Genomic DNA, 66242 nt, shown 5'->3' with positions numbered 1-66242 from the left:
GCCGAGCTCCGGACAAGGTAGGGCGCGCCCGGGGGGACGGAGCTGCCGGGGACCCCCGCGACCCCCGCCCGGCTCCGCAACCCCCGGCGCTGGCGAGGGGCAAAGAAACTTTGCGGCGTCCCGGGGGATCCCTGCGCTCCCGGGTCTTCCCCTTCCCGCAGCGCCCGCGGAGGAGGACCCGAGTCCGGCCGCTCCCCGCTCCGGGTGCCCGGGGGGGCTCCGGGGAGTAACCCGCTCCCTGCAGTGCCCGGCTCTGGGCAGGGGAAGGGGCTTCTCTGTGCCCCGCCTTGGCCCCAGTGTGACCCTCCGGGTTCAATCCGTCCTGGCCCTGGTGGGGCTGCCGGGAGGGGGAGGGTGTCTGGGCTTTTGCACCCATTCATAGGGTGTCTGGCCAGTAGGGACCCCTAGATCCTGTGCTCCACCGTCCTGCAAGGCCAGGGCCAGAGGGGTCCCCTGGTTCCCCCCGGACTGTACGTTTATAGCCCACGGGTGGCCCCTGCCCCAAGGACTCTGCAATCCCGAGCACCGTGCCCGGGTGAGCTTGCCACGTCTGCCAGGGCTTCCCCCGCCTGGTCGGTGCCCGCGTTCCCCACCTACCCCCAAGCTGCCACGAAGGAGCCGTCGCGGTGCTGGGGGTCTGCAGGGAGGCGAAGGGGAAGGGGCCGCACAGGAGGGGGTGCTGGGGCGTTTGGCTGAGGGTGGCTGGTGGGGCAGGCGGGGGGCAGTGTAGCGAGGGGCAGAGGCCAGGGGGACCAGCGAGGCAGGGCACAGGGGGAGACCCCTGTCTGAGGTGATGGGCCTGCGTGGGGCCAGACTTTCCAGCCAGCAAAGCACCCAGCGGAGCACCCCCAACCCAAATCCGGAGCCCACTGGGTGCTGAGCTCTGGCTCCAGGCGCTGCTGGTGAATCTCTGACCCCCAAGGCCTAATCCGGCTGGATCAAACCTACATGCTGCGACCTCTGGCTCTGCTAAATACAGAGCCCAGTGAATCTCCGTTGCGCGGGAGCTGGGGGACTGGGCCCGGTGGCATGGGGGGGTGCTGCTGGTTAACACTAGCTGAGGATCAGCTCCCTGGGGCCTAGATTTTTTAGGGGTTCAGCCTCCCCTGGGATTTCGGAGGCAGGTTTCTGTGTGTGATGCCCTGGCCCAGGAGAAAACCAGCCCCCGTGACTCAAGGCCCTGCCATCTTGTTTAACTTTTATATATGGGGGAAAACATCCTTCCTGGGCCAGGTTGGGGCTTCGGCTGGTCCGGCTCCCTCACCGCCAGGGCGCGTGTTGCAACTGGACCTCCAGGGCGGGCCCCGTCTGTCAGCGCTGGGAGGCTGAGTGAGTCCAGGGGAAATGGAACCCAAGAGTCCTGGCTCCCAGGCCTACCCCCCCTCAGTTAATTGATCCGGGGGGCGAGTTTTGGGGGGTTGCGATTCCTGTTCTGTTTGGATTTGACGCTGTCGTGTCTGGAGCCTGGCACAATCCATGGGGAGAAAGCAGCGCTGCGGGCGGGCGCGCGGGCGGGGAAGGGTTTGTCCTGCCCCCAGCAATTCTCCTTAAACCGGAGAGGCAACATCCACCTGCGTTCTTGTGCTAAAGGGCCCAGCTCCAGCCATGTGCCAAAGTACACGTTTACCCAAGAGCTCTGAGCAACGCGGGGGGGTTTACAACCTGCCGCCAGAGTGATTGTTAATTAAGGAAAACAAAATAACTTCCTGCCAAGATCTGAACGGTGGACAAACAATAACGTGATTCCCGAGCGCCTTTCCTCCCCCAGCGCTGGCTATAGACAGGTCGTCTTCCGCCACGGAGATGCAGCCACCTCTGGGGTGGGGCGCAGCAGCTGTTTAGGCAGGGCCCGACAGAGCGGTGGTTGGCGGTCTGAGGGCAGCGCCAGCCCCCACTGGGCCGGCAGCTCCTTGGCCCTCCCTCATCCAAGCGCTGACCCAGCTCAGGATGCCACGCGAGGGGGGAACCCAAGGCTGGGTGGACCCCCCCCCCCATGCTCATCCCTTCTATGGGTCGTGTGGAGGGACTGGGGCAGCAGGGGGCTTGGCTCACTGGATCCCTCTGACTGTGCTGAGGCGGGAGGGGATGCAGGGTCCAGCTGACTTAACCCCTTCGGGGAGTTGCAGCCTAGACTGTTCCGTTGCTCTGGGGGCGGGGGGAGGCCGATGGGGCTTTGCTTTGAAGCGAGGCGGGAGGGGCGTTTTGCAGAGAGACAGGGATGAAGCAAGAACCTACCTTAGTCAAGGGGAAGGGAGAGCCGTATTCACTGGCGGGGGTGGGGGGGTCTTGGTGATGCTCAGCTTGTGGCTGGGTGAAAGGGCCTCCCCCCCCAGGGCCTCCCCAGCCAGTGTGGAGCTGGGATCAGGGCCCTGTGTGGTGACTGTTCCCCCATTTCCCAGGGCCCCAGAAACTCAGCGTGTCACTTAGAGTGGCCTTGGGGCTGCTGTAACCTCTGTGGGAGGCAGGCCAGGCCCTAGGCTACGGGGAGTGCAGTGAGTGAGGGCTTCGCCCTGCCCCTGCCTAGGAACAGGATCCCCCGGAGTCAGACACCAGGGTGAGGGGCCCAGCACCAGGCACCAGCAAACACTCCAAAGGCACTTGTTAAAAGTCACCGCCCACCGCTGGCCCCCTCGTGGGGCCAGGGCAGGAGCATTTCCTTCATTCAAGCCTGCTGGTTCTACAGGCCTGAACTCGCTGGGGACGCAGGGTGTTGGCCTGCCGATGGCAGGGAGTAACTGACTCGCGGTGTCTGGATCCGGCTGGGGGCTGCGTCAGAGCCGATGGCCGGGCTGGCGGGGAAGCCGGGGAGCTCAGAGCTGTGCGGGGAGCCGGCTGCCAGGCGGAGTTCGGACCCACTTTCGCTTGGCTCGGCCGCTCCAGACGGGGTCGGGGCAGCTGCCTTGTGTCCAGCGAGAGTGAGTTAAAATGGAGAGTCTCTGGCTCCCAGCCCCCTCCCCATGCATTAGCCCCCACTCCCCTCCCAGAGCTGGGGCTAGAACCCAGGAGTCCTGGCTCCCAGCCCCCCTGAGCTCAACCACCTTCTCCTTGTGCTGTCCCTACAAGACCAGCCTGGGGGGGATGACCCCCACCCCTCCCATTAGTCAGGTGGGGGCTGGCAGCTCAGCTGGAGCATGGGTGGGGGCCAGCCAGTGCCCAAGCTCCTGGCAGTGGGGCCAGCTGGGATGGGTAGGGCTAAGCAGAGTGGGGTGGACAGCTGGATGGGGGGGCAGCCCCAGAGCAGGGCACTGAGCCTTTCCCTTGACATTCCCACCCCTCCTGCATGGCCGGGCGGCCCCCTGCCGAGCCCTGGACCATCCCCTCCCCCATGCAGGGCTCACCCTCTTCCCCCCCCCCCCCCCCCCCGCGGCTTGGCTAAGCCTGGGAAGCATTTAAGGGCAGCTGGAACCTATTAGGGGATTAGCCAGGAATCCCAGAGTGGGTGGGCAGGGAGCCTGCCAGCCTGGGCCAGCACCCCGGCGTTCCCACCCCCTGTCTGCCCAGCACTGGCTGGTGGGGAGCAGGGGCTGCTCCGTGCATTGGCACCAAGCCAGGGAGCGTCGGCTCAGCTGGGCCAGGGGGGCGGGGGGGCGCAGGCCCAGAGGGAGAACGGTGGGAGTCGAGACTTCTGGGTTCTTTTCCGGGTGCTTGTAGGCAAGTCCCCGCCCCTCTCTGCCTCAGTTTCCCCATCTGGAAAGCAGGGACCCTTCCGGGGAGGCTGTGAGGCTAAAGTAACGACTCGTGTTTACAAAGCACTTTGGGGCCAGGATTGGGGGGCACTGGTAGATCTTGGGGGGAGAGGGCTGGCCTAGCCGGGGGCTGCGGGACAGGGGCTGCTAAGAACAGTCCCCCCGTGTCTCCCCCCCTCGGCCGTGCCAGCACTCACTTGCCTTGTGCAGCTCCCAGGTACAGTGGCACTTGCTGGGTGACGGGGTGCTGGGGGTGGGAGGCCGAGGCGCAGTAGCGGGGGGAGCTGCCCCCTTCCAGGCTGGGAAGCTGCAGCCCCATGCCTAGGGGGGGCGGGGGGGGCCGTTAGCACGCCAGCCGCCTTGCCAAAAATCGGCTGGGTGGCGTCTGTCGGCAACACGAGCGTGAAATCTCCTCCGTCACGCTGGGATAACGCCCCGGGCTGGGGTGCAGCCCTGCTGTGCCCCCCCACGAGGAGCGATGGGGCTGGCGAGGAGAGGCCCAGTGGTGTCCTGGGGAGGGTAGCAGGTGTCTGAGTGTCGTCCCCCCCCCCCCCCCCCGGCGCTGCCCCGTTCATGACAAAGGATCGTGGGGAGGGGCTTTTCCCTGGATCGCCCGGTCCCCAGCCTGGCTAGACGGCAGCAGGGGTCACTTGGAGCCAGGGCTGGGGGCTGAGGGGGACTGGCTGGACCATTGGCCGGGGGGCCTGTGGGCGCTGCAGTGGGGGTCCCTGGTGTCCCTTCTCTCCTCCCTGGCCTGAGCCCGCGCGTGTAGCCAATTGGCATCCCAGGAGCGAGGCCAGGCAGAGCAGGGCTTGGCCTTGGGCTGGGTCAGAGCCGAGGGTTCTCCGAGTCGTGTGCTGGGCAGGGCCAGACGAGGGGGGCAGGCTGGGGGCAGCAGGGCCGGGCCCCCTGCTCGGCCGCCCCCTGGGGATCAAGGTGTTAAGCTTTGGCCTCCAACCCCAAACGGCTTCTCCCAGCATCTGGTTTCCATTTGCCGCGCTCGGCTGGTGGAGCCAGGGGCAGGCGGAGCCGAGCTAAATTTAGCGCCGCTGATGGAGTTAGCAGGACTCAGTAACCTCAGGATCCCTGGGATGTGTCCAGGGCGGAGTCGGTGCCCCTTACCCATGGCCTAGCGCGCCTGCCCTCCTCCTGACAGCTCAGGGGGGCTGGGAGCCAGGACTCCCGGGTTCTGTTCCTAGTTCTGGGAGAGGAGCGGGGTCTAGTGGTCAGAGCATGGGGGCTGGGAGCCAGGACTCCTGGGTTCTTTTCTCAGTAGTGCTGCTGGCTCACTTTGTGTCGCAGCACCGCTCTGCCTCAGTTTCCCTTCTATAAAGGGTGGGGGAGCAGGATCCTATCAGGGCTGTAAGTGCATCCAACAGGTGCTAGAGAAGGTTCACGGCCCCATTAACAACAGGGTTTATTAGCTTTGCCGCTAAGTTTGTTCAATCAGATGCAGCGCCCGGCCCCTCACCCTGGCTGTGGCTGCATCTGCCTTCCCTGCTCAGGTTCTGACTGATGTGGGCTCAGAGCTCACGGTTTGCCCCTCCCCGTGTGATTGCCCCGTGGAAGTCACAGCTGCAGGATATTCTGGGGGCAAAGGGGGAAGTGAGTTGACAGAAAGGCCAGGCCGGCTGGAGGAGCGAGGCTGGAATTCTCCCGGGGGCTGGCAACCCTCATGCTCCAGGGCACAGCCTGTGCCCCAGCTGGGGTCAGGCAGGACTTTCCCTCTGGTCACAAGTGGCTCAGCTGCACCATCCCTGGGCTGAGGGTGAAGCTGAGGACTCACTAAACTCGCCTCCTGGGGGCTGCATTGACAGCAGCCTCCCGGCGAGGCGTCGGGAAGCCCCATCATATCCCGTACCCCCCCCCCCCCTCGGTGTGCAGCCGGGCTGCCTCAGTGCCCCACCTCCCCCCAGGGCCGGGAGCTGCCAGGGGGACTCCCATCCAGCCGGGGGCGGGCGGGGAGCCAGCCAGGCCTCTGGGATCTCTGCGGCTCGGCCTGGAGGAGCCGTTTGCCTGGGCCGCATTTCACGCCTCTTTCCTTCCTGCCCCCCCTCGCCCGGGGGGTCCCTGGGGGCGGGCACTGAGCAAAGCCGCCTTCGAAGCCCACCCCCTGCGTGAAAGTGGGGGGGTGCTGAGCGGCTGCCTGCTCCCCAGCGGCTGGGCTTGTACCGAGGGGGTGTGTGCATGGCTGGGAGGAGCACAGGGAGGTGAGGTTTGTGTAGGGTGCTGGTGGTGTCTCTGGGGGGGTATGTTGGGGGAGGTGGCACTGGCACCCTGCCCCCCCCCCCCGTCCCAGTGGTTTGTTCCTTGCCCCGGGACAGTCCCATGTTTACAGTGGGGGGGAGTCATTTCTTGCCCAGGGGATCCCTGTGGGCGTGCCCCCCCCCCCCGCCCACACTGCTCTAAAAATGGATCCACCGAAAGCAGAAGTCGTTTGTTGAAGGGCTTGGACTGGCTTTGTCGTCCCCTCCCCCACTGGCCCCACCCGGAGCTGGCCCCACAGCGTGGGAGGAGGGGGACTCCTGGCCCTGCTGGCCCCAGAGCAGCTGCCCCAGGCGGGGGGGGGAGGGGGGGAAATTGGTTAGTCACATGTTTGGGATGAAAGGGGGGGGGGCTGGGAATGAGGCAAAGTCAGAGCCCCCCCCCCCCCCGACTGCAGGGCCTTGGAGCTAACGGAACAGGGGGTGGGACCAGTCGGGGTACAGGAAGGTTGGCAGAGCTAAACACCGGCCCCCACTCCCCTCCCAGAGCTGGGGACAGAACCCAGGAGTCCTGGCTCCTGGCCCTCCTTCATTTTCATTGTCCTGCGTGTTAGCCCCTCAGCTCATATTAGCTCAGCCCTGGGTCCCCATCTCCCTAGCCAGTGCCCCCAGTTTTGTGCCCTTCCCCAGCAGCTCCACCGGTGCCCCTCACTCCCGACCCGCAGCCCCTGCTAGCCCAGCCCTGCCCCCCTCCAGCTGCGCTAGTGGCCGTCAACCCGGCCTGGCTAAGCGGGTGAGTTACTGCTCCAGCTTGTCCTTGCGATGACTTCCCTTAATACAGTCCTTTGTGACTGATTTTCTTGTTCTATAGCCCGTCATCCTGAAGGGCCACGTTCTGGGGGGCCAGGGCTGGGCTAGCAGGGGCTGCGGGTTGAGATTGAGGGGCACTGACAGTTTGGGGGATCCGGGGCTGCGGGGCGGGAGTGAGGGGCACCGGCAGAGGTGGGGGACCCAGGGCTGGGCTAGCAGGGGGCTTTGGATCGGGAGTGAGGGGCACCGGCAGAGCTCGGGGAGGCAGGGCTGGGCTAGCAGGGGCTGCGGGTCGGGAGTGAGGGGCACCGGCAGAGGTGGGGGACCCAGGGCTGGGCTAGCAGGGGCTGTGGGTCAGGACTGAGGGCACCATCCAAGCCGCTCTTGGGTCTCAGACTTGCTGTCTGGGCTGCGAGGGGGCCGGCGGCCCTGGGGGGCCGTGCTCGGATTAGCCCCATTAGCGTTAATGGGGGCGGCACGTCCCGTCCTCTCCCTGCCCCGCAGAGACCTCGGAGCACTTAGCGCAGCCGGCAGCTCCCAGGTGTGCGCCGAGATCGGTATCAACATGAATAAATCATCTCCCTAATGGAGTGAGGCGGGGGCTCTGGCGGGCGCGAGTCCTCCCCCCTGGCTCCCACTGAGCGGGAGGATCTCCAAGCACTCAGTGCTCTATTAGCCCCTGAGGGGGAAACTGAGGCACAGAGGGGCAGTCAGCAGAGCGTCAGCGACACAGCTAGGAATGGGACCCAGGCATCCTGGCTCCTAAGTCCCCTGCACTAACCATTAGACCCCACGGCCCAGAGGTGGGAACAGGGCTGGATGCAGCGGGGGGCACAGTGCCACTCAAGATCTGGGGGGGGAGGCCTGGAGCGGTGGCCCCTCCCCCATGCTGTTCAGCCCCCCCAGGCTTTGGCCCCTAGCCGGTCCTTATGCAGTTTGTAGCCCACTCGGCCGAGCGCCCCAGGCCCCAGCTGGCACCTAGAAGAGCTTGGCCTGTTGCCAAGTCCCACCTCCCTCCCCCCAGTTCGTGTCTCTGAATCAGACGATTCCCCCCCCCATCCCCGAATTCACAGCCGCGATTGGAGAACCACAAACCTCCCCCCCAGCCGTGACTTGGCACCATTAAATATTGAGCAGAGCCGGCAGCGTGGCCGCCCGCGGCGAGGTATAAAGCGCTGGTACCAGCTGCCCTCCCAAGTGTCCCGCTGCGGATCCCCGCGGCGCTGGAGCCAGCCGGGGTGTCTGCGCTGGCCATGGGGCTGCTCTGGGGCAAATGGTGCCCCCGTCTGCCGGCCGGCGGCCAGCCCACCCCAGTCGGTAATTGGGTAATATCCCTTTAAGAGCCCGTGGGGCTGGGGGTCTCAGCAGTGGGTCCAGAAGAGGCAGATCAGGCCCCACTCCCACCCCCGACAGCCATGGGTGCCAGCCCGGCCTCCTCTGCTGGGCTCCCGGCAGCCCCAGCGCAGGCCCCCCCGGTTGGGATACCGGGGGGCTGACGGATCTGGGGGGCCGGGGGCTTGGCTGGCCTTGCCTGGGGGTGGCGGTCGCTGCTCTGGAGATGGGTTGGCTCTGTTGGGGAATGTGCCGGCTCAGCTCATCAGTGAGGGGCACTGCCCAGCCCTCCCCCCCCCCCCCCGTCGCTCTCGCCGGCACCTCGCCCGGGCTCCGTTGTGCTCTGCGGCCCCACTCCCGTTGGCTCCTTTTGTCCCCCCCACGGTCACCCCCCCACGGGCGTCTCAGTTTCTAACTCCCCCCCCCACCCGCAGCCGCGGCCCGGAGGCCCCAGAGCGTCATGTCGGAGAGCAAGGAATGGGCCACCCTGAGCCCCGAGGAGTTCGCCCACCTGCAGAAGTACATTGACTGTGAGTAACTGCCCCCGCTGCCCCCCCACCCCCCTGGGCAGGTACTCGGGCTCAGAGCCCCCTGGGATCGGCCCTGCCCTCGCCATGGTCCCGCTGCCCCGGGGCGGGGGGCTGCGGTAGGGGGTCCCCGTGGGGACAGCCCGTCGCCCCCAGGGCATCGGGGTGCCAAGCGGGAGTGCCCCCCCCCCCGCAGACCTGCTCGTCTGGGCCCCGCCTTGGGCGGGGGCTGGTGGGAAGAGTTGCCACTGCTCTGGCAGGAGCAGGATCGGGCCCCGGGCGGGGGGAGGACGGCACGGGGGGGTGCAGCTGAGCCCACCCACACCCCACTTCGCGCTGGGGGTCGGCCCCACTGGTTCTGGAGTGGAGGAGGGGTTGCCTCTGTTGGGGATTTGCTCTGGTACCAACTCTCCAGGCCTGCAGGTGGGGCTGATTTCCTGCGGGGGGGGGGCTGACCTGGCCCCCCCATAAGGCTAGGGAGCTTGTGGGGGGGGGGGGCGGTAGAGTGGCTGGATTTGCCCCCAGAGCAGGGCGGGGGTCACGGTGGCAGAACTGCAGCTTCCCCCCCCCCCCCCCCGGCAGGGCTGGGGGAGGGCTTGGCCCTGGGTCTGGGCAGCGTCTGCTCCAGGCCGGGGGGGGGGGAGCCTGGGATCCTGACCCCCCCCCCATCTGCCCCCCCAGACAGCAGCAGGAAGGTCCAGGACGTGCTGCAGGACTTCTATGGAGATGGCGCCTTGGTGCAGCACCTGCAGGGAGACGTGAGTCCACCCGATGCCCCGCTCCGTGCCACCCAGGGGGGTCCCAGTCTGACCCCAGAGCCCCGAGCAGGGCCCCCCCCAGGCCCGGGATGCCCCCTAACTGCCCCCCTCTCTGCTGCCTCCCCCCAGTCGATCGACTTTGAGGGCTTCAAGCTGTTTATGAGGAGCTACCTGGAGGCCGAGGAGATCTCGGACGCGCTCTGCCAGCACCTCTTCCTGTCCTTCCAGACCTCGCCTGGGGAGGCCCCCGGGCAGCAGCCGGGCCTCGGGGAGCAGCCAGGTAAGGGCGTGCACCGGCCCCGCCTGCTCCATCAGCCTGGCTGAGCTGGAGGAGAATCCCCATCAGATGCTGACTGTACGGGGGGTATGACACACAGCAGAGCAGTTCTGATCCCAAGCAGCGGGGGGCAGTTGCTAGCCAGTTTGTTGCAGTGGCCAGAGCTGGATTGAGGAGAGGGCCTGTGCCTTGGGGAGGGGGGTGACATGGGGCACAGGCTGCTTGGGGCTGGGGGCTGCAGCTGAAGCCGAGGAGTGAATGGGCCTCGGGGCCCGATCTCCTGGGTCCCGTGTGGGGCAGGGGGGCTGCGGGATTCAGCGCCGGCTCTGTCCCTTTGCAGCCAGCGGCCTCGTCTGTGTCAACGACGTCTCCTGCTACTTCTCACTGCTGGAGGGGGGGCGCCCCGAGGACAAGCTGGAGTGTGAGTCTGGGAGGAGGAGAACGACGGGGGGGGGGGGCAGGTCCCACCCGCCCCAGCCCCACGGAGAGGCGACGAGCTCGGGGCAGCTCTCGGGCTCAGACCCGAGTTGGGTTCCTAAGGGGGCAGGGGGTGGCCCTGGGGGGCAAGGCGGGGGGGGGCACGGCGGGGGGCTCGTGGGAGACCTTTGGGGGGGGGGTCAGACGTCTTTCCCCAGAGGGGTGGGGGCTGACAGGCTGTGCTAGGATGTGGGTTGACGGGGGCTGGCCTAGGGTGGGGGTGGGGTGGCCATGGGCCTGGCTGGGGTCCCCCCACTGACTCCGCTCTCCCCCCCTCCAGTCACCTTTAAGCTCTACGACAAGGATGGGAACGGCCTGCTGGACAGTTCGGTGAGTGCCGTGGGCCTGGGGGGGAGACCCCAGCCCCCCCATCACTGTCCCCTGCACCCCAGTGCCCCCCACTGCCCGCTCTGAGCCCCTGGCCCCTGCAGAACCCTCCCGGGCCTGGCAGAGGCCGGGAGCAGCCCCTCCCCCCCATCTCTGGGTCTGGCCCCACAGCAAAGGGAGGCCTCTGCCCCCCCCAACCTCTCCAGGGACCCCCAGGTGCTTCTGGCCTCAGGGCTGAGCAATGGGTCCATCCCCGGTGCCCCGTCCCTGGGGGGCCGTCTGCCCCCCGCCCATGGCCCGGTACTGCCCCGCTCTGCCAGCCCTGCCCGCCCCCATGGCCCGGTACTGCCCCGCTCTGCCAGCCCTGCCCCCCCCATGGGCCGGTACTGCCCCACTCTGCCAGCCCCCCCCCCATGGGCCAGTACTCACCCGCTCTGCCAGCCCTGCACCCCCCCAAGGGCCGGTACTGCCCCGCTCTGCCAGCCCCCCCCCCCATGGGCCAGTACTGCCCCGCTCTGCCCGCCCTGCCCCCCCCATGGGCCGCTACTGACCCGCTCTGCCCGCCCTGCCCCCCCCATGGGCCGCTACTGACCCGCCCTGCCCCCTCCATGGGCCGGTATTGCCCCGCTCTGCCAGCCCTGCCCCCCCCCATGGGCCAGTACTGCCCCACTCTGCCCCCCCCCCATGGGCCGGTACTGCCCCGCTCTGCCAGCCCTGCCCCCCCCCCATGGGCCAGTACTGCCCCACTCTGCCCCCCCCATGGGCCGGTACTGCCCCGCTCTGCCCGCCCTGCCCCCCCCATGGGCCGCTACTGACCCGCCCTGCCCCCCCCCCATGGGCCGGTACTGCCCCGCTCTGCCAGCCCTGCCTCTCCCCCCCATGGGCCGGTACTGCCCCGCTCTGCCAGCCGTGCCCCCCCCCCCCATGGGCCGGTACTGACCCGCTCTGCCAGTCGTGCCCCCCCCCCCATGGGCCGGTACTGCCCCGCTCTGCCAGCCCTGCCCCCCCCATGGGCCGATACTGACCCACTCTGCCAGCCCCCCCCCCCATGGGCCAGTACTGCCCCGCTCTGCCCCCCCCCATGGGCCGGTACTGCCCCGCTCTGCCAGCCGTGCCCCCCCCCCATGGGCCGGTACTGACCCGCTCTGCCCCCCCCCATGGGCCGGTACTGCCCCGCTCTGCCAGCCCTGCCCCCCCCCCATGGGCCGATACTGACCCACTCTGCCAGCCCCCCCCCCATGGGCCGGTACCGACCTGCTCTCTTCTCCCCCCCGTGTCCCCCCAGGAGGTGGATCGGATCATCACCCAGATGATGCGAGTGGCCGAGTACCTGGACTGGGACGTCACAGAGCTCAAACCCGTGAGTACCGGGCTGGTGCCGTGGGGTGGGTGGGGCTGCCCCGGCCCTGCCCCCTCCTGCCTGGAGAGGCCCCAGCCCATGGGCACTGTAGGGGGCAGCGTGTGGGGGGGGCTGCCCTGAGCCCGGGGTGGGAGGGGGGGCAGGCTGGGGGCAGGCCCTTGCGCCAGCCGTGGGGGCTGCTGCGGGGAGGAGATGGGGTTCTTGGAGGGGGGCTGCTGGGTGGGGGCTCACCAAACCCCCCCCCCCTCCCCGGAGCCCCTGAGCCATGTCCCTGTCTTTCCCCCCCCCCCCCCCCCCAGATCCTGCAGGAGATGATGAAGGAGATCGACTATGACGATAGCGGGACGGTGTCGCTGGCCGAGTGGCTGCGGGGGGGGGTCACCACCATCCCCCTGCTGGTGCTGCTGGGCCTGGAAGTGGTGAGTCCGGGGGGGGGGAGGGGAAGAGAGAGGGGCGATCCCGGGGGAGCAGGGGATCCTGGGGGGGTGGAGAGGGGCGATCCCAGGGGGGGCAGGGGGATCCCGGGGGGTGGAGGGGGGTGATCCTGGGGAGGGGCAGAAATGCTCTGAGCTGTGTGGGAATTTGACCCCCTCCAACAATGGGGATCCCCACTGGGGAGCAGCCGGGGGTGTGACGGGGGGGTTGGGGGGAAGCTCCCTATGTCCATCCCGATCCGTCCTGTGGACCTGGGATCCCCCACAAGCCCTGATTCTCCCCCCCCCCCCAACCAGTGGTAACCACAAGTGGGTAACAGCCCATAGGTGACCCCCACACCCCTCGGGGAGAAGTGGGTGAGCTCCGTGTACCCCAACCTGCCCCTCCCCCCTCGACTTGCTGCCCCCCCCAACCCCTCCCCCCTCAACCCGCTGCCCCCGCCCCGCCCTCCCCCCACTGACCCTCTTCTCTCCCCGCAGAACATGAAGGACGACGGGCAGCACATGTGGCGGCTGAAGCACTTTAACCGGCCTGTCTACTGCAACGTCTGCGAGACCCTCCTGGTCGGGCTGCGCAAGCAGGGCCTGTGCTGCACCTGTGAGTGCCCCCCCTGCCCCCCCGACACAGGCACGGCCCCCCTGCCCTCCACCCCTCCCGACGTGGGCACGGCCTCCCCTGCCCTCCACCCCTCCCGACGTGGGCACGGCCTCCCCTGCCCCCCCGACACAGGCACGGCCCCCCTACCCCCCTGCCCTCCACCCCTCCCGACATGGGCACGGCCTCCTCTGACCCCCCCCGACACAGGCACAGCCTCCTCTGACCCCCACCGACACAGGCACGGCCCCCCTGCCCTCCACCCCTCCCGACGTGGGCATGGCCCCCCCTGCCTCCCCGACACAGGCACGGCCCTCCTACCCTCCATCCCTCCGGACGTGGGAACAGCCTCCTCTGACCCCCCCCCCCGACACAGGCCCGGCCCCCCCCTACCCCCCTGCCCTCCACCCCTCCCGACGTGGGCACGGCCTCCTCTGACACCCCCCCCGACACAGGCACGGTCCCCCCTACCCCCCTGCCCTCCACCCCTCCCGACGTGGGCACAGCCTCCTCTGACCCCCCCCGACACAGGCACAGCCCCCCTGCCCTCCACCCCTCCCGACATGGGCACGGCCCCCCCTGCCCCCCCCGACACAGGCACGGCCCTCCTACCCTCCATCCCTCCGGACGTGGGAACAGCCTCCTCTGACCCCACCCCCCCCGACACAGGCCCGGCCCCCCCCTACCCCCCTGCCCTCCACCCCTCCCGACGTGGGCACGGCCTCCTCTGACCCCCCCCCGACACAGGCACGGTCCCCCCTACCCCCCTGCCCTCCATCCCTCCGGACGTGGGAACAGCCTCCTCTGACCCCCCCCCCGACACAGGCACGGCCCCCCCTACCCCCCTGTCCTCCACCCCCCCCGACGTGGGCACGGCCTCCTCTGACCCCCCCCGACACAGGCACGGCCTCCTCTGACCCCCCCCCGACACAGGCACGGCCCCCCTGCCCTCCACCCCTCCCGACGTGGGCACAGCCCCCCCTGCCCCCCCGACACAGGCACGGCCCCCCTACCCCCCTGCCCTCCACCCCCCCCGACACAGGCACGGCCTCCTCTGACCCCCCCCCGACACAGGCACGGCCTCCTCTGACCCCCCCCGACACAGGCACGGCCCCCCTGCCCTCCACCCCTCCCGACGTGGGCACAGCCCCCCCTGCCCCCCCGACACAGGCACGGCCCCCCTACCCCCCTGCCCTCCACCCCCCCCGACACAGGCACGGCCTCCTCTGACCCCCCCCCGACACAGGCACGGCCCCCCTGCCCTCCACCCTCCCGACGTGGGCACGGCCCCCGCTGCCCCCCCGACACAGGCACGGCCCCCCTGCCCTCCACCCCTCCCGACACAGGCACGGCCTCCTCTGACCCCCCCCGACACAGGCACGGCCCCCCGGCTAGGGTGACCAGATGTCCCGATTTTATAGGGACGGTCCCAATATTTGGGGCTTTTTTTTATATAGGCTCCTATTACCCCGTACCCCTGTCCCGATTTTTCACACTTGCTGTCTGGTCACCCTGCCCCCCGGCCCTCCTGGCCTCCATCCCCCCGATGTGGGCACGGCCCCCGACACAGACATGGTGGGGGATCCCCTCTGCCCCCCTGACACGGGCACGGCCCCCCCTCTGCCCCTCACTCCGTCTCCCTGACATGGGTGTGGTGGGGGGTCCCCTCTGCCCCCCTCCCCCTGACGCGGGCATGGCCAGGGAAGGGGGATCCCCCCACACCTCGGCCCCCCTGGAGAAATGGTCACAAGCCAGGGAAAGGTGCCCAGGGGGCGCTGTGAGTAGTGTGGGGCTGGGGGGGCTCAGCCTGGGGCGACCCCGCCCACCTCTCACTCAGCCAATGAGAAACAAGCAAATCAGCATTGTGGCGTCTGCTCAAACTGCCATTGGCTGGCTGGTCGCCCGGTGGGCGGGGGCAGTGGCCTAACCACCGCCCACCTCCTTCCAGTCAGATGTGATTGGCTGGCCCGCTCTAAGCCCAGCCAATCATTGAGCAGGACCTTTAAGGGAGTCTAGGGGGAAGAATGGGGGTGGGGCTAGAGGAGGAGCTAAGCCCCGCCCCTGTCCAGCTCATGCCTCTCCACCCTGGTCACTAACCTGCCTTTTCTGCCTCCAGTCTGCAAGTTCACGGCCCACGAGCGCTGCGCCCGCCGGGCGCCCCTCAGCTGCATCAGCACCTACGCCAAGTCCCGCAAGGACACCAGCGTGAGTGGGGGGCAGGGGACCCCCTGGGTCTGTCTGGCCACGTCCCGGCGCGACGGCCCCTGGTCCCCAGAACCATCCTCCACCCCCAAGTGCCTGCCACGTGCTCGCCGACCCCATTGTACAGACGGGGAAACTGAGGCACAGCGCGCGGAAGGGAATTGTCACTGATGGGCTGACAGACTCTGGGACTAGAACCCAGGAGTCCTGACTCTCAGCCCCCCCTGTAAACCACTAGACTCCCCTCCCGCCCCGAGCTGGGGAGAGAACCCAGGAGTCCTGGCTCCCAGCCCACCTCACCCCCCGCTCTAAGCCACTAGACCCCACTCCCCTCCCAGAGCTGGGGAGAGAACCCAGGTGTCCTGGCTCCCAGCCCCCGTAGCTCACTGTCGCCCCCCCCCCCCTCCCAGGCGCAGAGCCACGTGTGGGTGAAGGGCGGCTGCGAGGCCAGCAAGTGCGACAAGTGTCAGAAGAAGATCAAGAGTTTCCAGAGCCTGACGGGGCTTCACTGCGTCTGGTGCCACCTCAAGGTGGGTGCGACACCCCCCCCCCCGGTGCCCCTGTCGCTCTGCCGGGGGCTGGGGGTGGCTTCAGGGGAGGTGGGGCCAGGAGCATGCGCCGCGCTAACCCCCGTCTCCCCCAGATCCACGAGGAGTGCCAGCCCAGCGTGCCCCCGACCTGCGACTGCGGGGCCCTGCGGGACCACGTCCTGCCCCCTTCGGCCATCTACCCTGTCGTGCTGGTGAGTGCGTCCCCGCGGGCGGCGGGGCCAGCCCCGAGCCCCTGGCTAGGGCTGTATGGCCCAGTCCGGGCGCCTGCCAGGCTGGGGAGTTCCCCCGCCCCACGCTGGGGAGGGACCAGAGGACACCGGTGAGCGGCTCTGTGCCCCACTGGGCTTTGAACCCAAAGCAGCAGCTCCGGCCCTGGACCCCACGGAGCCCCTGGGGGCTGCTGGTTCCTCTCCCAGGGCTCCGGGCCCCTGCCCCCAGGTGACGCCCCGGCTCTGGGTTCCAGGAGAGGCAGAACAGCCAGAAGAACGAGGGCGGGACCCCGGTGGAGGAGACGCTGCAGCCCTGCACCACGCCCGAGGGCCAGGCGCTGCGGGTGAGTGGGGGCGACCCCCCCAACCGCGCTGCTCTTTGGCTGGCACCGGCGGGGCGCGGCCACCGCCAATAGACCCTGGGCGAGGCCCCACAGCAGGGCCCCGGGCGGGGGTGGGGCCGGGATTTCAAAAAATGAGGGAGTTTATCCCTGCCCAGAACGAGGTAACAACCCCCCCGCCCCCCAGGTCAGCTATTCCTGTCCGGTGCCCCTCACTCCCGACCTGCAGCCCCCTGCTCTGCCAGTCCTGGGCTCCCCCCAGCCCTGCCAGTGCCCCTCACTCCCGACCCGCAGCCCCTGCTAGCCCAGCCCTGGGCTGCCCCCAGTTCTGTCGGTGCCCCTCACTCCCGACCTGCAGCCCCTGCTAGCCCAGCCCTGGGCTCCCCCCCCCCGACCCCCCAACCCCCATTCACAGTGGTCTGTACACACCGAGGGGCGAGGGCACTCACTATTGGCTCATACCGGGCACAGTGGCTCCCTCTGGTGGCAGAAGGTGACCGTGCAACTTGGCCCCAGCCTGCGCACTTGGCATCAGCTGGGCAGCGCAGACCCCACCACGGGCACTTCTTCCCGCGCCCAGGCATTGCCCTGCTCCCCCCCAGCCCCGGCTGCGGTTTGCTCCGGCCAGCGCTCGCGACTCGCTCGTGTCTCCTCCTTTCATTTCCCCTTTCCCCCGCTCTGCAGATCATCCCAGTGCCCGACACCCACCCCCTCCTGGTCTTCGTCAACCCCAAGAGCGGCGGGAAACAGGGGGAGAGGTAAGAGAGGTGGGGTCTAGCAGAGGGGGCTCCTGGGAGCCAGGACTCGGGCAGTGCGAGAAGGGTGGGGTCTAATGGTTAGACATGGGGCGGGGGGGGGGGGGGGGGGGAGGCAGGACTCCTGGGATCTCTTCCCAGCTCTCTGTGTGACCTCGGGCAAGTCTCTCTGCCTGTCTGGGCCTCAGTTTCCCCATCTCGTGTGACGGGTGGAGGGGTTTGGGAGGGTTGTTCCGAGGTTGCCGGGCGACAGTCTCGTTACCATGATGTCATTGCTACACCCTGGTCTAAGGGACATGCCCCTGGACAGCTGCACCCCCCCATGATCTAGACTGTCCGGGAGCGGGCGGGGGGGGTCCATGGCGATGCCCGGTGGGTTCTAGGCTTGTCGGCGCCGCTCCTGAACCCCTCCCCTCATCTCCACGACCAGGGTGCTCCGGAAGCTCCAGTATCTCCTCAACCCGCGGCAGGTTTACAACCTGATGAAGGGGGGCCCGGCCCCCGGGTGAGTGAGAATTCGGGGCCCTGCGGCCTTTCGCTGGTGGGGCTCGGCTCTGCCCCCTAGTGGACTCTTGCCCACATTGCAACGCCACGGGGCAGCTCCACAGCATGAATGGGGTGGGGCGAGGGTCAAAGGGCATTGGCTGAGTGAGGGGTGTGGCGGCCCCCAGGGTTGGGCTATGGGGGCTGCGGGTCGGGAGTGAGGGGCACCGGCAGAGCTGGGGGCCCAGGGCTGGGCTAGCAGGGGGCTGCGGGTCGGGAGTGAGGGACACCGGCAGAGCTGGGGGCCCAGGGCTGGGCTAGCAGGCGCTGCGGGTTGGGAGTGAGGGGCACCGGCAGAGCTGGGGGCCCAGGGCTGGGCTAGCAGGGGCTGTGGGTCGGGAGTGAGGGGCACCGGCAGAGCTGGGGGCCCAGGGCTGGGCTAGCAGGGGCTGCGGGTCAGGATTGAGGGGCACCGGCAGAGCTGGGGGGTGCCCAGGGCGGGTCAGGGTTTAATGAACCCTTGGGGAGGATCTGGCAGGGAAATGGGGGAGGGGGGAGTCCGGGCCCCGGTGCTGACCCAGCTCCGTGTCTCTGTTCTCAGGCTGAACTTTTTCCGGGACGTGCCGGATTTCCGAATCCTGGTGTGCGGGGGGGACGGCACCGTGGGGTGGATCCTGGACGCCATCGGTAGGTGGAAGCTGGAGGGGGGAGGGGCAGGAAATGGGGCCAAGGAGCCCGCTCCCCCCCCTGACCATCCCCCTCTCCTTGCAGATAAAGCCAACCTGCCCCAGCGCCCCCCGGTGGCCGTGCTCCCGTTGGGCACCGGCAACGACCTGGCACGGTGCCTGCGCTGGGGAGGAGGTGAGTGACGCCCGGGGGGGGCGGAGCTGGGCCTATGGGGCTGCCTAGCCTGGCACCCCCCCCTCCCCCGTCAGAGCAACGGGCCTGGCCAGGTGCCCCCTGCCCGTACCTGGCACTGACCCCTGCCCCCCCCCAGGCTACGACGGGGAGAATCTGCGGAAGATCCTGAAGGACATGGAGAGCAGCAGCGTCCTGCTCATGGACCGGTGGCTGGTGCAGGTGACCCCCGAGAACCCCGCGGAGAAGGGGGACCCCGTCCCCTACGAGATCATCAACAACTACTTCTCCATTGGCGTGGTACGGCCGGGGGGTTGGGCACTGGGGGGGGGTAAGGGTGGTTTGGGGGGGGCAGGGCGGAGCCCCGCTCGGCGTCCCCCCCGTCTGGCCAGCCTAGGAACCGCGGGGGGCGGGGGCTGCTGGGCTCTGACTGCGTCTGTCTCGTCCCCAGGACGCCTCCATCGCTCACCGATTCCACCTCATGCGGGAGAAGTACCCCGAGAAATTCAACAGCCGGTGAGCACGGGGGGGCCTGGGGCAGGCTGGTGGGTGGGGGCCGGCCAGGCAAGGCTAGCGGGTGGGGGGGCAGGGGCTGTATCCTGGGGGGGCCCTGGCGTCCATGTGGATTCTGGCTGGGGCTTGGGGGGCCCTTGGCGGGCAGCGACTCTGGGTCCGTAGCCAGGTCCTCGCCCATCGCATTGGTGACCCCCCTGACACCCTCCCGCTGAGATGGGCCGGGAGCCACAGCCAGCACCCTGCCCCCCCCCCCCCCCCCCCCCCGTGTCCCCTGCTGGGATGGGAACAGCCGGGTACTCCCCTCCCTCCCCCCCCGCCATTGCCCTGCCCCCACGGCGCCCCCTGCTGGGACGGGAACAGCCGGGCACTCCCCTCCCCCCCCCCCCCACCAGCCCCCTGCCCCCACGGCGCCCCCTTCTGTGGTTTGGTTTGTTCTGTTTTCCACCCGGGGTTAGTGGAGCTCTGGTTCCTCTCCAGGATGAAGAACAAACTCTGGTATTTTGAATTTGCCACGTCCGAGACCATCTTCGCCACCTGCAAAAAGCTCAAGGAATATCTGACCATTGAGGTGAGCTCCCCCCACTGCCGGCACTCCTGACCTGTCCCCCCCCCCAGCGCCCCCTGCTGGCAGAGCCCAGGGCTGGAGGAGCTGGGAGCCCCCCCCCCAAGCTGGCGCTCCTGCCCCCCCAGCGCCCCCTGCTGGCACAGCGCAGGGCTGGAGGAGCTGGGAGCTCCCCCCCCCAGCTGGTGCTCCTGCCCCCCCCAGCGCCCCCTGCTGGCACAGCGCAGGGCTGGAGGAGCTGGGAGCCCCCCCCTCCAGCCGGCGCTCCTGCCCCCCCAGTGCCCCCTGCTGGCAGAGCCCAAGGCTGGCGCATTGCCGGGCGAGTGCCGGGTGGGGGCTGGTTTAAGGAGGTCCCCGGTGGGTAACGAGGGCTCTGCCCCCCCAGTGCTGTGGGCAGCCCCTGGACCTGAGCGGAGCCCTGTCGGGGGTCGCGGTCCTCAACATCCCCAGCATGCACGGCGGCTCCAACCTCTGGGGCGAGACGAAGAAGCCGCTGGGCGAGGCCCGGAAGGTGGGCGGCAGGAGCCAGCCCGAGGCCGTCACCGATCCGGAGACGCTCAAGACCTGCGTGCAAGGTGCGGAGCCGGGGGAGCAGGTGGGCATCTGGTGGGCGGAGTTAGGGGCGGGGCCTCAGGTGGAGCAGAGGCGGGGCCACGTCTGAGGTGCAGGTGGGGGGCGGGGCCCAGGCAGGTTTCAGGCTAATTCTGCATGAACACCAGCACAGGGACCCCCCAACCCATACCTGCCTTTTCCGCCTTGGCTCCGCCCACTAGGTGGAGCCATTAGAGCCCCGCCTCCTTAAAGGCACAGCAGCCTATGGGGGGGCTGGGAAGGGAGCTCCCCAGAGCAGGGGCACCCCTGGCACCCCCACCCCCGGGTGCCCACTGACCAGCCCCACTCACTGAGGACACGTCCCCCGGCCCACGGAGCTGGCTGGGGGGGACCCGGGTGTTGGGACTGGGCTCAGTCATCCCCTGGCCCCGGGCCCCCGGCAGCAGGGGCCCCAGCGCTGACGGCCCCCTCCCTCCCCACAGACCTGAGCGACAAGCGGCTGGAAGTGGTGGGGCTGGAGGGCGTGATTGAGATGGGGCAGATCTACACGGGCCTGAAGAGTGCAGGCAAGCGGCTGGCCAAGTGCTCGGAGATCACGCTGCGGTGAGCACCGGGGGGGCACCAGGGGCAGCGGGAGGGGAGGTCCCCCGGGGGCAGTCGGCCCCCCATGATACCAAGGGAGGCAGGCTCGGGCCTGGCCTCCCGCTCCTGGGACCCGCCACATGTTGGGGAAGGTCCCAGCCCCCTGCGGGGGGCGCTCCTGTCTCACACCGGGGTCTCCACAGGACCCTGAAGTGCCTGCCCATGCAGATCGACGGGGAGCCCTGGATGCAGCCGCCCTGCACGGTAAGGAGCCGTATCGGGGTCTCCCCTGTGCCCCCCAGCGGTGAGGAGCCGGGCCCCCTGCAGCTTTCCCAGCCCCCGCGAGAGGCCTCAATAGACCCCCCCGCCCCGCCAATCCATCGTGGGGTGTGAAGGAAGCCGGGGCCACCTGGTGTTGGGGGGGGGGGGGGGGCTGGGTTGCTGGGGGCCAGGGCAGTCGGCCCGTTGGGAGAGGGTGTGGGGCCTGGGTGCCCCTTGCTCGCTGGTCGCATGGGGCCGGGGTTCGTGGAGTTCGGAGCCATGGGGGTGGGGTGCTGGCAGCCCCCCCACCCCCCATAGACGGGAGGTGCTGGGGGGAGGGCAGGTGCATTCCCAGGGAACCTGCGGGGGGGGGGTGTTTTGTGTGACCGGAGCTGGGGGAAGGGTCCTCCCCTGCCCAGTCTGGCCCAGGGCCCCCCCCCCAGCGCGTCCTCCCCCCACTCTCTCTCTTTCAGATCAGGATCACCCACAAGAACCAGGCGCCCATGCTCCTGGCCCCGCCCCCCCGCTCCTCCAGCTTCTTCGGCATCAAGAAGGGACCCCATGAGTCGTAGGGGGGGCCCCAGCTGGGGGACAAGGACCCCCCCCGACCTGGCCCCCTTGGCTTGGAGCAGGGGACAGCCTAACCACAGGGCGCTGGTGGGTTTGGTTCCTGCCCCCCGGCCGCCTGGATGCCCTGGATAGACCCATTGTGTCATTGGGGGGGGGGGTGTCACACCTGCAGCCCCGCCAGCCAGGGCCCCTTCCCTGCCCTCGCTCCCCTGCTTGCCAGCCCGGGCCGTCCGCGGTAGTGAGCGGGGGGGGGGCGCACGGGGGCCTTGGTCTATTCCCCTCCCCCCCCCCAGCTGCTGAGAGCGCTGGCCCCCACTGCCCACCCTCCTCTTGGCTGTTTCTGCCCCATGGTGGGGGGGAAGGGGGCATATGTACCTGCCCCTCCTGTGCATCTCTGGCCCCTGCGGGGAGTGGGGGGCAGCAGCGTGCTGGGCCCCTGCGTGTACCCTACATTCCAGCCCCCCTATTTATTGCCCCCACAGTCCAACACCCCCCCCCCTCGAGATTTCAAGTGCCTCGTCTTACTAATAAAGGTTGGAGTTTTTGTTCTTCCCCCCTCCCCCCAATGGTCTCTGTTCTGGGCAGGGGGGCACAGACCCCAGTTCTCAGGTTGGGCATGGGCCCCGGGGCCCCAGGCGCTGGGCCATGGCTTTGACCAGGGCGCCTCCAACCCGGCCCCCGCCACACGCCCGGAGTGGGGTCCTGGGGTTAGAGGCAGCGCTGCTCAGGGGAGGGTCGTCCTGGGGGGGGCTGAGCACAGCGTCACAGGACGCCTGGGTTCCTACTCCCAGTTCTGGGGGGCAGGGCGCCTGGGTTCCATTCCAGTCCCTGCAGGCACCTCCCTGCCCCCTGCTTTGCTTCCCCCTGCTGGAGGAGGGCGCTAAGCATGACCTATAGTGGGGGGGCAGCTGACTCCACATTGGGGGTGCTGGATCCTGAATATCTCCCTCCCCCCCGCCCAACTACCCTGCCCCAGCATTCACCCAGCACCTTCCCCGGCAGGGACAGAACCAAGCCGACACGGGCGGGAGTCTGACTGTTTAATAGCTGGTAAGACACGGGCACCTGAAAACCACCACCCCCCTTCCCACCGTGCTGTGGGGGCAGGGAGCAGTGCGGCTCTAGGGCATCCCAGCCCCCACCCCGAATGGCAGGAGGAGGGGCCGGGCTGGGGCACTCCGGGGCCGGGTCCTTCAGGGGGCGTCGCCGGCTCTACACCACGTTGCTGCTCAGCAGGGGGCTGCTCTCGCCGGTGGGTGCAGTGCCGAAGGCCTGGCGCAGGAAGAGACGCAGGGCGGCGCGGTCGGGCAGCCATGCCCGGGGCAGGGGGCTGCGGGCGGGGCCGGCGGGCAGGGGTCTGTACTTCACACGCCTGCCAAGGGGCAAAGAGGGGGGGGGTCATACCTGGCCAGCCGGGGCTCAGGGCTGCCCCCCCCCAAAAAAAACCCCACCACATGGGGGCTGGCTCCACAGAGGGCAGCCCACAAAGCGGGGACCTGGGTTAGCCCCAATTCTGCCACTGATGCACCGTGCCTCAGTTTCCCCCTCCAGAACTGGGAGCTCATCCCCCTCCCTTTGTGCAGCAGGGAAGCTCTTCGGGGCTGGGCCTGGCCCAATGGGGCCCTGATCATGGCCAGGGGATGCTGGGCAGTGCCCAGCCCCAGAGGGGGCCCTGATCTGGGCATCTGGGTGCTGCTGGCCGGTAAAACCGGGCTGGGCTGGGGGGTGGCCCCGTTTGGTGCCCCGGCTCTGGGAGCAGCGGGACCCAGCGTACGAAGCGGGCAGGGGCTGGGCTCACCTGTAGGCGTAGGACACGGCGCCGAGGGCCACGGCCACCAGCATGAGCCCCACGATGAGTGTGATCCTGGGCGCGGCGGGATCGGCACCTGCAGGGCACAGACACGGGCAGCGGTGAGGTGGGGCTGGGACCGAGGCCGGCCCAGCGCGTCCAGGCTCAGCACCCGGCAGGATGGGGCCAGCCAGGCATCTCAGAGCTGGCTGGGCCCCAAACTCCCCAGCACCCGGGGGGGGGCACAGCTCCCTGTGTAGCCATGAGGGGGTCGTGCCCACCCCCCGCTCCCCCCCGCAAATCCAGGCCCTACCTCGGACGCTGACTTGGGTGCTGGCGACGGCCAGGCTGGCGGGGTTGGCCAGCGAGACGTTGAGGCAGTAGAGGCCGCTCTGGTTGAAGGCCTGGCGCAGCAGGAGCTGGCAGGCGGGCGCGGGCGGCACGGGGCTGCAGACGCGCTGCTGGGGCGTGAGGCACGTGGGGTCCAAGACGGTGGTGCAGACCTCGTCCGGCAGGCTTGGGGAGAGGGGGCAGGTAAGGCACGGCCATGGGGGAGGGGCACGGGTGGGGGGCACCCACAGGAGGCAGGATGGGCCAGGTGCCCCTGGGAGCCAGGCTCCAGCAGGTGGGGGGGGGGACGATGCTGGGGGTGGCATGGCCCGGGGGATCTCCCCCACCTCGGTTTTGAGGTGCTGCTGCAGGGTGGGGCTGGGGTCCAGGCCCCGGGGTGAGGGGGGGTTGGTGCATGAAGCTGCCCTGCCCGTCCCGAATGCTTCCCCCCCGCCGCCCCCTACCTCCCCTGGCAGGTCACGGTGAGCTCCACGGCGTTCTCGCCCGCCGCCGGGGCCAGCGGCACCACCTGGACGATCTCCACGCTCTCGATCCCCTCTGCAATGGGCGGGCGTTAGAGGGGGCACGGCCGGGCCCTGCCCCGATGCCCAGCCACAGCCACCCCGGGAACCCGCCGCTCCCCTGGAAACAGCCTGCTCCCTCCAGCTCCCCCCCCGCCGGAAAGTGCCCAGCAGAGGGGCCGGGGGCTGCCCCAGAGCCTAGTGCCCATCGCTCTGCTCCAGATATAGGGGGTGGCGTGGGAACGGCTGGGGGGGCCCTGCATTGTGCCCCATTCCAAGCACATGGGGGGGCAGGGCAGCCCCCCAGTCAGGGTGAATCTCGACCCAGGCCCTAGTGCAGACTGACCCCCAGGGACCATGGAGCCCCCAGGTTTCACCAGTGCCCCCTGCCCCGAGCGCAGCCAGGCTGGGACGGCCCCTCCCACGCCCGGAGCTGCGTGGCTTGCCACTGCCCTGTGGCTGGCGCCCCCCATTGCTCGGGGCCAGGGGCTCGCTGGGACCCTGGGCTGGGGGAGGCGCCGCGCCCCGACTCACGGACGATCTCCAGCTCTGTCGAGAAGGTGCCGTATCGGTACAGGAGGCAGTCGGCGGGCGCCTGCCGCTTGGCCAGCACAAGAGCCTCAGGGGCGGCAGGATCTGCGTCTGCCGAGAGACAAGAGACAGAGAAAGGAGACTCCCCCGGCCAGGCCCTGCCCACCCAGCGAGCCCCCTGGGTCGCAGCCACCTCCCCACGGGACGCCCGACGTTGTCCTGGCTCCGGTCCCTGGCAGCTCGGCCTGGGACCATGCTGCCCCCCCCAAGGCAGAGCCACCACTCGCTGCCCTCCACCCCCTGGGCACCCGCAGCGCTCGGAACAGGCCCCGTATCCGGCGGAGCCGAGCCGGCCTGGCCCGGGCCGGACGCTGACCAGCCTCAATCCCCAGGCAGCCCGGGCAAGGATCTGCCCCCCACAGGCTGAGATCAGGCCCAAGCTGGACCCCTGAAATCATCGGGGAAGGGGGGCTCTTTTGGGTCAGCCCCGTGGGACCTCCCCCCATGCCAGGCGAGCACCCACCTGCTGCTCCCAAGCTAGCGTTGGCCACGGTTCCTGCCACACTGGCCGGCGGGTTGGCCACGGAGGACGCGGACGCTGGTGGCGAGGTGCCCGGCGGGTTGGCCACGGAGGACGCGGACGTGGACGCTGGTGGCGAGGTGCCCGGCGGGTTGGCCACGGAGGACGCGGACGCTGGTGGCGAGGTGCCCGGCGGGTTGGCCACGGAGGACGCGGACGCTGGTGGCGAGGTGCCCGGCAGGTCCCCAGCGGCAGAGACAGAGGCAGGGAGCGGCGGATCCAGAGAAGCCACGGCCAGGTCTGAGGCGACGACGGTGACCACGGACCCGGGTGCCACGGTGGGCACGGTGACGGTTTCCAAGGCAGGGGTGGGAGCTGCGGTACTGGTGGCGGCCAGGGTTGCAGCACTGGGGAGGGTGGCGCCCGTGCCGGGCTCCGCGGGGCTGGCAGGGACAGAGGCCGGGCCTGCTGTGGGTGTCGCTGGCTCGGCCGTGGCAGTGGGCACTGCGGGCAGAGAGAGAAAGAGCTGCAGCCGGTTCCAGGCTGGCACCTGCAGCCCAGCCCCAGGGACACGTCCGCCACTTACCCACGCTGGGCGCCGGGCTTGGGGTCTGTGTGGCACCCCCACTGGGCGCCAGGCTGGCTGGAGCCGAGGCAGAGGTGGGCTGCGCCGGGGGGGCTGTGGTGGGATCCATGACCGGTGTTGGCGAGGTGCTGCCGCAGGCCACGGGGATGGCAGCCTGGAGCACCACGCGGGGCTGGACGGGGCCAGCCTCCAGGTAGGTGTGGGTGACGGTGCTGGCGCGGGAGATGAGGGTCCCGCTCTGGTCCCCGAAGTCCCAGGAGTAGGAGACATCGGCGGCCTGCAGGTAGTGGCTGGGGTCGTGCAGCCGGACGCTGAAGGCCACGGCCCGGTTCCGCACGAAGCGCCGGTCGCCCCCGTCCACGTCTAGCACCTGGGCGATGTCCACGGCGAAGGGCACCTGGTCTGGGGAGGGGGGGCAGGGAGACTCCAGACCTTTGTGATAGGGGCCTGCCCCCATGGACCCCGGGCCCCCCTGCCCCCTGGAGCCCCACAGACCCTGGCCCCCCCGATCCCACAGACCCTTCCCCCCCCCCCACAGACCCATGGCTCCGCCCCCCTGCCCTGGGACCTGCTCCATGCCCCAACCACCCTCCCCCAGACCTGCCCAGGGAGCTGCTCTGTGGCAGGGGGTGAGCAGAGCTGCCCGCCCGCCCCGGAGTGAGGCCGTGGCCAGGGGCTGGGGCAGGGAGGTGGAGGAGAAAGGGGAGCCCGTGCTGCACAAATGGAGCCCGTGGTGATGAGGGTGACCCCCCCCACCCAGCAGCCCCCAGTCGGTCGCCCCCTGCCCTGCCCAGCCTCACCCGTGATGCTGAACTGGGACGTGGCCCGGCCCATGGGGATGAACTTCTGGCGCCCGCGGTAGTGATAGACCTGCACGTCCATGGCGTAGGAGCCCAGGGGCACGCCGGCCGTCTCCACCGTCAGCAGCGAGGAGGGGCCGTCTACCACCTGCCAGTACTGCCCTGTGGGGGGGGGAAGGGCAGGGTGCAGCCGGAGGGAGCAGGGGGGCAGAGCTCGGGGGCACGCGCACCCAGACTCCAGTTCTGACTGGAGAGGGTCCTGCAGCGTGCCCTGGGGGGGCTAGTGGTTAGAGCAGGGGGGTGGGAACGAGGACTCCTGGGTTCTTTCCCAGCTCTGGGAGGAGAGGGAGGTGTCTTGGTTACAGCGGGGGCTGGGGGGGTTACCAGGAGCCAGGACTCCTGGGTTGTATTCCCAGCTCTGCCAGGGAGTGCGACTGGGTCTTGCCCATGCCTCAGTTTCCCCATCTGGCCTAATGCTAGGAAACGCTGGGAGAAGTAACTGGATAACGTTTGTTCGGGGCTTTGAAGAGTAGAAGACGGCGAGGGTTATTGGGGGGCGCCGGGGGCCAGCTTCAGGCTAGCGTTCCCCATGGGGTACCGGGAGCCAACCCCACCCGTGGGGCACCAAGGGCCAGCTCTGTCCGTGGGGCGGAGCCTTCTGTGGGGCTCCCAGGGCCAGGCGCTCTGAGGGGCCTGCAGGGTGAACGGGGGGCACGGGAGGGGCCGGGCGGTGGGCGTGGGCTGGGGCAGGGAGCCGCCTCTCACCCCAGGTCCGCCAGACGTAGACGAACTTGCTGCGCTTGCCCCGGGCGCTGCGGGGGAAGGGCTGCCCGTCGGGGAAGACGGCACCAGGGCCCTCGCCCAGCTCCTCTGGGAAGACAGCGTCGCCCTGTCTCACCCGGGTACCTGCAGGAGGGAAGGGGGCCGTTAGTTCTATCCTGGCTCGGGGAGGGGGCGTGTCTGCTTCCCCCTGGGGTACCCCAGGGGTACCACCCACCTTCTAGGGATGAACAACCAATCAAAGGTGCGGCAGGTGCCCCTCCCCCGCCCTTCAGCTCCCAAAGCCCGTCACACGGGGGGGGGGGGGCTGGTCTGATGGGGCGTGAGGGGGGGCGTCAGGGGCTGGGGGGCAGGTTGATCTGGAGGTTGGGGGCAGAGTTAATTGCCAGATCGGGCTGATGTGGGGCGTGAACTCCTGCAGCAGGGCCCAGAATCCCCTGCCCTCAGATGCCTGGCAGCGCCAAGTGCCCCCCCCACACGCTGGGCGTGGCCCCGGGGCTGCCCAGCCACAGACAAACCAGACCCCACCCCCCACCCCCGATCTTGTGTACAAACCTCCAGATTCTGGAGTCTTGAGATTTTCAAAACTGGGGATCTATCCCTGGCTCTGGGAGGGGAGTGGGGTCCAGTGGTTAGAAAAGGGGGGGGTCTGGGAGACAGGACTCCTGGGTTCTGTTCCCAGCCCTGTCTTGGGAGGGGGTTGCCCTAGGGGCAGCCAGAACTGTTTCTGCCCCCCCCCCCCACTGCCAGGCCTCGGAGCAGGCTGGGAAGGGGGCAGATCCTGAGTGGAGCTGGGGGGGGCACTGGGGGCAGCTGCCATTGGCCGGATCCGGTGGCGCTGGGTGGGGGAGAAACATCTGGACCCCAGCCTGGGAGCCCCTTAGCTCTGGCCCCCACTGCCACTAGCAGCACTTCCGCCCCCCAGCACCAGCTGCCCCTCGGCCTCGGGGCCACTGTCAGATGGGTCAACCGCAGGAGCAGAGAAATCGGGGGTGTCAGCATTTCCTGGCACCAGCCGCACCCGGGGGTGGGGGTCCAGCCCCCCAAGAGGGTCCTTTCAAATCCAGGGGACAAATGCGGGTGGCTTTCAAGGCAGCTCCCTAGAGAAATACCAGATTCCCCCACACACACCCTATAGAAATCCTAGATCCACTGCCACCCCCATATAGAAATATTGTGCATACAGCTCCCCCCTGGAAATACTAGGTACCCCCCCCCCAGCAATACTCTCCGCCCCACGTCCTGCTGAAATACTCCATATTCCCCTGTTCCCCCTCAGAAATACGGGCGGGGGGGTTAGAGCCACGGCCCCTCCCCAGCTCCAGACGGGCCCGTTGCTCTGGGCGCTTTGCTGGGAGGGGCACGTCGGGGCGGGGGGGGCTCACCATTCACGGTGCAGTTCTGGCTCCACACGACCCGGCCGTCGGGAAGCACCATCTGGGTGCCGGGAAAGCGCAGGGCGATGGCGAAGGTGGCCCTGGCGCCCGTCATGGTGGGGGCGTCGTTGCTGATGTCAAAGGTCACGGTGCCGCCTGGGAGGGAGAGGGGCAGGTAGCCAGCTGGTGGGGTGCAGATTGGGGGAGGGGTGCAGCCCCCCAACCCCCCACGGTGTTTCCAGCTTGTCACAGGGTGAATCCTTCATCCCTAAACCCACAGCTCTGCCGGTGCCCCTCGGCCTCCCGACCCGCAGCCCCTGCTAGCCCAGCCCTGCCCACCCCCCCGCTCTGCCAGTGCCCCTCAACCCGACCCGCAGCCCCTGCTAGCCCAGCCCTGGGCTCCCCCCAGCTCTGCCGGTGCCCCTCATTCCCAACCTGCAGCCCCCTGCTAACCCAGCCCTGCCCCCACCCCAACTCTGCCAGTGCCCCTCACTCCCGACCCGCAGCCCCCTGCTAACCCAGCCCTGCCCCCACCCCCAGCTCTGCCGGTGCCCCTCACTCCCGACCTGAAGCCCCCAGTGGCACAGCGTTGGTCTCAGAGGGGCCAGCCCCTACCTCTCCAGCAGTTCTGCTGCCGGGGGTCGCCCTCCTGCCAGCGGGGGTACAGCTGGGAGTTCCAGGACCCCTCGACCGAGGGCTGTCGGTTCCGTCGATCGCTCCCCTGGCCTCTGCTGCCGGCCCCTGTAGAGAGACGGGATCCGAGATCCAGAGCTGGGATCGGGGGAATAGACCCTGGTTTCGACCCCCCGCCAGGGCCTGCAAAGACCCATCCCTCGCCAGGGCGGATCAGGCTAGAACAGAGCTCGAATGTTCCCCAGAGGCTGGAGTGGAGGGCTTGGGGTGGGGGCTGGAACCCAGGACTCCTGGGTTCTGTGCTGAGCTCTGGGAGGGGAGAGGTGTCTCTGGGTTGGAGTAGGGAGGGGAGGGGGCAGGTTAGTCAGGACTCCTGGGTTCTGTGCCCAGCTCCTGTGTGGAATAGGAACGAGGTGCTTTGTGATCCATGGTGGGAAGGCTGCAGGGGGGCAGGGTGGATAATTCCCCATGAGGAGGACGGTGGGAGATTCGCTGCCCCAAAGCACTGGGCGTGCAGGGCCCCCGGCCCCCTGGGCACCACCTGTCTCCTGGCATCCCGGCTCGCGGGCAAGGGGATTCTAGCCAAGGCACCTCCAGGCCCCAGCAGACACGTTCAGCCCCGCGGGCTCCAGGCCCCGCTCCATCGCCACATCAGCTGGGGGTCGGCTGCGCCCAGCCTGGCCATGGCCCTCCCACAGCGCGGAGCCCCGGCTGGCTGCGTGGGGAGCATGTGACGGATCTTCCACCCAGCACTCGGGGCTCCAGGCAAAACCCATCACATGGGCCTCTAAATCCTCCGCCGAGCCCTTGCATGTGACTCTCAGCTGAGTCCCTGGTGCAGGACGCTCCAGCCAGCGCGGGGTTAATGCCCCCCCCTTGCACCACCACTCAGTGGGAGCGGGGAAGTCCCAATCACCCCTGGCCCAGGCAGCCTCCCTGGGTGGGACAGGGGGATGGAGAGCTTGCTGGAGCAGGAGCGTGCCCTTCTGTATCACACCTGGATAGTGTGACCCACTGGGGGTGAAGGGAGGGGGGTCTAGTGGTTGGAGCAGGGGTGGGGCTGGGAGTCAGGACTCCTGGGTTCTCTGCCTGGCTCTGTGAGAGGAGTGGGGGAAAGTGGGTTAGAACAGGGGGCCTGGACTCCGGGGGTCTAGTCCCAGCTCTGGGCTGACTCATTGTATGACTTGCATCATGTCCCCGTCTCCCTTCGTGCCTCAGTTTCCCCAGCTGTAAGCTGCAGGGAATGCCAGTGACCCCATTGTGGGGCTCAGTGCCTGGCAGTGAAGCGCTTTGGGATGCTTTGGCAGGGAGAGGAGACTTCCCAGGGAAATGGTCTGACTTTCAAACCCCCCCCCCCCCCGCACCCAGCAGACATGGGGCCGGACAGGCACCCCCCCCCCCCGCAGTGTCGCTCCACTGGGAAGTGAGGCTTTCAGGGGGACTCCCCGCTGCAGACAGGCCCTAGGGGAGACCAACAAGGGCTAAGGGCGGAGAATCAAGTGCACCCCAAATCTGCTCCCTTAGGGGATCCCCCCTGCAAGCCCCTTGGCCAGGTGTCCAGACCCCCCTGCTACCGGTGCAGTGTTAGTTCTCAGCACAGGGCGGGGGGGCTCAGAGGAGGCAGCAGGGTCAGCTGGGGGGGGACTGCAGGGGGGCAGCTGCCTGGCTGCAGGGGTCAGTAGGTAGGTGGGGGGAAGGGTCCTTGCAGCAGTAGGTTGGGGCTGGGGGAGTGGGGACGTCCCTGCGCCTGGCACAGCGCAAGGAGCTGTACGGATATTACCCAGAAGCCGCTGCCCCGTCTCCTTCCCGTCCGCCCCGGGGGAGCGGAGACCAGGCCCCCAGGCTCCCTCCTTGGTACGGGGACGGGGGTGAGCGCGGTGGGTTCCCCCACTGGGTCCCCCTCCCCGATTCAGCCCCATTCCAGCCCAGCGCGGGGGATTAGCAGGGGCTCTGAGCCAGCTCCCCACGCGGTTCGGCTTTACCGCTGGCTCCCCCGGCCCCCGGTAATCCGGCAAGAGGCTTCCCAGCGGGGCGGGGCTGCATCCCTGCTCCAGCCACATTGGGACGAGGAGGGTTAAACCCACCGGAGCACCCACAGCACCAGCTTGGAACCGGGCCGGAGGGTGCCCAGCCCGTCTCCCTCCGCAGCCGCTCGGGGGCAGCCGACGGAGGGTGCGAGACTGGCGCTGCCCTGGGCCGCTCCCTGCCCTGCTCCCCAGGCCGGCCTGGCACAGACAAGCTTTGAGGCGGGGGGCTCGGGGGCGTAGGCAGACCAGGCAGTGGGGTGGGCTATCGTCTGAGTTGTGGGCGAGGGGCAAGGGGGGCCCTAAATATTCTGTTTGGGGTCCCCAGGGGCCTAGCACCGTCTCTGCTCTCAGCCTCAGCCCGCGGGAGCTGGCCCAGCCGTGGGAGTCTGTGTGCCTGTTTGTCTCCTCTGCAGGGGGAAAAGCCTTCTGGACGCCTAAAGGGGGCACATTAGATCTGGAATTGCTACGCGGAGGGGGGGGCGATAAGGGATATTCCTGATCTTTCCCCCCCACACACACACACATGCTCCTTGGCAACTTTATAGTCGTTTGGCTGCTTCCCACCCACCCCTCCCCAAACAGGACTTTAAGGTCCCTTCACATTTTAGCATCACTGCATCCAAAAGCACCTCCCCCCCCCGAGAAACGTGCTCCCCCCTGCAGGGATGGAGCTGGGGGTCTGGGTCAGTTAATTAAGCTACATTAACCCAACGGGGCTCTTCGCTGCCCCTATTTGCATACCAGACACACACACCCCTCCTCCAGAGCTGTCAGCTGGGACCATCCTCCCCACTAGCAATCTGGGGAGGGGAGAGGGGGTGTCACTACGTTTGGGACCCCCGATCTAGGCCATGGCCAGTAAATGCCCCCATTGGCCCCCAGGGTAAGATCCTACAGAGACTCGGGGGGGGGGGGGTTACCGGTACCAGCCCCAGCGTTCTGGAGTCAGGAACGAGGCGTGACCGGGATCGATCCTGCATTGGCCGGGGTGGGTCAGCTGAGACCCTACAGATCCTGCCACCCCCGCTCCAGGCCGAGGACTGGGACCCTACTCACTGTGTTGAGCTGCAGCGGCAGCCAGAAGGGCCCAGGCAGCCACCAAGTACCAGCTCGTCCGCATCTCCCAGCCCGTCCTTCGCATCCACCTGCGCGCTCCTGGACCCCCTCGACCGCCGAGAGGCAAAGCATCCCAGCCGCCCTGTATAAGAAGGCACCCTCATTTGCATAGCCCCGCCCCCTTCCTGGCACAACCTCAGGCCAATCTCATCCCCCCCCAGCAGTGGGGCGGGTGGGTGAGAACCAGTCACAAGTTGGTGTTTCTAGCACAATGGGGCCTCACTAGTTTTGCCTCCCAGACAGAGCCTGGAATTTCGCGGGGAGAAGGACAGACACGGGTTTCCGCTCTGAGAAGAAAGCGTCTCTAATGATCACAGAACTACAGGAGAGAAGAGTAACCCGTGATGCAACTTCACTACAGGGTCTTGGGGTGACATGACAAGTCACCCCAACGCTGAGCAAGGCAGACTCCACTTCACTCGGGGCAGCCAGCTGCTTCTATTCCCCCTCTCCCCGATACAGGAGCGAGGAGACAGGCAGCACCTTGAAAACTGACCAACGGAAACGTAAAACCCACACCCACCGAATTAGCAGGTGGAACTCACTGCTACAGGATACTGAAGCCAAGCACTTGCCTTCCAGCGGTAGGTCCTATAACACTAGTGACTTAGACCTGGCCGACAGACAGAGCTTTAAGGTGTGATTTAAAGCCAGTCTAATAAAACCGGTGCAACTTTATCTGTGGACACTCGGTTCAGAACTGACCCCGACTAGAACTATTGCTGTGACTTGTTACACTGCAGTTGCAATCAACCTTCCCCTCGCCCTGTTTGCACCCAACCATCACAGCCTGGGGAGAGCCGGAAACTGACCAACGTGAAACTGACTGGCCTGTTTTCCTCCCACACAGAGCAGCAGCAGGGAGCTGGGGGTGGCTAGCGGCCCCAAAGGAGGAGTTTGGGACTAGGGAGTGGAATCAAGCTGCTGTGGGATTTTCAGTGGGTCCCTGAAGTGAGGCACAGGAGAGAGCTGCATCTGGGGGACTGGGCAGCGGTGCTGTAGCCCAGGTGTCTAATAGAATCATAGACGATCAGGGTGGGAAGGGACCTCAGGAGTTATCTAGTCCAACCCCCTGCTCAAAGCAGGACCAACCCCAACTAAATCATCCCAGCCGGTGCTTCGTCAAGCCGGGCCTTAAACACCTCTAAGGAAGGTTGTCTGTGCAGGAAGCTGTGGTCTGCGCCAATCTCCATTCAAGGGAACAGGAACTTTGTACCTGTTGTAAGCAAACAAGTCACACTACGGAAATACCTGACGGCATCATCCATGTCTGCTCCAGACAGGAAACTGACCCGGAAGGCCCCAAAATCTGCTCAGCAAAAGGGGCATCAGTACAAATGTCAAATCCTGTTCTGAACCCTGGTACACTCTCGGCCTTGGCAAGACCTTGTAGCAGTGAGTTCCGCACGTTAACTGTGTGCTGTGCAAAAGGCATTAGTAACACAGCGGAGGGAATTTTTTTAAATGTATCATTTTTAATCCATCTGTGTCCCTTTAATAAGAGGAACAGATTGGGAGGGATAATTCACAGCAGTTATTGAGTCTGACCTAGATGGTCAGAAGTCCTTAGAAGCTGAACACCCATTGATTTTAATGGGAGTTAGGTGCCTAAATACCTTTGCAGATCTGAGCCTATTGTTCAGGATATTATCCTGCTAAGAAAACAATTACTGTGTAACTCCTCCCCCAAACACCAGACATATCAGCAAAATCCTGTTTAATAAACCCATGGCCCAAGGTTTCTCTGTGACAGACTGTGTTCCTACATTCACCACTTTTACAAGACTGTGATAAATTTTGTACAAAGTATGCCTTATGGGGTAGCATTTGAAAACTCATAATTCGCTGATCATTATTGTCCTAGTAAAATTGGTGTGGCAACATTGTATGTGAAGTTATAAGCTTCTAGTGTATAATTTTACTAAAGCATATTTCAAAACTGGGGAAGCAGCCCAAACAAGTTCCTCAGAGACAAAAAGGCAAATTGATGCCTCAGCCAGGTGTCAACAAAATCAACTGGACTATCACCTGATTAAGCAGTCGTTCTTTGGCAGGAAGAAGGATGTGAGCAAGAAATTTACATCTTGGCAAAAGACCAGACTTGCTGTCACCTGAACCCCAGTTGGAGATGATTCTCAAAGAGGAGGAAAAGATATAAAAATGAGGAACAGAGGCCCCAAATCACCTCTCTCCCCATATCTCTATTCATGGCTTCAACGACATTTGAAAGACAAAGGAAGCATCAGTGACCTGGGGAGGGGTCCTGGCTGTGAGCATCTGGTGAGAGAAATCCATTTGCTTTAAGTTCACGTCGCTCGTTACGTTAGGTATTAGTTTGCATTTTACCTTTTATTTCTTTGTAACCAATACTGACTTTTATGCCTCGTTCCTTGTAATCACTTAAAATCTACCTTTCTGTAGTTAATAAACGTGTTATATTGTTTATCTAAGTCAGTGTGTTTGGACTGAAGTGTATGGGAACCTCCATTTAAGATAACAGGGTGTGTGTGTAGCATTTTCTTTTCATGTTATGATGGACTGTCTGTGTTTGTGCTGCGTGGAAGGAGAGACCTGGGCAGTACAAGACGCACATTTCTGGGGACAAGTCTGGGACTGGCAGTTTGCTGGTGTCACTCTGTAATATAATCCAGGAGTAGCTGACTAGAAGCACTCATCTATTCAGCTGGGAGTGATTCTCCACGCTAGAGGCTGTGTGAATGGACCAGGAGTGGTTGTTCTCACAGCAAAGCAGTGTAAAAGCACTCCAGATTCAAAAGTTGAGGGGACACAGCTGTCCATCAGTCAGATTGTACCGTGGGGAATGTCACAGCCCCCTTCGCAGAACGACATAATGTTTAATATTTGGAAGAACTCAGGTCACATTCCATTAGCTCATTGGTCACTTATTCATGTAGCAGAGATCTGGTTTGGCCAGATTCAAAGAGAATGGATTTTGTTTATTCTAAACAGCAGCCGGCTTGTGGGTGGAGTAGGGTCTAGTGGTTAGAGCACAGGCTTGTGCATCAGGACTCCTAGGTTCTATTCCCACCTCTGAGAGCGAGGTTTCATGGTTAGAGCAGATGGCCTGTCAGTCTAAGCCCAGTTTTACCACTGTGTGACACGAGGCAAATCGCTTCTCTTCTGCGCCTCAGTCTTTCCACCTTAAAATGGGTCTATTTATGATGTGCCTTGCAGTAGTGCCCGGGGTGCAGTCATGGACGGTTGCGCTAGGTGTGGTACATACCCACTGCAGAAAAACCAGCCTGTCCCTGGAGAGCTTACATCTACCTCTTAGGAAGCTTGTGAAGCTCAAGTCATGAATATTGGGAAAGTATTTTGAGATCTTCAGAGACGAGCCTCAGGGAAGCCCAAAGCAGAGTGAGTGTTTATCTGCACGAATGTAATGGCGAAAATGAGGCGCACAGCAAGGAAGGGACTGGCCCACGGCACCCAGAGTATCGGTCCTGTCCCATCTGCTACCGATTTGTGGCTCCAAAATGAGACGTCGCTGACAGTCGACGGTACAGATCCTACAGGCTTTGGCCAGCAATGAAATCGTTCCCCATGGCCATCTGTGACATGACTCTGACACACGAGCACTGTGGAGCCTTTGTCCCCCGCCGGTGGAAGACTGCCCCCAAGCACGTCCCCGGGAGATGTCAGAGTCTGTATGTACCTGGCTTTCAGACCAGACCAGCCGACGCTATCCGAGACACACACAGAATGGCTGGAGCCGGATCCCTTCGGGAAAGAGACCCCCAGGCTCCGGGAAATGAGAGAGAGCGGAAAGGAAGGCGCCAATCCACACAATAAACCTGCACCGCAACAGCCCCCTGGGTCCCCGTTCACGAGCTGAGGCCTGATGGGCAGCGAGCAAAGCGCATGGCCGCCCTGTCTCCCAGCCAAGCCGCACGGGAGCTCGTCACCCGAAATGGCCAGGCGCAGAACCAAACCGGTTCAGCAGGAACTCCGCCGCCTTCCACTGCCAGTTCTTTTGTCTGCCGGATTAAAGAGCCCTGAGCAGGTGCTTCCAGGCCATGCTCAAGTCACCGGTTGGACCTTCTCATTGATCAGCCGCACAGATTAGTTGTGGTGCCCCTGCTCAGAATGGCCAGGGCTGGGCACAGCTCGCGGCGCACGAATCCCCTGGGGGCGAGGGGGGCGCGCGTTTGGCTGGCTGCTTTCGGCTGCTAGGTCTGAAATCCCCCGTGCGGAGAGGGCCTAAGGCCCAGACCCTCAAAGGAAGTTTGGTGCCTCAGCACTTTGCAGGAGCTGGGCCTTAGTGGTTTAGTTTTTGGAACGGAAGCTGAAAGCTGGTTCTGAGCGAGGGCCTCAGGGCTTCCGAGGCGCCGGACAAACGGGGGCACTTACCACCGATCGATCATAATCCTAACCCTGGGAATCCCCCTTCATATTCTGCCAGGCAGAGCCCAGGCAGGGCTGGGGGATCCCGCATGCGGGGTGGGGGGAAGGGAGGGGAGCAGCTCCCTGGGGATAGGGGGAGCACCTGGAGGGAGGGGAGTCTCCTTAGGGAGGGGGGGCCTGGCCTGCTCCAACTCGGGAGGGGGCTCAAGGAATCCTAGGGGGGGAATCCCCCCAATAATAAACACAGCTGGGGAGCAGCCACTGGACTGGCGTGGGGTCACCTGGGGCTCCCCCCGCTGACACCCAGCCGGGGGGTCACCTAGGATTTAAGCGCAGCTCTGGGTCTGGCCCACCCCGTAACCCTACGGGAGGGCCGCTGCTTTCTCGGCGCCTGCCCCTTTAAGGAGACTCCCGCGTCGCTCCCAGCGTCCCCTCCAGGCGCCAGCCAATGGCGCGGCGGGGTGGGCGGGGCGAGTGGAACGCGGGAAGCGGCCGGGCGGGGGGCGGCGCTACATTGTTGCCAGTTGGGTGGGTTTGTAACCGCCGGGGGCCGCGGAACGTTCTGTCCGGGCCGCCGCCGCCCCGCCCCCAGGGGCCGCGATCCCGGGCCCGATCCCTGGCCCCCTCCCCGGGGCGGGCCGGCTCCGGGACCAGCCCCTCCCGCCCCGCCCCGGCCCCGGCCGCCGCCTGCCCGCGCCCCATGGAGAACTTCCAGAAGGTGGAGAAGATCGGCGAGGGCACCTACGGGGTTGTGTACAAGGCCAGGAACAAAGTCACCGGCGAGGTGGTGGCGCTGAAGAAAATCCGCCTGGATACGTGAGTTCCCGCCCCCCGGGGGAGTCCCAGGGAACCCCCCGTCTCCGGCCGCGGGGCCCCTCCCGTAGCCCGAGGTTGGGGGGGAGCAGGGGAGTGGGGCACAAGGAGCTGGCCCCTCCCTGGGCCGGGCACACTCCTCGCCTCGAGGGCTGGGGGCCTCCTGCAGGAGCCCCCCCGGGGGCGAAGCGTGTGGCACCTTGGGGGTGCAGATGTGGCAGAGAAGGGGTCTGGGGCGGGGCTGGCATCCGGGGGGCCAGTTCCCTGCCTCTGGGGCTGGGTGCCCGGGGAGCGGCTGGGCCGGCTGTCACCGGGGCCTTGGCATGAATTCACTTGGCGAGGTGCATCCGAGGTGGGCAGAGCCAGACTGTCGAGCTGGTGGCCGGGGGTGGGCAGGGCGCTGCTAGAAGCCAGGATAACCCTTGGGTTTGGGGTGCTGGGAGGGGGCACCCGGGTCCCTCTCTCCAGGGGGGCGCTGGATGTTTCTGGGCACTTCCCAGCTCCCGCTGGGGTCAATCAGCAGCGCTCCACCAAGCTCAGTAGGGCTGGGGCCAGTCAGCCCTTTGGATGCCTGGTGCTGGCGGGGGGAATGACACCCCTCAGCCTTTCCTGCAGCCCCATTTCTGGTGGGGGTGTCTGCTGCCCCATACGTTTCCTTAACACCCTGACAGAGGTCATCCTACGGAGCGGAGACCAGTCAGTCACTCGCTCCAGCTTTAGGCCTTGCCTGGACTTCGCTGAAACAGCCATTCTTAAATTGTCTGGCTGCCGTCAGCAGGTCCTCGAAGAAATTCTCTTCCCAGGTGCAGTGAATGAATATCCCAGCTGGTTTTGCCTCTCAGCCGCCCGGGTGGGTCATGGCACCCGGGCCGGCTTTGGGGGTCCTGTCTCAGTCACTGTCGCTCTTAATGCGGGGGCAGGTAAAGTCGGTACCACATGGTGGGTCTCGGGGCCAGTGGACAGCTGCCCACACGTCGAGTCGGGGGCCGGAGGTTGAATTAAGGCTGCTCCGGCGTCTGTGCCCGGTTCTGGTGCCGCAATCCAAGGGGGATGTGGATCCGCTGGAGAGGCTCAGAGAAGAGCCAGGAGACTGATGGAAGGATTTGTAGTGACAGGCTCCGGGAGCTCAGTCTATTTCGCTGAGCTGAAAGAGGAGGAAGGGGTGACTTGAGGCCAGTGCTAATGGGCTCATCAGTCTCGCAGACAAAGGTCTAACACGGGGGTCTCACACTCGCGGCCCATCTGCGGTCCGCGAACCTCCCCAGTGGCCCACGGGGCTCCAGCAGTTTTGGGGCCAGGTCTCTCCCTTGGCCCCACCTGCCGGCCCCGGGCGCTCCCTGTCTGCGTGGCTGCCGGCCCCTCCCTGCGGACGCGGGGCAGGGCTGTGCCTCCGCGCGCTGTCCCCGCCCCGAGCGCTCCTGCGGCCAATGGGAAGCTCCAGGGGTGGTGCCTGGGGGTCCCCCGCCCCGCCTTGGAGCCCTAGGTAAGCACCACACCCCCTACCCCCCTCACAGAGCCTGTACCCCCACCCCAAAACTTCCTCCCAGAGCCTGCAACCCCACCCCCTTCTCCTGCACCCCTGCCCCAGCCCAGAGCCTGCACCCAAACTCCCTCCCAGAACCCAACCTCTCACCCCTTCTGCACCCAAACGCCCTTCCAGAGCCTGCACCCCAATCTCCTCCCCCACCCAAACTCCCTCCCAGAGCCTTAGGCAGGTGGGGGGCGGGTTCTGGGCAGCATGAGTGACATTATTGGCCCGCTGGGAGGATCTGAGGACTGGCACTGGTGGAGTTTGAGACCCCTGGTCTAACAGGTCCAGTGGCAGGAAGTTGAAGTGAGACAATTTCTGACTGGAGATAAGGCGCAAATCTGTAAGGACGAGGGTCACTAACCACTGGGCCGTAGCGGATTCTCCATCACTGGCCATTTTTAAACCGAGGTTGGACGTTTTTCTCCAAGCTCTGCTCTAGCTCAGCTGGGAGGTGCCGGGCCTGCGTGACGCGGGCCAGGCCAGGTGATCTCAATGGCCCTATGGAGCCTGTGAGTCACAAAACCCCCTCTGGTCTGAATGGGCTGTGGAGAGTGTTCCCAGCCCCTGGTCGCTCCTGCCTGCCTGTGCTGGGCAGGTGGGTGCCACTCGCTGGTCATGAGTTTCTGGGGGGAAATGTCCCCGGTCTGGCCCTGCCCCAGAGTGCCTAGAGCTGCCCGTGTCCGGCAGCTGGTGCTCTGGGTCTTGGCGCCCAGGAAAGAGGCCGTTAGTTACCCCGGGAGGCAGGGCCGGCTCCAAGCACCAGCCTGGCAAGCAGGTGCTTGGGGCGGCCACTCCGGAGGGGGGCGGCACGTCCAGCTCTTCGGCGGATGATCCCTCACTCCCGCTCGGAGCGAAGGACCTCCCGCCGAATTGCCGCTGCAGATCGCGATCATGGCTTTTTTTTTTTTTTTTTTTTTGGCTGCTTGGGGCGGCCGAAACCCTGGAGCCGGCCCTGCCGGGAGGGGATGCACCAGTGCGCAGGGCACTGAATAGCCCTGGACCCCTGGTTCCGACCCAGAGAGCTGGTCCAGGCCTGCGGGGTCGATGCGTTCAGGGGCCCCGTCAGCTCTGCCCAGATATGAACAATCCCTAGGGCGGGCAGTTTTGTCCCCGTGTCCTAAGCTGCCCCCTCTCCTCGCTGTTGCTTCCACCCCAGAGGTGGCTGCATTTCCATGGGGTTGCATCCGTGCAAAGGGTTTTTGGCTTATTGGTGCTGCACTAGGCTGGGGCCTGTGTGTGCTGGGCTGTAGTTCTTAGGCCGCCTGGCATAAGTGCTTTGGTGTCACGGATGTCACTCAAGTGGGGCTGGGGTTGATTGGAGCCCCAGACCTTCTGCGTGTCTCCAGGCTCCCCATGGCTTCCCTCCCCCCCGCAGAGAGACGGAGGGCGTCCCCAGCACGGCCATCCGGGAGATCTCCCTGCTCAAGGAGCTGAATCACTCCAACATCGTCAAGTAAGTGGGGGTGGGTGGCGAAGTGAGTTAACGAGGTCCCTGTAGGGTGGCACCATGCGGTCGCTGAGCTACTGGGATCCAGAACCCCTCTTCCCCCGGGCCGGTGGGGACCCAGAGCTGTGGCCCCCATCGTGGTTGGTCTGGGCCCGGCTCCCCAGCAGGACGTGTGCCCCACAAGCTCGTCACGCCGGGTGCTGCCTGCTGGCAGCCTCAGCAGAGGCCAGGACGGGCATGGGACACGGCGAGTGAACGCCCCCGCCCCTCCTCCCAGGGCCTCTCCAGGGCGGGAGCTGTGACGTCTCCTCGTTCCTCTCCCTGCGCCCGCAGGCTGCTGGACGTGATCCACACGGAGAACAAGCTCTACCTGGTCTTCGAGTTCCTGCACCAGGACCTGAAGAAGTTCATGGACTCGTCCTCCATCAGCGGCATCCCTCTGCCCCTCATCAAGGTAACCGGCCCGGCTGGCGTGCTGCTCCGCCCCTTCCCCAGCGTCCTCTCCTCCCCTCTGACCCCAGCCCTGTCTGCCCCCCGCTGCAGAGTTACCTGTTCCAGCTGCTGCAGGGCCTGGCTTTCTGCCACTCCCACCGGGTGCTGCACCGCGACCTCAAGCCCCAGAACCTGCTCATCAATGCCGAGGGAGCCATCAAGCTGGCGGACTTCGGGCTGGCGCGGGCGTTCGGCGTGCCGGTGCGAACCTACACCCATGAGGTGCGTCCGGGGGGCTCCCCCCTCCTCCAGCTGTCTGGCTCCTGCTGGGAGCTGGGATCCAGGGGCTAGGCAGTGAGATGGGGCCACCTCACCCGGGTAGGTGCCCCCTGATGGGCTGAACATCCCTGTCCTCCCTGCACCAGGACCCCCGGCTCCAGCTGATCCCGCCTCCTGCGGACTCCTCCAAGGCTGTCATGCCACCACCAGCCCCTAGGGGGTGGGAGAGATCCGGCTGCATCCCCTGCGCCTACTCCAGGCTCCCAGACCCATGGCCTCACACCACCCTGCCGCTCCGTTCCTGGGCCAGAGTCCTACTAGGGAGAGGAGTGTCTAACGGTTACCCCCACAAGGCCGGGAGCCCGGACTCCTGGGTTCTATTCTCAGCTCCCCCCAAAATTCGCTGTCTCGCCTTGGGTGAGTTTCCCTTTCCGTGCCTCGGTTTCTCCATCTGCAAAATGGAGATTACGAAGTTTCCCGGGGGCCTATGGTGTGTAAAGCCCTTTGGGGTCCTTGGAGCGAAAAGGGTGAGAGATGTCCCTGTCGTGATTAACAAGGATTTCCCCCCACTTCGCCAGGTGGTGACTCTCTGGTACCGCGCCCCTGAAATCCTGCTCGGCTGCAAGTACTACTCGACGGCCGTGGATATCTGGAGCCTGGGCTGCATCTTTGCCGAGATGGTACGTGCCCCCCGCGCCCTGGCACGTGGTTTTTCTCGTCCCGCAGTCAGGGAGGGACCCCGTGTGCCCCGTGCAGTGGGGGGAGTGAAACAAGCGCAACCCCCGTGCTGGGGGCCTGATCCTGCCCCTACAGAATGTCATGTGTGTCTGTGAGATCGGGGTGTGGGGGGCTTTACCCTGCTCCTCTCTGTTCCCACCTCGTCCTGTCCCATGCTGGGGGAAGGAGTATGAGTTAGTTACTCCATCCTGCCTCTTGGGCCCAGCCACCAGCAGGCGCAGCGGGTCTCGCTGCCTGGCCTGGTGCTCCACAGAGGAGTCTCCCTTGTTAGTTCCCCCCCAGGCGTGAGAGGCAGCGTTAAGCGTGCGATGGGGCAGATCAAGGCCCCCCCACCCCACACGCGCTACCAGAGCTGCTGATGGTGTCAGATGGGCAGCCTCAGCCTCGCTTCCTCTGCCCGGGGGCAGCTCCGGGATGCGCTTGGTGACGTCCCTGGAGAGGGGTGCTGACCCGCCGAGTGGGAACCAGGAAATAAAAGGGCTCTGTTGCGTTCTCGGGGGGGTGCCCTGCCTGGCATTTCCCCCGCCCCGGGGGAAGGGGTTGTGCTGGCAGCGGGGGGACGAAGAGGTGTGTCATGCGGAACACATGGGCTGGCGTCTGCATCACGGGGTGGGCGAGAGGGGAGCAGACCACGGAGCGGGCTGTTTCCCCTGGGAGCCAGTTGGCCTTAACCCTTCGTTCCCAGGTCACCCCCACCGCTGCCGGGTAGAGGCTTTGCTGCAGTGTGGGGGGGTCAGTCACGAGGCTGTCGAGCGAGGGGACGATTCGTAGGGTTTAAGGCCAGAGGGGATCAGGAAATGATCCTTCCCTCTGTGCTGAGCCGGTAACTGGTGTGTGGCCAGAGCATCCCTGGCCCTCAGCTCCCTCCTTTGGGGGAGAGGAGGGTGGGAAAGCCCCCCACCCCCCATTGCTTTGAGCCATTGGGAGGTGGGGCTGTGCTGGGACCTCGCTTGACCCCTCTCCTGCTGTCCAGATCACCAGGCGAGCCCTGTTTCCCGGAGACTCGGAAATTGACCAGCTCTTCCGCATCTTCCGGACGCTGGGCACCCCGGACGAGGCCGTGTGGCCGGGGGTCACTTCCATGCCTGATTACAAGCCCAGCTTCCCCAAATGGGCCAGACAGGACTTCAGCAAGGTGGTGCCCCCCCTGGACGAGGAAGGGAGGAAGCTCTTGGCTGTGAGTAGCTGGGGGGGCTCCAGGATTGACCCCATACCTAGTTAGCTTGGGGGCAGGCAGGGGGAGAGGAACAAGGTTTCTTGGGAGAGTGCAGGGCTGGAGCTGGGGACTGGAAGCCACTTGCCCTCCAGCCGTAGCTGAGCTCCTTAGCCCTCCACTGGTGCTGCATGGACAGCAAGAGCCTCCCCCTCTTCCCCCACCCCGCTGGGCAGCCTGAGACACGGGGGGGAAGTGACTTGTCCAGGCCACGCAATCAGTGGCAGAACCAGGACTAGACCCCGATCCCCATGCGGTAGCGGCTGGAACGAGAACCAGGAGTCCTGCCTGCCCGACCCTCTGCCCTCCTGCTGCGAGAGGTGTTAGCCCCGGTGTCCAGACCAGAGTCCATCGCATTGTCTCTAAATTCCCCCTGGAGATGTTCCAAGGGTTTGAGATTCCGTCTCATTCCCTGTCCTTAGCGGTGGCGTTGGAACAACTACCACGTTCCACCCCAGAGGCAGCTGCACTACAGCCTTGGGTGTGACCCACCCACCTTGGTGCTTCAGGATGACAGTTGCCATGGGAATGGCAGGGTTCCCGCCTGTCCCGTCCCCCACCCACAATAACCACCCCCCCCTCTCCTACCCAGCAAATGCTGCACTACGACCCCAACAAGCGGATTTCGGCCAAGTCAGCGCTGAACCATCCCTTCTTCCGGGACGTCACCAAGGCCGTCCCTCACCTGCGCTTGTGAAGTGGCTTCGGGGAGGGGGCCGGCCCAGCCAGGACTCTGCTGCCCCCACGCTGGCTCTGTCTGGCCTATGCCTGTATCTGGATCCGTCTCCTGGGCTGGGCCTGCCCTGGGGACCCTGCGGACTTGCACTTAGCCTCCCGGCCGTGGGGATGCTCAACGGAGGGGGTGGGACCCCCGTTGCCCTGCCTGGAGCTCCTAGTCTGCAGCTTTGACCCTCCCTGGAGGGCTTGGATTCCAGCACCAGCAATGGGACCTTGCTCGCTGCAGCTAGGAGCGTCCCCCCCAGCTGCCCTGGTTGAGCCCCTTCTTTCACCTCCCTCAGCATGCCCCCCTCTGAGCCTCTTCAGCGGAGCCCCCCCCGAATTCCTGCTCCAACACAGGGTGAACCCCCCCTCCATGGGTGGAAGGCAGGGAGGGTCTGGCTGGGGAACCATCCCCTCCTACCAACTAGATACGCTCAGCTGGCCCCGGTGAACTCACACGCCCACCCGCTGCCTGCTCCCTGTCCAGCCCCCTGGAGTCTACTGCACCAGGGACTCGAGCTGCAGCCGGCGCGCCTGGCGACTCCTGTTCCTGCTGCAAATTGGACCCTGCGGATTGGCTGCCGGAATCCCCAGCGGCTCTTTGGGTCGGGGGGGCCCACACGTCCCCAGCCGCTCAGGAAACATGCGTTGTAAGGGCTGATCCTGCAGCGTGTTGGGCCTGCTCAGCTCCCCTCCTCCCCTGGCAGGATCTGACCCTAAGCAGGAACTCTGCTCACTTAGCATCCCCCCCTTCATGTCCCATGGGCAGAAGCGTTTTGACCGACGGGGCCCAAGACCCTCGCACTTCCTACGCTGGCATCCTCCTCCCCATGGGAACATCTCACCAGGTGTGACCTGATGCATGGAGCTTCTGCAGGGAAGCAGGTTCCTCATCCGCTCCGGGGAGAATCTGCACCCACAGGAGGGGGTTTGCTCTAAAGGCTTCACCCTGCGCCGGGTGGTGGACCAGGAACCCAGCAGCTGAAACTGATTGTTGCAGCTGGCTCTTCTCGTGGCCTCCCCGCAAGACGCCCCCCGATTCTCTGCTCCCGGAAGGGCTTTGACCGCAAAGGTCTTTGTCCCCGAAAGGAGCCCCCAACCTGACGGTGCTGCAGTCTCCTCCGACAGATTCTCCACCCGCCGCGTCATTGGCCGCTCATTCTGTGGCACTGCCTATGGCCACGCTCGCTGCAAGGGGACAGATCCTCGGTGGGCGTCGATCAGTGTGGTTCCACTGATTTGTCAATGGTGCAATGGCAGCTTATGCCAGCTACGGATCTGACCCCAGAATCTGATGTACACCTCTCTAGAGCTGGTGCCAGCCACCAGCCGGGCTGCTCCCCACACGCTCTGGAGGGCTGGCTCCCGGAGGGGTGGGACTCCTTGTCACTTTCCTTTGGCTCAGATCTTTCCATGCCCGTGGAAAGGCTGGCTCCGGCACCTGGGGCCAGATCCCCAGCTGGTGCGGACGGTGAAACACCGCTGCCTTCAGCAGAGCGATGCGTATTTACGCGAGCTGAGGCTCTGGCCTGTGAAATGGGCACATGCACCCAACCTGAGATTTTAATTCGCCTCCTTTCCTGTGGGCTTCCCCAGCCACTCTGGTGTCTGCGTTTCCCTGGCAGGTCCGATTTGGCCACCCAGCAACGAATCTGATTTTAAATCCACAAAGAACGGCCCAAACCTAGGGAAGCAGGGGCAGCTCAAGGGGCTGGGGGGTGCTCTGAGTCTGGGTTAGAGCAGTCTTCCACTTAGATTGTCCTGCAGGGTGGGGAAGGGTGTTCGAAAGTATCCCCCGTCACCCAGCCCTCGGTGGCAGCCAAATATTCAGCAGCTGCTTCCTTGAAGTGCAGTGCAGTGCAGATGGGGTGTTTGAATGGACAGTAAGGCTCCGATCGAGATCCCTGAGGTAGCAGCTATTGCTAGGGGCCCCTGTCCACCAGAGTAACGGGATCGGTTTCAGATGAGCTGGTAATGTTTCCCTACAAACAGCCCCATTTGTAAAAGCCTGGAACGTCCCATGGTGCGGATGGCGAGCTGCTGTCACCCGCCCACCGCCAAACTCTTGGGGTCTGCTTAAAGAGGAGATGGGGGGAGGGGGAAATCCACATCTAAACCAAAATTGATCAGTTGACAATAGATGAATAGACTATTTAAAAACAGACTTAGCCTATTTTATAGTAAAGCATTTTATATTTAAGGGTTGTTTATAAAAGTATTTTAGAGGTACAAATTAATATTCCAGGAGAGGAATGAGCATTAAGGGAAGCTGTGGATTTAGCTCATAAGCCACATGGGCCTTTTCCAGGAGAGGGTTAAAAGTCAGAATGGTTCTGTTCCTATCACAGCTATTTTGAGCTCTTGTATCTTGAGTTTCTTTAGAGCAGAAAGGTTGTGGCTCATTTCCTTCCACAGCGGACTAGCTTTTTTTCTCAACTCAGTTGCCTAAAGAAAAATGTAGGGTTAGGACAGCAACGTAAAGTGCCTGATGGGAACCAGTTTGAGGAGGGAGGGGAAATTGAGTCTCTGAGCCGATGGCTACAGAAGGCGGAAGAGAATTCCCCCAAAACAATGCTCCTGCCAACTCATGATGAAAACAGAGGGAAGGAGAGATGGAGATGGTGGTTAATAGCTATAATGACACAATATTTGGGAGCATGAATATATTTTTTTGGACTGGAACAAATAGGGGAATATTTATAAGACTGTGTTAGTTTTAAAGCAGAGCTCTGGATTTGTATAAAGTTTGTTAGACAAGCACTGTGGAGTTTTTGTAAGTGAATATTTTTAAAAAACAAACCCTCGAATATATTTGTCGTCCTTGATTTTTGTAATTCTTTGTAGGCTGTTGTTTCTTATCAAATGTTAATAATAATATGGGATTGGTTTATAAATCATTAAAAATATTCTTAGTTTTAACTTGTCGTGAATGTGATTTTCTTCAAAGGGGATAGTTACAGAAGAAAATATTTTCTATGAGGTGAGAGGGGAAGTCCTGTCCAGTGGGTAGGTCACTTAGAAACAGGTTCTGTTCCCAGCTCTGCTACAGACCTTGGGCAAGTCACCCAGGCCCACATCCACAAAGGTCTTTAAAGGTCGGGCGTTAGGCACCGATTTCAATGGCAATTGGCCACTCCACTACCTGTCAGGCTCTGGGCTTAAGAGCGCCTAGTCATGGGCCAGGCCCCCATTGTGCAAGGTGCTGCAAACAGCCCCTCTCCAAAGCGCTTACAATGCAAGATGAGAGCCAGCAGCTGACAGACCATAAGCAGAACAGTACCAGTGATGTGCACAGCTGGACGAGGGTCCATTAAGTTTATCTGGGAAAGTGCAAGTTCTTCCCTGGGGCCTTGTCAGTGGTTTAAAAAGCGGAGCGATTTTAGTGCTGAGGACAATAGGCTAACAACTCTGCCTTACGTAGGTGTACAGCTGTTGGACGAAGCTCCCATTAGCTCTGGCAATGTTGCAACGGGCAGCCCCCCCCCGCTACGCCAGCCCCGGGCTCCCAACCCACCCCTTGGTCCCCACCCACGGCCCTCCCTCCTTTCGCACCCTTTCTGGCCTAGCAGCTGCCATTTTTGCTGAAGGGTTGTGAGCTCTTGGAGGCAGGGGCCAGCTTTTTGGTGTTTACGCAGCGCCTGGCGCAATGGGGTGCTGACCCCGGGCCTGCAGCCCTGGTAATAGCAATAAGCAGAGGCCTGGCACGACAGGCTCAGGCCCTTTCCTGGGTCACAGGAACGACCCCTTCGCCTGGTGTCTCTACAGGGCCCGGCGCCCCACAGGGGCAACGTGCCCCCTCGGCCTGCCCAGGCTGGCTGCTGGCGACTCGGCCCCTGCCCTGTGGGGTGTCAGACCCCTGGGCTCCTGGTGCCTGGACCCCACCCTTCTCTGGGGTACACCTGTAGGCCCCTCCCTGGGTTACCTGCCTAGGCCCCTCCCTTATCTCAGCTATGCCCTTAGGCCCCGCCCCTATCCCTGGGCCCCACCCCTCAGGCCCCGCCCCTATCCCTGGGCCCCACCCCCTGGACTCCTGGTGCCTGGCTCCACCCCCTAGATATCCCCTCTGGGCCCCCGTCTCTGAGCCCCGAAACCATGGTCTATTTTTATCTCAATTAAGCTAATTGGGGAGAGGTTCATGCTGAGGTCAAAGGTCAGATTCCCAGAGGCCTCCGTGCTCACACTTTCCTTCTCACCCGCACCCTGCCAATCATTCCCCGGCTCGTCTCGGATTGGCCAGCGGGGAAGCGGGCCGTCCTTTGCTTGGCCAGAATAGGGAGGGTGAGACGCTTGTCAATCATCGCTTTCTGGACTCAGATTGGTAAAGCTGGAGGCTGTCTGCTCTGTGATTGGAAAGAGGGGAGATCATTCCTGATTCTGATTGGACAGTGGAGCTCGAGGGTGCCGCCCATTTAGGTCACCTTATTTGTTGTTGCTGCAGCCGCCGGAACAACTGCTGTTTCATTGGTCTCAGGATCCGTCAGTTAACATAAGATCCACCCCTACCATGACGTTTTTTCTTTTTATTGGTCCATAGGCTCCATTCTGGTCCAGTCGTTATTGGCCAAATTTTGCGCCTGTCCGGCCATTTCTGAGCTCTTATTGGTGAATCGAGTTGGGTGGGCCGGCGATGCGTTTTCCGGAGCGGCAATTGGGCGAGACGGCTGGCAGGGGCGTGTCCGCTCGCCAGGTGCCCGGCTCCGATTGGCGCCGCCGCTGCTTAACCCCGCCCACCAGAGGAAGGTTTGGTTGAGAGCAGCTGTTTGTGTGTTCGACACTTTAGGGGCTGAGACGGGGGGAGACGGAGCTGGAGCCGCCTCAGGTACCGGAGAGGGGAGCCGGCCGGGGTGGGGAGGGGCCGGGCCGTTGGGGGGGGCCCGGGGAGGGCCTTCGGCGGGTTGGCGGCCGGGCCCGTTCGGGGGGGTCTCTGCCCTGCCCCGTGGGGTGAGGGGGCGGGAGCAGGGAGGGGGGCTGGGCCCCTGAGCCCGGGGGGGTGAGGGGTGTGTGTGGGGGGTGAGGGGTTGCTGCACTGGGGGGGCAGGTTTGGGGATGAGCGGCCTGCTGGGGGGGCGGGGCCGGTTGGGGGTTACTGCCCGGGGGGGGGGTAGGGAGGGGATGAGTGGCCTGCTGGGGGAGGGGCAGGTTGGGGGTTACTGTGCTGGGGGGGTAGGGAGGGGATGAGCGGCCTGCTGGGGTGGGGGGCGGGGCCGGTTGGGGGTTACTGCCCGGGGGGGGGTAGGGAGGGGATGAGTGGCCTGCTGGGGGAGGGGCAGGTTGGGGGTTACTGTGCTGGGGGGGTAGGGAGGGGATGAGCGGCCTGCTGGGGGGGGGGCGGGGCCGGTTGGGGGTTACTGCCCGGGGGGGGGTAGGGAGGGGATGAGTGGCCTGCTGGGGGGGGGGGCAGGTTGGGGGTTACTGTGCTGGGGGGGTAGGGAGGGGATGAGCGGCCTGCTGGGGGGGGGGGGGCGGGGCCGGTTGGGGGTTACTGCCCGGGGGGGGGTAGGGAGGGGATGAGTGGCCTGCTGGGGGGGGGGGCAGGTTGGGGGTTACTGTGCTGGGGGGGCAGGGAGGGGATGAGTGGCCTGCTGGGGGAGGGGTAGGTTGGGGGTTACTGTGCTGGGGGGGTAGGGAGAGGATGAGTGGCCTGCTGGGGGAGGGGCAGGTTGGGGGTTACTGTGCTGGGGGGGTAGGGAGGGGATGAGTGGCCTGCTGGGGGAGGGGCAGGTTGGGGGTTACTGTGCTGGGGGGGTAGGGAGGGGATGAGTGGCCTGCTGGGGGAGGGGCAGGTTGGGGGTTACTGTGCTGGGGGGGCAGGTTTGGGGGGTAGGGAGGGGATGAGTGGCCTGCTGGGGAGGGGGCAGCCTGGAAGGAAGCAGGGAGACTTGGCTCGCTCTGGGGGGAGCAAAGGCCTCAAGGTGCCCAGGGTAGTAAGATGGCTGGGGCTTGGTAGCTGGTCTGGCTGCCCCATTTGCAGGGGGGGTCAGGGTGCGTCTTCCCGTAGGACGGCAAAGGGGCTGTACCCCCCAGGTCCTAGCAAGCCCCGCTGTGCTCTGTCTGCCTAGGTGAGGTTACAGAGACTCTCTTCCATCTCCCCCACCCCGCACACACCGCTTCGCTTGAGGCCTGAGTGCACCTGTCCCCAGTGTTGGGGCCTGAGTTCGTTCTTGGGCCTCATGCGTGCCCATGTTGCTAATGTGTTTTTTCCATAGTGAGGGCAATACAGCACAGATGCCCTTTTCCCCCCCCCCCTCCTGGTCAGCCCACCAAACACACCAGCAGCTTATAGTCCTTCACAATAGGGACACCTGGGGCGGGAAAACACAGCCTCGTTGCCTTTCCCTGCTTGTGAGCAGACCTGTGCAAGGGGAACCACATAGTGTATAATTAACATCCAGGGCTGGTCTGTCGACTCAGCCTCCAACGTGCTCCTGGCTGGGCATTGCTGACGGTTCCACTAATCCTTGTAATTAGCCCCTGGTTAGTGCGAAGACGGGCATATTGGAAATTCATGGATAGACTCCCACAGCCCTGAGGTGCTTCTAATCTCCTTCTTACAATTTAACGCCATTAAAAATGCATTGGAACAGGAGATCTTCCCAGAGGGGAAAAGTGATAAATATTTCTTTTACTGGCGAGAGGAAAAAGGGACTCTGTCTTCTAAATAGGGGTGGCTGGGTAGATGGGATAACTGATGGAATACCGGGTTATCAGGTTTGTCTCATGGGCTGATTGCCAGACTCCCCCTGGGAATATGGGTTAGTCTCAGCTGGAATCCTATGGCTGTCTCCAAACATAAGTCGAGGCTACAGTGATGGGCACGTTCACATGCAATATGTGCTGGAATGTTTATTTCCAGGGCACTTGCCTCGCGGGCTCTTGGTATTTAGGTTAGTTCTTTTCCCTTCTGGGATGGCCGCAGTGCAGTCTGCTCGTGTTAAATGTGGCTGTGTCGAATCGGATACTTTATTATCTGCATGTCCATTAAGGAAAGGAGGAAGTGAATCATGGAAGTTCAGAGATTGGGAAAGGCCTTGGAGATCATCCAGTCCACACTATACTAGTGTGTAATTGCTACCTACAGTCTCGTCTCCTGTATCCGGTTAGTTTTAAGTCTCCTGGAATAACGGTGCTTTCACCAGTTCTCTCTGGGGCTCTGTCTACACTGCAATGTCAGTCCAGGGCTAGTAGAACTCGAGTTAGCAGCCCTTGGGATTGTTAACCTAAGATTTGAGCGGCTACACTCCTTTTTAACTCCAGGTTAGGACTTGTAGGATGCTGGGGCTCCAGCGTCTACGTTTCATGTTGCGGGCCCAAGTTCAACCACCCACACCCCAGATTTCCCTAGCACCCTCCCCAAGTGTGGCTGCTCTAGCCCTTTGTTTGTGGTGCAGTGTGGGAAAACTTGACTGTCCAGAGGACAAAGAAAGTCAGCCCATGGGACTGTGGAGTACTTCTGGCGGACTCCCACCGTACATCTACACTGAGAAAATATCCATGATGTGAGAGGTTGGTCTCACAGCATGGGCTCCAGCCCCAGCCTGAATGTCTACACTGCAGTTTTTAGCCCTGGAGCCCGAGTCAGCTGACCTGGGCTTTGAGACTCGGTCGGTGCTGTGGGTTTTATTATCGCAGTGTAGACATCCCCTCCGAGCACAAGTCCAGTGGGGCTGCATCTACACTGCAAAGCAATAGGGCTTGAACCCTGGGTCTGGGCTTGACTGAGCCTGGGACCCTCTGCCCCTGTGGGACCCTGGGTTAGCACCATTTGTGTGTAGACAGAAGGGGGGTTAGGCTTGAGCCTGAGTTCAAACCCTGGGCTTAAATTGCAGTGTGGGCTTATCCTGAGGACTGTTCCATCCTTTAGCAGATCTCCCCTGCTCTTGGGAAGCTGTTCCTGGTATTGAGGCTGAGCTTGCCTCCCCTTAATCTTGTCCCATTGCTCCTTGCCATTGGCCCAACCATCTTCATTCTCCTGGCTTACAATAATCCAGCCATGTGAACAACTTCCTCTAAGCCTGATGGAGGGGCGGGAGCAGGAGACCTGCTCGCACAATGGTCAAGCGGGTTCACTCCTCCCAGGGCGTTGTACTCTCAAACCCTACCCTGAATTTCCCCCTAGGTTCAACTCAATCTCCGAAATATTGTCTGTGTTCTCGAAGGGTACGTCTATACTTACCTCCGGGATCGGCGGTAAGCAATCAGTCTTCTGGGATCGATTTATCACGTCTTGTCTAGACGCGATAAATCGATCCCGGAAGTGCTCGCCGTCGACACCGGTACTCCTGCTCCGCTAGAGGAGTACGCGGAGTCGACGGGGGAGCCTGCCTGCCGCGTGTGGACCCGCAGTAAGTACCTTGTTGTTCGAACTAAGGTACTTCGACTTCAGCTATGTTATTCACGTAGCTGAAGTTGCGTATCTTAGTTCGAACTGGGGGTTAGTGTGGACCAGCCCTAAGTGGATTCATGTGTGCAACGCTCTCTTCCCCCCCCCCCCCCGGCTTATTAACGTTTGATGACTGGCCTAGCACCCATATGAACTTTCCTAACTTCTTATGGAGGGAAAGGAAGAGATGCTGCATTGTTAATAGCTAGAGCAAGGGACTGGGAGCTTGGACTCCTGGGTGCCACTGCCAGCGTTGCCACAGCTTCACTGAGTGACTGGGGAAATGGAGGCACATAGAGGGAAAGTGACTTGCCCATCTGTAAAGAGGCAGGGACGTTTATCTTCCTTTGGGTGTTGAGATCTATTAAATATTGCCGAGTGACTGCTGATCACCTCCCCACGTTTGCCTGGAACGTGGCTGTGTCGTCCTCTGCCCTTTAGCAATGTTAGTGGCCAGGCCAGTGTGGCAAGGAGAGCTAACTCTCAAGTCCCCTCCTGGTAGTTAAATAGTATTTAAATCAATACACACTCTTGCTAGAGACAACTTGTGGGAGCATTATTGCCTCTGTTCTGATGTGTGGGGGAGCGTGGCAGGGAATATCTTGGCCTATCTGGAGAGAGCCCTGCCCTCCAGGTGCTTCTTGTGTGTCTAATTTCCAAAGTTTGCTCTAAGCTCAGCACAAGAGCTTTCCACGCTGCCTGCAACACTCTCTGTCCTCTCTCCGCCAGCCTGTGTTTGACAGTAAATCCCTGTTTTATTTTACACTTGCAACAAGTGGTTGTGACCTGGCAGGTTCATAGAGACAAGTGACAGCTTTGTTGTGGGATGCTTAATAAACTGGGTGTCCCTTAGTCTTCCAGCAATGCCCTGAAAGCTCTCCAGCCAAACGCTCGACTGGTGTCTGCAGAGCTAGTGCTTGCCCTGGCTGAGAAGTTTTATTAAGCCTGGCAAAACTGTAGTTGATCCTTCGCCAGAGCACTACATCGCCCAATCAGGGCTGGCTCCAGCTTTTTTGCCGCCCCAAGCGGCAAAGCGGAGGAAGGAGGGAAAAAAAGGAGAGAGAGCCCCGATCGGCGGCACTTCAGCGGCAGCTCTACCGCGTCGCTTAATTCTTCGGCAATTCGGCGGCGGGTCTTTCGCTCCGAGAGGGACTGAGGGACCCACCGCCGAAGACCCGGATGTGCCGCCCCTTTCCATTGGCCGCCCCAAGCACCTGCTTCCTTCGCTGGTGCCTGGAGCCGGCCCTGTACCCAATGCCTGCTGAAAACAAGCTTTGCTTTAGGACTTGCTATATTGTGCTGGTTAATTCCATCCATGTATCGCCGCCTTCCACTGGATGGAATCAAACTGCTCATCTGTGTTAGATAGGCCTTGTATTGCTAAGGGAGATTCTCCTTTTCCCCCCTCAACTGAAATGGACGTGTGTTTTGGAGCAGGAGGGGCTGGGTCCTATCTCTGCGGCTGCCCAAGTTCTGTGTGAGTGTTGCATTAATTAGGGGACAACGGGGCATTCCTGGGTGACTGCAGTTGTTGTTCAGGATATTCCTAATCTGTCTAGTCGAAAGAAGACTGGCGGCCCTTGAGCCACCGGATATCAATATTGTGAGTCAATGAGCATTACCTATTTAACGATCAGTGGTGTGGGGTGACTTTACCCAGCCAACACCCTTGAGACAGAGGTGCTAATTATCCAGCGTGACTCTTAAAGCTTTGTTTGGTGACTGTAAGTGGAACCCAGCTGCGTAGAGGTGGCTGGACTGCAGCTCAGTTCAGAGTCCGGGACACACATTGAGGAAGGAGCTGAGGAAAGAACCGGGAGGCCGGAATGTCAGCACCCTAATGGCGGCTATGACACCGGACTCTTAGCTTCAAACCCCCATGTAGACAAGACCCTCCCTCACCCGTTGCAAGTGGCTCTTGGGCTTAGTTCTCAACAGTAAACTGGAGGGGAGGATACGTGTCTCTTTCCTTGGAGGCTGAGGAGAACGAGTGTGTAAAGCGCTTTGAAGACTAGACAGGCCGTGTAGGCAAACGTCGCTTGTCTGAACAGCGGTTACGCCCGGGCTCCGGCTGAGAAGTCTCATACCTGGCTGGGGTAAATGGCGGCTCCATTGCAAGCTTATTGATCAACGGAACAGGCTCGCTGGGAGCTGTATCAGGCTCTGCTCCTGTTATCCTGTATCTGACAGTGCATCACGGGGCTCTTCACTAACATCTCAAAGAGTCCAGAGCAGCGGCTCCCTCGGAATATGCTCTCAGCGGCTCATTCCTGTTAGGAACCGGATCCGGCAGAGTCCCCGCTGAAGGGAATGGGGTTCCGCACGACTCGGGTTTGCACCAGGGGTCGGATCTGTAATTCCCGGGTTTCGGGCTTTCAAATATCGGGTGGTCAGGGTAGGATCCAGGTCTGCAAGGGCATCCTCTTCGCTGTCCGGCTAGGTAATAAAGCAGGGTGGGGGAAAGAGGGCTGACGGCAGGTTTAACCCAGGCAGGCGGTTTTGATGGCAGTGGCTTATGTTATATGTGATTAAGACATAGGAAAAGTAACATTGGCAACAGGAAAGCAGTTAACCCAGACAGGCTGTTGCAACTCCAACTCCTGGGGGTATCTCCTGAGCAGGCCCTTCCCTGAAACCAAGTTCTGCTATTGAAGCTCTTAATGACTGAATTGTAATGGATCGCATTCATCCCTGCCGTGACCCCGCAGAAGGCAGTGCAGGGAAACGGGGGATGGATATCTAGCTATCTCCCTACGCCACGTATTCCTCCTTTCAGTGCCGGTAATAGGGGGCAAGGAATCTGTAAGGACTGGGCTGTGCGGATCTTTCCCAAGTCTTTCACCCTGTACTGTCCAAAAGAAGTTGAACTTGCTCAGTGCATCAGAGCTGGCTGTTGAGGAGCCCTGCTCCGCTTCTCGGGGTAGCACAATGGTCAGCCAAACTGACTCCCGAATCTCTAATATTGGCAGCGGAGAGGTCGGTGCACAATCTGACTGGTTGGCTGCCAGGTTGAAGCTGTGCTGCCTGCTGCTAGAACACCTTTACTGTAACTTGTGCAAGCTAAGGGTTGTGATGTGTAAGTCACTGCTGCTCCGGGGGGGGGGGGGGGGTCATCGATTTCTGAGCCAGCTGTTAGTTGCTTACTGAAAACGTTTTGCTTTGATTGGTAAGTAACTTTCTGGACAGTAATTGTGGTTCCGACAGATGTTTAATATTAGTAATGCAGGTAGTCGGTGAAAGAGCGCTAAATGTGGGCAGTAGCCTTTTAAAGAAAGGTGTCTCTATAATCTATAGCAGTGGTTCTCAGCCAGGGGTCTGGGGCCCCCTGGGGGGCCAGGAGCAGGTTTCAGGGGGTCTGCCAAGCATGGCTGCCATTAGACTCGCTAGGGCCCAGGCCAGAAAGCCAAAGTCCCGGCACGTGGGACTGCAGCCCGGGGTCCTGAGCCCCACCACCAGGGCTGGGGTGGAAGCCGAAGCCTGAGCAACTTTGCTTTGCAGGGCCCCTTGCAGTGGGGGGCCCCAGACAATTGTCCTCCTTGCTACCCCCTAACTCCGGCCCTGGCTTTTATATGCAGAAAACCAGTTGTGGTGGCACAGCTGGGCCATGGAGTTTTTATAGCATGTTGGGGCAGGTGTGAGGTACAGCCCCTGATATGTAGAAGCCCCCTTGCTTCAGAGGAGGGCTTTTCTGATTGAATTTCTTTGAGTTAAATTCATTCTTGCTATTGGTGGAAGCTTCTGTTGCGATGGAGATCTGTATTTAGTGAATATGAGTGGATGGACGGATCAACTACTCTGATTGCACGGGGGGGGTGAGTTCCTGGAGCTTTCCTGGGATTGTATTGATGGTGTGTGTTACAGTGGTGGCTAGGGACCATCCAAGAACAGCGCCTCATTGTTCTGCACGATGCAGAGGAGACATCTTTAGAGCGGCTTTAGCACTTGTATTCAGCTTCCCATCTCATGCCAGTCCCTGGTCTCTGGACACCAACAGTACAACAAGATTTCTAACTTTTCTGAGTACCTCCATGAGCTGTGTCGGCTTGTCTATTCTTGTGATGTGTTTACACACATGTGTGTACACCTCACTTTCACACACTATGAAGAAGCTTGGTCTTGTTGGGGAGGGAAACCCACGTAACAGAAGAAGCTCTCAGGAGCTATCGTGCGAAATAGCGTGCAGGTCAAACGTTCTTATGCCTGACACACGTCTCTGCCAGACTTGCAAGCGACTTCATGTCTGTGCTTTCCTGTCCTCCTCTCTGAAATGGGGGTGCTACTCCCGGGGGCATGGGGAGGCTTAATTCAGCTCGGTTTGTAAAGTGCTTTGAGATCCTCGGTTTTGGAAGGCCCTGTCTGAGTGCAGAGAATTGTTGGAAGATGACAATTTTCTCTGGTACTAGGCACTTAGGTGACCTGAGCTGCGGTGAGGAGGTGGGTAACTTGCCTTGTGTCCGCATCCTTATGCTGTGGAAGAATCTGAAAAGTGTCTTTGTTCGACTTTCCTGTCTACCCACCCTGGAAGACTGCGGTGACTCGGGGAACGAATGAAATGAGCACATCACAAGCAAGTGAAAGCTGCAGCAATTGAGGAGAAGGGATTTTTGTCAGAATGGTTACAGCATCTTTTTTTCACCTGCTACCCAATATTTAATCCGCGCTCGGGAGAGACAACACCTTTGTGTTTTGCGGGAGCGCGGACCTCCAGCATGGAGGAAAGGCCAGACAAGGTTCCTGATTTCTGCGGAAGCCTTCAAAGGCAAAGCCATTTAAAAACCCAAACAAGCCACCCTTTGCGGATGGCCTTTAAGGGTCTGTGGTGGCTGGCTTTGCAATGAGGCTGTTGCTCTGAAATGTCCTTCTGTGACTTGCTTAAGCCAGCATACAAAGGGCTGTAACTAACCAGTGATTGGCAGGTTGAGATAGAGGGTGGGGTGACCAGCAATTCACCCTTCGGGACAAGCAGTGGGAATGTCTTCAGTTGGAGAAGCCCAATAGTCTTCTGACCCCAAGGGCCGGACTTCCAAAAGAGATCTGCTCCCAATGGGAGGCGCTGAGGACTTTCAAATCTGGCCTAATTGTAGTTGCTAAACCCTCATATTGCTCCCTCTGTCGAACTCTCCCCATCTGTGTCTGGCCTAATTTGAAGCTCTAACCCGGCTGCGTTTTTCTTGGACAAGCAAAGCAGAGAGTGGCTGCTAAGCATCAGACCACTCTGGCTTGTGCCGGCTGCTTCTCCAGAATCACACAGGACTCTCCCCAGGAAACTCTCATAGGATGCTGACGAGGTCATTGCTTAATCATTCCTCTTACATATTTAACAAAACAAGGTCCTCGGAAAGCGGAAGGAAGCATTTCCCTGTCTTTAGCCAGCTCAGCTCCAGGAAAGCTGAACATGCAGTACTTGGGTTGCTACCAGATAGCTTTGGCCATTATGGGCTTTGAAACCTTGTCACATTGTTCCTGGATTCTTGCTTTAGAAAAATAAAATGGTGACTGTCCCACTTCCTTGGGACTGGGAAGTATCAGGCTGCCCAGCGTTGGAGTTGTACAAATCACAGTGGTTACATTTAGCGTTTCCTGCCAGATTTTGGCCTTTAGTCTGCTTGTCTCGAAGCAGCTGGGGAACGGGAAATGACCAGGCTTTTCCTGGCTGCTCGCTGGAGAGTCTTCAGGTGACCCTTGTTTTCGTGTATACTTGGCCCTGTTAATGCTAACAGATCTTCCCTATAACACACCAGACTTGGAGCTGCTCTCTCCCCTCAAGGCCTGGAAGTGCTTCCTTTAGGGTGTGAACACGGAAGGAAAGGCCTGAGAGACTGAGAAATGGCTGGTGATTTTGGGGTGTCTGATTTGAGAGGTCTCGAAGGGACCTGAGCGCACAGCCTCTGAGTCGGGTCTCTTGAAGGGGTCTCGGATTTGATAGCCACAATCAGGACTCTTCTGGAAAAATCCTGGCCCAGTTGCCTGCATTTGAGAAACCCGTCTGCCCTTGGCTCCAAGGTCACCGGTGCTGGCTATGGAATCCAGAAATGGGCTCCGGAGAGTTGGTAGGCAAACCAACCACCACTCGTTTTGCTAAACTTCCCCTGACTCATCGCTAGGGGTACGAATCCACTGGAATAAAGGGCTAAGATGTGCATCACTTAATTGAATCTGTTACATGGTGAAATGAATACTCTGAAGTTTAATGCCGTTTTCTTCCATTGCTCCCGATATCTTTTTTGCAGTTACTAACATCCCAAAGCAGATGTAGAGTTGTTTGAATTAACACAGTTCGGCAGACGTTGTTTTCTAAGGGGGTTCTAGTAAAGAGGCATCGCTAGCATGCATGTGTTTTGAGGTCTTAAAATGCATTTCACATCCAGTCGAAGGAATCCTTTCTCCCAGTCTCCTAGTGCATTGAACAAAGGATTGAGTTGAAGTCCTGAGAGACCTTAGGGACCTCAGCTCACAGCCGCTGGCAGACCGGAGGCGTTGGCTACACACAAACTGGAACCAAAACAAGAGTCTGCAGTTCACGCCTCTGTGATGCAGCTCGTGTCCTATTTCAATTAAAATCTATTCCGGTTCTGTCCCTACCCGGTTAACCCCCTCCGCCCACCACCGGCCACCACTTGAAATAGAATCTCTAGTATTGACTCTACATGTTCCACTTTTGCTAAACTAGTGCGAACCTTTGGATGCTTCAGGTTTCAGTGGCTTCTTTAGGGCTAGTTTAAACCTGTTCCTAGTTGACTTCACTTAAACTGCAGTAAGTTGTTCCCGCAGCCTCTGGCGCTGGTCTAACTAAGTGGGGTTAGACTGGTTTAAGTTAAACCAGCCCAGCCCTGGGTGTAGCGAACCGTCTGTCTCCCCACAGGTTCCTCCTGAGAACTCACAGCAGTATGGTTCTTTGCACCCATTGCCTGGCTTGGGGGAGAACAACTTTTGGCCATGGGGAGTGGCCATGTGAAACTGACCAGCGTTGCGTCAGTTTCACTCTGCTGCAGACCTGTGCCAGAGCTTTCTCACAGGGAAGGCCTTAAAAGGGGTGGGGGTTACTGGGCAGGGAATGTGGTCTGCCGATAGCCCTTGTGTGGAGGCGGTGTGCCTGTACTGCTCAGGTGAATGGGGATCTCCAAATACATAAACACAAATTGACCAAACTGTCCCTCATTTAAGAATTTCCCTTCAGAAGGGCAGTGATGAAATAGTTCAGTCCCTCCGTCCTGCCCCCAGAGACCCGGGGGAGGGAGGGGAGACAGGATGATGTGGAATTTCAGGCCACTGGCAGTAAACAGAACAGATGTGTGCAGGCTGCAAACGAGACCTGAGCTTGTTGCTGCGTAACGGAGAGCTCTTGAATCCCCTGCCCCGTCCCAGAACAGGTCAGAGGCGCTGCCCCTCAGCCCTGGCCCTTGGTACCACATGGTGCAGTGCGCGTTCCTAGCCAGGAGCTGTTTGCTACATCTCCAGGAATGCAAGTGAGACATCTGCTAGGACTGCTGACTCACTCACTCAGCTGTAAGGCTCCGGCTTTTCCTTTTCCCTCCTTGGCCCGATTTCTGCTTGTCAGCGTGCTACTTCTTAAAGCTCAGCCACCAGTGAGGCTCCGGGGCGCGGGCCTCTCTACCTTAATGTATGGGAGATCGGCGCTCTTGGCAGGAAAGGGAGCGTGGCCTGGGAGGTGCAGCAGGCGCGTCGGACTCCCGGGTTCTATTTCTCGCTCACCCTTGTGTGTGGTATGCAGGGCGGTTACTGAGCTGTAAATTGGGGATCAGTCCCTCTTGTGGGGCTGTTTGGGGCTTAGTAGGGTAATAAGTGCTTTCTGCTGCACTCGGCTTCTGTATGATTGGAGCGGAAGGCAGCTCAGTCCAACCGAGTTAACGTCGGAGACCAAAAACCGAGGAGCCCTTCCAGCTCGGGAGTGTGGGATCTGTGCCGTGTGCTGATTCTCTCTTCCCCCCCCCCCCCCCCCCCCTTGTGTTTCAGGAGAGTTGAGCCACTAGGATACTGTTCCTTGGCTCCGAACCAAGCCAAGAGCTGGTCAGTGGCGCGAAGGTTCTCGGATCCGCTGGGGCGCTGGGTGTGACCGGAATCCAGGCCATGACCAGCAGAGGAGCTGCCAGGCCGAATGGTCAGTCCCAAGCTAGTAAAATCTGTCAGTTTAAGCTAGTGCTGCTGGGCGAGTCCGCGGTGGGGAAGTCCAGTCTGGTGCTGCGCTTCGTGAAGGGTCAGTTCCACGAATACCAGGAGAGCACCATTGGGGGTAAGTGCTGTGCGAGAGCGCGGGGGAGTGTGCCTGGGGGGTAGACGCAGACTTCCCCACAGTCCTCTGGAGCGCCTGGCTCCCTCGCTCCCCACCTGATGAGGGCCCAGCTGCCCTCGGCTGGCCACTTCAGACCCTGTCTTGTCACTGGGAGCCGCCCAAGGCCTGTCGCGCCTTCAGAGGGGCCCAAGTGAGTAGCAGGGCTGAGGCTCAGTGCTAGTTGGCGTAATGAATCCATGCTCCTTCCAGAGTTACCTGCAGCCTCACTGTATGTAGAAGGATGAGCGTCAGCAAGTCACAGCTGCCTGAAAGAATCCCATAGTGCGTGTGAAGATGGTACAGCCAATTCTCAGATCGCGGCTGAGGCAAGATCGCACGATGCATCTTGGATTAATAGGTGGCATGTCTGTATAATGGGCAGTGAGGCAGGGTTGTCCAATGGCTAGAGCACTGAAGCAGGAACTGAGACCTGAGCTCTGTTTGTGTGCCTGCGTGCGCGTGTCACTGCCCCCCCCCTGTAAAGTGGGGACCATCTTTCATTGAGAGCTTGGAGACTTGCAGTAGTGGAGGGCTGAGGAAGTGCTGAGTGATCACGGGGTGAATCCCCCAGGAGACGTGTTCCTGACTCCTTCAGCACCCAGCAGTGGTTTGACACCTGGGTTGCTCAGTCTTGGCTCGTGTAGAACCTTTTTAATGTGTTTTGCCTTCTCTCAGCCTGTCTTTCCCTAGCTCAGGGGGACCGATAGCGCGTTCATGTGGCCATACAAATCCATAGACATCCGTTAGTGCGTGGAACTGGGAGCCAAGGCTCCTGAGTTCCGCTGCGGGCAAACACCACCCCATTGTATCCGTTTCCCCTCCCTTTGCCGGGGGACTTAAGGGTCAGTTAGGTTTGAAAGTCACGTGCAAAGCCTTTTTATCGAGGGGGGCCGCATGCTCCAAAAGCTGCAAGGAATGAAACCAGGCTCTTGAAGGCTTATGTCTTCGAAAGGAGCTAGGGCTCCCAACTTAACACCAAAGGGTGCTGTGCTCCTCTGAAAACCAAGCCCCCTTTAACATGATTGCTAGTCCCTCTTGAAAACGTAGGTCGCGGTATCCCACGCTGACTCGTGTTGGGTCCCACACGACAGCATCGGGATGTGCCAACCTGCCTGGGCACAAACACTGGTCCTGTTTGGACGTGGCTGTATCCACCCCGTCTGGCAGGTCGGGAGATGCAGCCACAAGCCCCCAGCTCCTTCCAGAACACAGGACTGGCTCTTCTTTGCAGACGCCGTGTGAGCCATCTCTTTGATCTCTGGATAAGCATGCAGCTGGCGGCAGCAGCAGGGTTTCAGCAATAGGGGGTGAATGTTAATGTCCAAACTTGAAATGATTAACCTGCTCCTGTGTGAACAATGCCTAGAGAGGCAGCATGCTCCAAGGTCCTAGATTCGGAGTCAGGAGCCCTGGCTTTGCCCACGACCTGCTGCGTGCCCTTGGGCAGTCACTTCCCCTCCTGGGCTTTGCCTGTCAATCTAGTTAGATTGACAGCTCTCCAGGGCAGGGGCTCTCTTGCCCTATGCGCCGGGCTGAGTGCTACTGTACCACTGCCTCCTTTCCTCTCCACAGCGGCGTTTCTCACACAGTCCGTCTGCCTGGATGACACAACAGTCAAGTTTGAGATCTGGGACACGGCTGGCCAGGAGCGATATCACAGTTTGGCCCCCATGTATTACCGGGGGGCACAAGCTGCCATTGTGGTCTATGACATCACCAACCAGGTACATTGAGAGTTCTCCTGTAGCTGTCCTGGTGCCGGGGGGAATGGAGAGGGGGTGAAATTGTCCCACTCTAGGAGGAAGGATGGTTTCAGGGTAAGGCCAGGTTCTGGTTCTAGCTTGGCCGCTTGCCGCCCAGAACCTGGCAGGTCACTGACTTTATGCTGTTCTCTCTCGCCTTTCTCTTCCAGGAAACGTTTGCCCGAGCGAAGACATGGGTGAAAGAGCTGCAGCGGCAAGCCAGCCCCAGCATTGTCATAGCCCTAGCGGGCAACAAGGCCGACCTCGCCAACAAGCGCATGGTAGAATATGAAGTGAGTAGCTGGGGTTTGTGGTGTCCCAGCCCCCTGTGACCACCTGAATTCTGCCCCTGGCCTTTGAAAGCCTCTTGGCATCTAGCTGCAGCAGCACGGGAGTGTTTCGGCTCTGGCCGGGGTCGGCCAGGAAGCAGCTCGTGGGTCCGTTGGACACGTGCTCTGTCAGGTTCTCCCAGAATCCGAGTGTGGGGGCTGCGCTGGGAAGGGGGAGCAGCCCCCCTGGAATCTAACCCGCCCAGGAGCGTCGGCAGCCCCTCGGAGCGGCACAGGGGCGTCCTCCACCCACCCTTCGAGGTGGATCGCTGCTTCCGTCGGGCAGCTAGCCAGGCCTGTTAGCACAGCTGAGGCCCTGCAAAGCGCTGAGCGGCCTCTCAAAGCCTCCAATAGAGCAGAGTTTGCTGCTTCCTGCCTCCAGCCCAGTCGGGGTTAAGGGTCCGTCTCTGGAGCCGCTGGCTCGGCTGCATAGCACAGGACCTCGGCCTCTTGTGTAGAGGTGGGACTGTCTGCCTGTAAAAGGGCCTCGTTGGTGGGTCTGGCCGCCACTCACCCTTCCCACCCCCTCCAGGCGGGAACCCCCCTGAACAGTCTAACTTGCATCTCTGTTACAGGAGGCACAAGCCTATGCAGATGACAACAGCCTATTGTTCATGGAGACGTCGGCCAAGACCGCGATGAATGTTAACGATCTCTTCCTGGCGATAGGTAAGGTGTGGGTGCGGCAGGAGATAGGCAGAAGGTGCCCTGGCAGGCTGCAGGTCCACCAGGCTCCTGTCTTGGGAGTGCCGCACCAGGTGGCTGTGGGAGGCAGTTTCCCCCCAAGCTCTGTAGAGACACTGATTCATGCAGTCCGTGGAGAGGGCTGGAGCCCCCCTTCCTGTCCTGCTCCAGTACCACAGGGCTGTGGACGTTAACCTGGTTACTGAAGGTGTTTCTGGGGGGGGAGGAGCTGGACTGCTGCATGTTCAGTAGAGAAGCAAGCAGTGATCTGCCATCCGGCTCTGGTGCTGGGCTCACGTGGAGCTCCGTGTTGAAGCTGCGTTAGCGTTGGAAGGCTCGAGGGGACCTGTGACGACGCTCTCCATTGGGGAAGTGCGAGGCTGTTCTTTGCAGTTACAGATTAGGCTGCTGGGTCTTTGAGCCCTCGGAGACCTTCCACGTCCCTGCTTGGTCATGGAGCCGGCTGAAACCTTGGCTCCTTCTCGCAGCTCCAGGGCCGCCTCGTTTCTGATTTCCTTAGCACCTCGGTCTTTAGTGCCTTCAAATCCATGTGTGCAAACAAAAGGCCTGGGAGCTGCTGCTTGCACAGAATCTGCGTCGCCTGGGACGTTCCCAACTCTCCGTATCCATGGGAAGGCCCTGGGAGCTCGGCTGGCTCCTTCTGGCCTGGATGGCGCCAGTAAGGATCGGTTGTGCAGCAGGACCGGCACGGGAGCGACTCCAGCCAGCTCTCCTGGCACTGGCTAGCTCTCCGGGGCCGTGGGGGATGCAGCAGGACAGGAGCTGGGTTCCCCAGAGAGCCGAGTGGTGGTGGGGGCAGCGGCGAGATGGCTCTGAAATCCAGATTTGAGTCTCAGAAATGGGCCAGCGGAGAACCGGCCTGGGCGGAAGGTGGCCAGGGTCCCAGGGGGCAGGGAGGGGAGCTGCTCCTGTCCGTCAGCCTCGCTCACTCTCTCTCTTCTCTTTCCACCAGCCAAGAAGCTGCCAAAGAGCGAGCCCCAGAGCACGGGTGGCGTGGCGGGACGGAACCGAGGGGTGGACCTCCACGAGCAGACCCAGCAGAACAAGAGCCAGTGTTGTAGCAACTGAAGGGTGGCGTTCGAGAGCGAGGCCGGCGCGAGACAACGAGCTAAGAGAGACCCTCCATTCCCACCCCCGTCCACCACACTTCACCTCCCCTAACACCGGCGCACCGACCCCTCCCGGCGCCTCTAACTGCACTTTTTAATGCTTCAGAACCACCGCCAGACATCTGTTCCCACCACGCCAGTGCCAGTGGAACCAGATCAACCGGGGACTTAACTTCCAAAAAACAAACTCTTCACTTTGTATTATAGGTGCAAATAGCTACCTAATTCTGATTGATTCCCTGTCTCCTTCTCCCAGATAATTCCTCCCTCCCCCCCACCCTCTCTTTGCTTTGGTAAATCTGTGTTCTCGGTCCCATAACACCTGTCCTCTTCTACCGTCCCCCCTTTATTTAATGCTGGGGGGAGGGGCCCAAAGGAGGTGGAAACTTAATCCTTGTAGGCTTATTTTATGAAGAATAAGTTGAACGGGGACCTACAGGGTCTTTTGTGGGTTTACTCTTTAATTTTTCTCCTGGGTTTTTTCCCCCCCCCCCATCTATTTCAATGTTTGGGGGGGGGAAGCTGCAGTGTCCTTAATGTGGTCCTGCGTGGCCTTTCCGGCAAGGGAGCGGAAGTGCTGGGGAACGGGGGGAAGTGAGGGGTTGGAATCCCGTGACCCAGCAGGGTGGCTGATTCTGGCTAGTGTTGATCGCTAGGAAGTGACCACAGACGACGACTTCAGTAGCAGGAATAGAATCATGAACTACGTTGCTATGAATATCCGGTGCAAGCACCAGCCAGCCCCCATAATCCCATTGCTCATGGGAACGCCAGGCCCGTGCACCCAGGATCGTGGCAGCTGGTATCGTTCATACTGAATTGGGGGGGAGGGGGTGTAAAACCCCAAAGTTCCCGCTGCATCCGGTATTTTGCAGGGGTACGCCCCACGAGAGCTCATGGCCTCTCGGAGCTGTTGGTTTATTCTTCCCCTAGCACCAGGCGCGCAAATTCTCTGGTTTGCACTTTAATCTCCAGTCTGTCCCGTTGAGCTCCTCTTGCCTTGGGCCGCGTTCAGGGTCAGCTATCTGGAGGGCTCCTGAGCCCCTGGGGGGGTCATCGCACTGAGCTCTGCTGCTCGCCGCGGTAAGAGGACCCCACCCAAGGTTTTATCCTCTGGGCTGCAGGCGCCCCCTGCTCTGTGCCGGGAAACGGGGCTTGCTTTGTGTTACCCTGCAGTCCACTGACTAGCCAGGATCACTTCAGAATGGGGGGGGACCGCGCTGAGCAGCAAACCTCGGGAGCTCCAGGTGGGACATGGGACTGGGAGTCGGTTAGAGACGAGGTGAAGGAGAATGGGAGGCCATGCAAAGGCAGAGGACCTGCCTTCCTTCCTGGGCCTGGGCGAGGCAGCTGTCTGTGGACTGCCCCTTCCCCATGCCCCTGTCCGCTCCATTGTCTTTCTAGCATGGGCTGGAAGGTGGGTGAGGTGGGGAGGACGGATGATGCAAGGGGAGTCTCCTACTCGCTCTGGGACACTGGCAAGGGCTCAGCTCCCCCCCATGGAAGAAGAACACACTGGTTACCTTGAGGTCCCTGTCAGTTCCCCCCTGCAGGTTCTTCTCTCCGGATGCTGAGGTGGGGGGGATGTCACCGCTTCGCAGACCCACACCTGCCCCAGCTGGTTATGTTGGCGGGTCAGACAGGCACCCAGCCTGTCTGTCGTGTCACAAGCTCCGCTCCACGGCTGAGGGCCCCTGTGAGATACAAGCTCTCACTTGCGAAGCAGCAGCAGTTTTTCTTTTGGCTGTAACTAGTGCTTGGTCCTGCTGGGCTGTATGGGAAGCCCCTGATATAGTCCCAGAAGAGCTGATCCCAGGTGCCTCAGAGCAGCACCCCGGTAGCTTTGTTAACGATGGAGCCTCTGGTTCCGAGTTGACCTGAGTCGCCCTTGGATGTGTTGTGACCTGCCGA

At 62.7% G+C, this 66242-nt stretch overlaps 4 protein-coding genes across 8 annotated transcripts; 3 read left to right on the top strand and 1 right to left on the bottom strand.

Moving 5' to 3' along the window:
* The first annotated feature begins 7953 nt into the window (after positions 1–7953).
* On the top strand, positions 7954–21231 carry DGKA (diacylglycerol kinase alpha). Its single transcript, XM_065419109.1, has 24 exons — positions 7954–8017; positions 8467–8562; positions 9241–9317; positions 9447–9597; positions 9935–10015; positions 10352–10401; positions 11684–11758; positions 12058–12177; positions 12673–12790; positions 14904–14992; positions 15400–15519; positions 15633–15731; positions 16004–16093; positions 16775–16848; positions 17276–17350; positions 17930–18015; positions 18100–18189; positions 18326–18486; positions 18638–18702; positions 19180–19270; positions 19650–19839; positions 20299–20419; positions 20602–20662; positions 21133–21231. The coding sequence occupies exons 1-24, from the start codon at positions 7954–7956 to the stop codon at positions 21229–21231; spliced, it is 2343 nt and encodes a 780-aa protein (XP_065275181.1).
* Positions 21232–22441: 1210 nt separating this feature from the next.
* Positions 22442–32242, bottom strand: PMEL (premelanosome protein). The gene is made up of 12 exons (XM_065419509.1): positions 32179–32242; positions 29078–29203; positions 28472–28618; positions 27072–27212; positions 26307–26468; positions 25507–25908; positions 24924–25424; positions 24404–24511; positions 23813–23906; positions 23332–23534; positions 23028–23115; positions 22442–22601 (listed from the first exon to the last, which is right to left on the bottom strand). The coding sequence occupies exons 1-12, from the start codon at positions 32240–32242 to the stop codon at positions 22442–22444; spliced, it is 2196 nt and encodes a 731-aa protein (XP_065275581.1).
* A 5061-nt stretch (positions 32243–37303) lies between these two features.
* CDK2 (cyclin dependent kinase 2) lies at positions 37304–43829 on the top strand. Of its 4 annotated transcripts, XM_065419787.1 has the most exons (7): positions 37304–37419; positions 40323–40400; positions 40728–40848; positions 40938–41108; positions 41684–41785; positions 42817–43020; positions 43649–43829. In XM_065419787.1, exons 1-7 carry the CDS (start codon positions 37304–37306, stop codon positions 43751–43753), a joined length of 897 nt encoding a protein of 298 aa, XP_065275859.1. In that variant the 3' UTR covers positions 43754–43829. The 4 variants fall into 4 exon arrangements, with proteins under 4 accessions (XP_065275859.1, XP_065275861.1, XP_065275860.1 ...); XM_065419789.1 differs by lacking the exon at positions 40938–41108; XM_065419788.1 differs by lacking the exon at positions 41684–41785.
* A 4686-nt stretch (positions 43830–48515) lies between these two features.
* Positions 48516–64648, top strand: RAB5B (RAB5B, member RAS oncogene family). 2 transcript variants are annotated; one of them, XM_065419348.1, is made up of 6 exons: positions 48516–48595; positions 60131–60275; positions 62019–62170; positions 62359–62481; positions 63093–63186; positions 64175–64648. In XM_065419348.1, the coding sequence occupies exons 2-6, from the start codon at positions 60245–60247 to the stop codon at positions 64288–64290; spliced, it is 516 nt and encodes a 171-aa protein (XP_065275420.1). In that variant the 5' UTR covers positions 48516–48595; positions 60131–60244; the 3' UTR covers positions 64291–64648. The 2 variants fall into 2 exon arrangements, with proteins under 2 accessions (XP_065275420.1, XP_065275419.1); XM_065419347.1 differs by having other exon boundaries at positions 60131–60407.
* The last annotated feature ends 1594 nt before the right edge of the window (positions 64649–66242 follow it).

Source organism: Emys orbicularis, chromosome 19 (genome assembly GCF_028017835.1).
Source record: "Emys orbicularis isolate rEmyOrb1 chromosome 19, rEmyOrb1.hap1, whole genome shotgun sequence".
Lineage (NCBI taxonomy): Eukaryota > Metazoa > Chordata > Testudines > Emydidae > Emys > Emys orbicularis.
Note: the sequence above shows the minus strand (reverse complement) of the source record. Positions and strands in the feature narration are given on the sequence as shown.

Excerpts from the sequence above, each read along its gene's own strand:
- CDK2 (XM_065419787.1), top strand. The coding sequence starts at position 37,304 with ATGGAGAACTTCCAGAAGGTGGAGAAGATCGGCGAGGGCACCTACGGG. Across the intron at positions 40,401-40,727 it reads AATCACTCCAACATCGTCAA|GCTGCTGGACGTGATCCACA; the intron begins GTAAGTGGGGGT and ends CTGCGCCCGCAG. Across the intron at positions 40,849-40,937 it reads TCCCTCTGCCCCTCATCAAG|AGTTACCTGTTCCAGCTGCT; the intron begins GTAACCGGCCCG and ends CCCCCGCTGCAG.
- DGKA (XM_065419109.1), top strand. The coding sequence starts at position 7,954 with ATGGGGCTGCTCTGGGGCAAATGGTGCCCCCGTCTGCCGGCCGGCGGC. Across the intron at positions 11,759-12,057 it reads ACGTCACAGAGCTCAAACCC|ATCCTGCAGGAGATGATGAA; the intron begins GTGAGTACCGGG and ends CCCCCCCCCCAG. Across the intron at positions 17,351-17,929 it reads AAGGGGGGCCCGGCCCCCGG|GCTGAACTTTTTCCGGGACG; the intron begins GTGAGTGAGAAT and ends CTCTGTTCTCAG.
- RAB5B (XM_065419347.1), top strand. The coding sequence starts at position 60,245 with ATGACCAGCAGAGGAGCTGCCAGGCCGAATGGTCAGTCCCAAGCTAGT. Across the intron at positions 62,171-62,358 it reads TCTATGACATCACCAACCAG|GAAACGTTTGCCCGAGCGAA; the intron begins GTACATTGAGAG and ends TTTCTCTTCCAG. Across the intron at positions 62,482-63,092 it reads AGCGCATGGTAGAATATGAA|GAGGCACAAGCCTATGCAGA; the intron begins GTGAGTAGCTGG and ends TCTCTGTTACAG.
- PMEL (XM_065419509.1), bottom strand. The coding sequence starts at position 32,242 with ATGCGGACGAGCTGGTACTTGGTGGCTGCCTGGGCCCTTCTGGCTGCC. Across the intron at positions 29,204-32,178 it reads TGCCGCTGCAGCTCAACACA|GGGCCGGCAGCAGAGGCCAG; the intron begins GTGAGTAGGGTC and ends GTCTCTCTACAG. Across the intron at positions 26,469-27,071 it reads CTACGTCTGGCGGACCTGGG|GGCAGTACTGGCAGGTGGTA; the intron begins GTGAGAGGCGGC and ends CCCCCCCCACAG.